This window comes from Pogoniulus pusillus, chromosome 30 (genome assembly GCF_015220805.1).
Source record: "Pogoniulus pusillus isolate bPogPus1 chromosome 30, bPogPus1.pri, whole genome shotgun sequence".
NCBI lineage: Eukaryota > Metazoa > Chordata > Aves > Piciformes > Lybiidae > Pogoniulus > Pogoniulus pusillus.
Genome location: NC_087293.1, coordinates 2,250,919 through 2,320,886, shown reverse-complemented (window position 1 = coordinate 2,320,886; position 69,968 = coordinate 2,250,919). Strand labels below are relative to the sequence as shown.

At 46.3% G+C, this 69,968-nt stretch overlaps 3 protein-coding genes across 8 annotated transcripts; 1 reads left to right on the top strand and 2 right to left on the bottom strand.

The window, feature by feature from the left end:
* Window positions 1-3,361: 3,361 nt before the first annotated feature.
* On the bottom strand, window positions 3,362-7,684 carry SDF2L1 (stromal cell derived factor 2 like 1). Its single transcript, XM_064168354.1, has 3 exons — window positions 7,448-7,684; window positions 6,448-6,644; window positions 3,362-4,497 (listed from the first exon to the last, which is right to left on the bottom strand). Exons 1-3 carry the CDS (start codon window positions 7,614-7,616, stop codon window positions 4,219-4,221), a joined length of 645 nt encoding a protein of 214 aa, XP_064024424.1. The 5' UTR covers window positions 7,617-7,684; the 3' UTR covers window positions 3,362-4,218.
* A 6,620-nt stretch (window positions 7,685-14,304) lies between these two features.
* On the top strand, window positions 14,305-30,269 carry YDJC (YdjC chitooligosaccharide deacetylase homolog). 4 transcript variants are annotated; one of them, XM_064168909.1, is made up of 6 exons: window positions 14,305-14,370; window positions 15,182-15,354; window positions 22,803-22,962; window positions 23,707-23,806; window positions 24,662-24,839; window positions 27,370-30,269. In XM_064168909.1, the coding sequence occupies exons 2-6, from the start codon at window positions 15,197-15,199 to the stop codon at window positions 27,698-27,700; spliced, it is 927 nt and encodes a 308-aa protein (XP_064024979.1). In that variant the 5' UTR covers window positions 14,305-14,370; window positions 15,182-15,196; the 3' UTR covers window positions 27,701-30,269. The 4 variants fall into 4 exon arrangements, with proteins under 4 accessions (XP_064024979.1, XP_064024977.1, XP_064024978.1 ...); XM_064168907.1 differs by lacking the exon at window positions 14,305-14,370 and adding an exon at window positions 14,479-14,562; XM_064168908.1 differs by lacking the exon at window positions 14,305-14,370 and adding an exon at window positions 14,873-14,958.
* Window positions 30,270-30,272: 3 nt separating this feature from the next.
* UBE2L3 (ubiquitin conjugating enzyme E2 L3) lies at window positions 30,273-49,738 on the bottom strand. Of its 3 annotated transcripts, none has more exons than XM_064168910.1 (4): window positions 49,649-49,738; window positions 41,227-41,322; window positions 38,025-38,211; window positions 30,273-33,083 (listed from the first exon to the last, which is right to left on the bottom strand). In XM_064168910.1, the coding sequence occupies exons 1-4, from the start codon at window positions 49,673-49,675 to the stop codon at window positions 32,929-32,931; spliced, it is 465 nt and encodes a 154-aa protein (XP_064024980.1). In that variant the 5' UTR covers window positions 49,676-49,738; the 3' UTR covers window positions 30,273-32,928. The 3 variants fall into 3 exon arrangements, with proteins under 3 accessions (XP_064024980.1, XP_064024981.1, XP_064024982.1); XM_064168911.1 differs by lacking the exon at window positions 49,649-49,738 and adding an exon at window positions 49,569-49,639; XM_064168912.1 differs by lacking the exon at window positions 49,649-49,738 and adding an exon at window positions 49,542-49,624.
* Window positions 49,739-69,968: the final 20,230 nt, after the last annotated feature.

The window sequence follows — 69,968 nt, the reverse complement described above, 5'->3', positions numbered from 1 at the left end:
GTAAGTGCTTTGAAAAAAAGACCCTGAAGCTTATTAGTGTTTCTGATCTGCAGACATAATAAATGCTGTATTGCAAGGTAAGGCTGAATTGCCATATGTTTCCAATGCAACTCCAGAGTGGGAAAGCTGAACATTTTATTGTCTCTTGAGGAATCAAGTAATTCCTGTGCTTCCAATCCCATGGGACATAATCAAGGAGATTATAGGAAGAAAGCTCTGAGTATTCCTGTTTAAGGGTAATTTTTATTTATTTTTTAAAAAACCCTTCCACCCACACAGGCTCCTGAAAGACAGATGATAGAACAGTCATGTTATGAAGCAATTCATTATCAAGGACATTTGAATGGTGGTCTGGAGTTGGATGACAAGGAGATGTTTTTGAAAAGAGAACTGCAAAATCCAAAGAGTGAGATGAGAGAACTCAAAACAAGGCAAGAGGGGCAGGAAACATAGAATCATAGAATCAACCAGGTTGGAAAAGATCCACAAGATCATCCACTCCAACCAATCCAATCTATCCATCCAGTACAACCTATCCAACCAAGATCATCCAGTCCAGCCCTATCCAATCAACTAGACCACAGCTCCAAGTGCCTCATCCAGTATTTTCTTGAACACCTCCAGGGACAGTGACTCCATTAACCCTGCATGCACAGATCTCTCACAGGCTCTTGGCCAGTTTCCCAGCTGCCAGCAGGAAACTTAACCAAAGAGCCAGTAACCATGTCAGCCAGGGTCAGACACCTAGCAAGATGTGGCTGCTGGAAGGAGGTAATTCTAAGGTTCAGTTTCTGTGTAGTCTAGGTGTGAAACATGGTGCATGAAGCATAGCAACAGTTAGTGTTTCAGTGCTGGAGAAGAGAGGTAGAAAAGAAAGCAGATTCAACAAAACCAACAGACTTAAAAATACTGCTGAGGAAACATCACTGCTAGAGTGATGCTATTTCAATTGTAACAGTTTTCTTTTTTTGCTTTGCCTTTTAAAATCTATATGCTAATTTCACTTACTAAGAACAAATACACACAATTAATATTACCAAACATAAACAAATGAAACAAAAACATTGTTTTATCTTTAGCCTCTACATTCAGAATGAAGAACGAGCAGTACATCCCTCCTAGCACTTTCAAAGAACTAAAACCAGTTCTCATTCATACCAAGAAGTCAACACATGTGGCAAGTGTTTATACACTAAGCTGTTAACACACAGCTTTAAAAAGCTTCAGGAAATAGAGTAAAAATGTTTGTGGACACACACACTTGCCTCCCAAATTAACGTGTCTAAGGACACTTTGTTATTTTACACTGAACTAGATGTGTAAGTGTAAAATGCAGTATTTGACGGACATTTTCAAAGCAGAGAGTTTAAAGTAGGCAGATTGTCCTTAGCAATTAATCTCAATGAGAACAATTATAAGAAACCATCTAATTCTTTTTCTCAAAGCCTTTGCAGTTTATTAAAGGAAGAGTAACAACATTGGAATATCTTCTCAAAGAGATCTTGTGGTAGTGAGCAAGAAATTGGAAAGCACCTGTCAGTTATTGAAAGACTCTTCTGTCAGCATCAGACATTAAAAAAAAATAGCTTTCACCTAACCTTAAAGCCTCCTGAGAATTTTGACCAGAGATATTATAAAATTTTAATCACATTAAAATGAAGAAGCAAAAGTGTTCCCAGCCTTTACATCTACATCTCTCAGTATTGCGTGTTTTAGTCTAGAGACCAAACATCTTTAGGCAGATGATAAAAGCCACAATAAAACCCAACAAAAAAAAATCCCATATAAACTAAGATTCTTCAAGCCTCTAGTCCTGAGCTGTGAAGGAAGGACTGAAAAGTACACTCATAAGAGGCAAAATAAACAAAGCTACCTGAATCAGATTCTGAAATCTCAGTACTTTGGGTCAAAGTATAAAAGACAATACTAAACAGATACTAATGTGAGACTTGTAAATCTAGAACTTCTGTATAAAAGAAAGCATGTTAGCACAAGGCCCTGTTTTCAACAACTATAAGCTTTTGCACTTCTTACATTAACTGATGACTTCTGTAGCCTGCATTCATTGATGTGTGTCTGTGTATGCTTGGTTCTTTAGGCACAAAAAGTACAAATGTTTTCAAAATTAGTATTAGCAAGTAAGCAAAAAGAGCTAAAGTCACTTCTTTCTCAGTCACACTAAACCAACTTGGCTCAAATCCAGAAGAAAAAGAGGAAGAAGGTCCAGCGAGATCCAACTTAAGTATAATAAATAAGACTGATAAATACCCTTGCTAGAGACACAAATATCCAGGGAGAGATAAAAACTGGGTAGGGATATGATCTGGCATACTGGCCAAGATAAGCCACCCAACTCTACCCCTTCTCAGCCAACTCAGGTTGCATGAACACTAATCCCATGCGGTTTAGGCACAATGCATTTAGTTCTTAGGGAAAAATATCTTATTGGCAAATTTATTTCTCCCTCCTGCCAAATGCTACCACTCTTTTTGTTTACTCATATACCAACTTCAAAAGCAAATGAAATGTCAGTCTGTTTAAGCCGAAGGTTTGGTTTGTTTTGAAGTAGTTATCCTTTATAGCTACAACCTCAATACCAATTAGTCAGGAATATCAGTGAACGTGAAATATTCATTGCATGGCAGTTGTCAGGGGTTGAGTTGAATATCTAATACTGTGCTGCTGCAATGTCAGCTTTAAAATAGAAGTGCTGGCTGGAGCAAAGTATTATGGGGCTTGAAGTTCAGATTGTAACATAAAATGCCTCCTGTTCCAGTTGCTGCTTTTGGTCTCCCATTTGTGTTGCTCTTTTCTGCTGGGGGTTCTTCTGCATGCTTGAGCAGGGTGAACCTTTTTATTGATGCCTTCTGCTGCTGCTTCTGCATTTTGCTGTGCTTTTTTTGCAGACTGGCTAAAGGAAATTGTGTGTTGGATTGGTTCCAGTAAAGCTCTTCATCTCAGCTCTTTATCTCAACTGAGTTGCTTTTTGTGTTACTTTTGTGTAGGGAGAGAGGGGGCCTTTGGGGAGTGGGCTGTGTTAACCCAAAATCAGTAAACTATTTACACATGGAAACAAGACCATCTGAATTTTCTGGCTACTCACACTTGTTTTATGAGGTTTACTGGAGAAAGTATATGGTACTTTGAATTTTAATCAGTACTTCCAGTAACACAGTGTAACACACCCACTCAGGTATTAGTCTTTTTCTCTTTTCACAGAGGGATACAGAAACTCCTAACTTTCTCATTGAAGACTCCTTACCAGCATTCTACAGCACACCATTCTGTCAAAAATCTAGGACCAAACTGTTGTCTGAGATACTTTTTTGTTCCAGATTCACACACACAAGAAAACCCCACATATGTATACATCCCACTATTTATTCATTTGGATTCTCCTACGAGTCTGTCAAGTGACAGTTAAGTACAACATAAGCCAAACTCAACTGTTCCTTTGCACCACATGGAATTTTATAAAAGTCTAATATTAATTAAACAAACAGTAGTTTTCTACACCAGAAAGTTCATAGAGCAGAGCAGTCTTAGCATCTGACAATGAGCAGTATCACCATTACCAGAAAACCTGAATTTCCTGGAGAAAGTCAACTAAACCTTGGTCTTCTTACACCAACATACACATATCTTCCAATCCAGTAAACAATGAAACTCACCAAAGACATAAGAAGCAATGTTCAGATGGACCATGTTTTTTTTCTGGAAGGCTAAAGAGCTGACTTTAAGTCATTCAAAAAGACACCATAATTGAAGAATTACTTTGTCCTTTTCTAGACATGCTCCATCTCCTCATTAACACCATTCTCTAAGAAGTAGAATTCCATTTCTGAATATTTAATTGTAATTGGAAAAAGATGACAAAATAGAAAGTTTTATTGTACTTTGGATACAGAAACATATTACTTCACTTTTCCCATTTCCTTTGAGTTTGAGTAAAAGTAACAAGCAAAACAAATGACAAGGAAAATCAACAGTTTTACCAATTAAGCTTGAAAACTCAGAAGGGATTTTGTCAAATAAATTTCAAAGGCTGAATCTGGAAGTTGCCATTCCCCCACAAGAGTGCAGCATTCCTAGAATGAACTAATGCCCTTCAGTAATACAGAAAGTCAGACACTTAGGCAAGGCAGGACTTGTAAGGGACCAAGGATTAGCATCTCTGAACATTGGAGTAAGCCAAAGCATTTTGGATCCTCTGTCAATTCAGAGCTCATCGTGTTTTGTAGGGTCCATACTTGGTTTGATGAAGACTCCCTCCATTGCTTTCCAATAGTTGTGATGATTAGCAGTAGGCATGCCATGAACTTCCCGCTGGCCTCTAATGGGGTGGCCATACTGCTCCCCTGTTATTGAAAGGAACACCTCTGTTCCTACATGCTTGAAGCGCACTGCATCCTCCCGCTCCCAGTAAGTCCCACTGCACTGCACAATCCATATATCAAGGTCATCTCCTTCGCCATCATCACCAAAGGCACTTACTTCCTGTTAAGAGACACAAACTTCCAAGTGAAAATGTAAGCAAACACCTCCACACACAAAAATATCAACCACAAAGCACAGTTTAAAGGCAAGAATAGAGAGGGAAGGACAACTGCAGTTGCACTGCTTTGTCAACAGTTACCACATCCAGAAGCAGACACTTTCTATCACTACAATCAGAACACAAAAGTGTCAACTCCAACATGCAATCTGAGCAAAAAGTGCCAGCAACACCCAACGTACATTACCAATGAAATGAAAGAAGACTTGAGCACAGATACCAGAACGACTCTTCTGACAAAAAACAACATTAATGCTGATGCAAATTTTCCCCACTCAAAAAAGGTTGTAGCTGTTGGCATTTCATTCTGTAGTACGACCATCTTCAGTTACCATCACAACAGTTTTTCACAGTGTGTGATTTTAGCACAACATCCTACCAATTTAGTTCATTAAGTAATTGTATTCCATTTTTATACTTAATCATGAGCTTACAACTGAGTCAACAACTATTCTGGTTTACACTCTTTCTTCAGATAGATAAATGGCAATTTAACAGCATTAATAAAAACCATTAAGGCAAATTAATTCCTGATAAAACAGAAGTCAAGTCAGATTTCATTAGGCACCAAAAAGAATTCCAAGCATTTCCAGAAATGAGACTCGCTAAGCTCCAACTGGCTAGGATGCCACAGAGCCTTTAATTCTTAAAATCTGGTAAGTGATGAAACACTTGAACTGCAGTAATTTGTACCCAGCACCCTAAAATCTTAACAGTCATGTTAATCCAGCCTAAAAAGCGTAAAGATTAATATACTGAGAATCCAACTTCTGTTAAAAGCATGAAACAAAAGTTTTGTGTTTATGACCACATTATATTTCAATAATGTCTTCAGGCACAGCCCCATCAGGCTCTGGGAAGCCACACAAACCTTCCTTTCTCCTTTTGCTGAGATACTGTGCACACAGATAGCAAAAACAAAGCACAACCACAGCTGCTCAACATTTTAAAATTAATGGCAATGTTATACGAATTGTCTAAACTGACAAATGAAAACTGGGGAGAGGTTTTACAGTCCATTTGTTCTGGAAATAATTCTTCTGAAATGCTATTTTTTCATTGCTTCTTTTGTTTTAATATCCAGATCACCTAGATACCTTCCAGAAACCTAGACTGTACTGTTTGAGCCACTTTGCTCATGATATAACTCTTTCACAAAGTGTAAGGTTTTCCAGCTTTGTATGCAATAACCTCTCTATGTGACCTGAGGGAAGACTAAAGTGATCACTAATGAGAAGCTTCCAACACCTTTTTGTTATTTTGTCAAATACTTCCAGTCTTGGAGAAGCATTTGTTCAAGGGCAAGACTGAGACCTAATTATAATTAGAAATTACACTCTGAGATATATATGAAATAATAAATACGATTGTGGGAGCAGAATAAATTTTCCTGTGGAAGGAGGACAGATAAGTAAGAACAGTGAACAGGGATAGCATGATAACTGTGACTAATAGACTGGATCACCAAGGAAATTGGCTGGAATGTCTAGCGTTGTTACACATGATTAATTGCTTTGCTCTAGAGCAATCCTCATAGTGTTGAGAGGTTCCCAGTCTCCTATACCTTGAAAGCATTAAACATGTCCTAACAATCTTCCCAGATGCAATGGTGCAAAATGAAAATAATAATGTTTAAACAAATCAAATCAGACTTATTTAAACTGCTGTGAGATAACAATACTGGTACATAATAAATTGTTCCTCTGTCAAAAACTCCAATACATTATTCAAGATGCAGAAAGGCAAATAGTTGAACTCTGGATATACATAACCATATTGTTTCCAGTAGCTGGCAACCAAGCCCCATTCTTCAGATCCATGGAGACACCAGAGGAACTACTGCCAATGGCACCCATTATTTATACAAAACCTTAAGATTTAAACCAACTCACTTGGTTATTGGAGAGAGGTGATGGGAAGTGATGAGTGTGTAAATTTTTTCCTGTGTTAACGTGGGTAAGTCGTACAGCCTGCCCACACTTCACTGGTGTCCCACGCTGACAGCTGCCGTCGTTCTTCCCGCGGATCCGCCAGTAACTGTTAGCATCATCTGAAGCTTCAACTCCTGTTACTGACTGTTGCCCACTTCCTGTTTGAATAAACAGTAGGAGACTTAATCCACTTCTCCAGTTCAAAAAGTCCTGAAAGAACTAAGTTGCTTTCACGCCTCCATGTTTAAGAGATGTTTAATTCTCACAGTCCATTTAGTGACTGCAGTGAGAATGTAGGTACCAAACAAGCTTTCAGACTGAAGAAGTTAAACACAGCAAGTGTTAGCAGATACATGCTGCCGAAGTTTGCATGATGGAAACTATTCACACCATCCTGCCCTTCTCAAAAACACTACTAAGCACCCTCCCTGCCAGAATAGGCACTGGGAAGATACTGCTGAGGCCCCAGATACAGAACAGAACTTAGATCATGGATGAGGGCAAAGTATCCCTGTCATATCCCCACCCGCCAACACCCATGGAGGGCAGTTGCAACAGCTTCCTCTACCCCAGGCCTCCAGCATCCTCCTCTCCCTGCCAAGCTGGCATGTCTCCAGCGCACCCCGTAACCCCATCCCTGGTCTGCTACTCTCTCTGCACCAGAGACTCCAACCTCAGCAACCTCAAACTTTCTGCTATCTCTGACTGTCTGTCTCTGTCAGCCACTTAATCCGCCAGTTTCCTACCTCACTCACCACTTCACCCCCCGACACTACCTACCCCTGTCCCAGCCACTTCCCTGTCCCATCCCCGCTCCTGCAGCCTGTTTCCCCGCCATTTCCTTGCCTCTCTCACCGCTTGTCCCCTCAGTGCTTCCCAGCTCCTGCCATTTTCCACGCTCCCCCTTCGCGTCATTTTTCAGCCTCCAGCCCCTCAGCGCGGCGCCCCCCGGCCTGCTCACCGGAGCCGTACTTGACCTCGTGCGAGTGCAGCCGCACGCTGTGGCGGGTGTTCAGCAGCTTGAGCACCGAGCCGCAGGTAACAGCGCCCGGCGCCGCGTCCCTGCCGTGACACAGCCCGCGCAGCAGCGCCAGGAAGAGGAGCGCGGCGAGGCGACAGCCGCCCCTCATCGCGCCGCGCCCCGGCCCGGCCCGCGCCGCTGCCCCTCACCTCCCTCAGCCAAGCGCGCTTCCGCACCCCTCCGCCGGCCCAGCCAATCAGTACCCGCATCAGTACTGCGACCGACCAATCCCCGCCCGCTTGCGCCCGGCCTCGCTTCCGGATTGGGCCACGGATGGGTGACCTCACCGCCGGGAGCCCTATGGCAGGAGGAGCTCATTGGGCCACGGGAGAAGAGTGACCAATCAGAGCAAGCGGCGTGGCGCCTCCCAAGGAAGGACGCGAAGGAGGACCGCGGCGTCGTTACCTCAGCGACGCGCAGCGCAGTCCCTGATCCGTTTCGACCCTCCCTAGCTACTAGGCCCGGGCCGGCGCCAGTCGGGACCCGCAGTGCCACCACCCTCGGGTCTCTTTGCACCTGAGCCCGGAATATTTTCACCCCCCTCTGCCGGGCGCCTCAGCAGGTGATGGGGCTAGAGCAGCCCCGAGGCAGAGCAGACAGCAAGCCTTGCGCTTCTCTCACGGGAAGTTGGCGTTTGCTAAGCACTGGTTTGTGTCAGAGAGCAAGGCCGGGGGTGTCAGAGCTGCTTTCTCGCCTAACACAGCCAGAGCCGTACAAAAAACAGTAGCTGCCTCACGCTGAGTGATTGTTAAGGGCCTTGGGAGAAACCATGCTGCCAGCAGGGATGGTCGGTTCTCCTCAGAGCCAGAGATGAACAGATGTGCTCACAGTGAGAGCACTGTCAGACATCAACCACCTCGAGGGTTACCGGCCCGGGTATGGGTAATGGTCTAAATACAGCCTTTGGCATTCAGCATTGGCGCAAACGAATCACTCGGCACTGTCCTGGTGCATTCAGGCCACTTCTAGCTCAGGGCTGGCAGGTGACACGTTTAAGGTCTGCACCACCTTGCAGTTCTGGCACTTCAAGTTCTGTAACTATGTACCCATTTTGGGGGGGGGGGGGGGGTTTAAAGAGAAATGGAACAACGTTGAAAAATAAATGAATTTCATGGTAGTGAACTGTCTTGCATGGTAATACCCCAATGGTGCAGCAATTTCTGGGTTACAGCAGAGCTGTTGATGACAGGGCATAAATACTATGTAAGGAACTAACAATAGTGGCCTTAGCATTAAGCTGTAATGATCACATATTTGCTTTTGGATGTGGAAGTTCACCTTTTGTAATTCAGCTTCTAATGAGCATATGAAGCTCTATTATATATGAAACAGCCACATGAATTAACATATATTCCCTGCAGAGTGAAGAACTGCATACCCCCTCCAAAAAGTCTCCTTTATCAATAGGAAGCAACCATCAAAAAAGGACGCAGGAACTCCTGCATAGCCCATTAGCTCTTGCCTCTGACATTGCTCCTTTGACCCATCGGTCACATCACAGTTTGGTGTGAGTCTTGTGTAACACTCCCAGGAATAAAAAGTAACTGAACAGAGCAAAAGCTTGTGACCTTCTTAGCAGCCTGGAAGCAGGTAGAAAGATACCTACAAGTCTTTGTAACAATGGTATTCTGTGTGTGCAACGACAGGGAACTGCTGCACTGCATTTTCTATTATGGGATGATTTAGAAAGCACTTAGAATCATAGAATCATAGAATCAGCCAGGTTGGAAGAGATCTCCAAGATCATCCAGTCCAACCTATCCCCTAGCCCTATCCAGTCAACTACACCATGGCACTAATTGCCTCATCCAGGCTTTTCTTGGACACCTCCAGGCACAGCGACTCCACCACCTCCCTGGGCAGCCCACTCCAATGCCAATCACTCTCTCTGGCAAGAACTTCCTCCTAACATCCAGCCTATACTTTCCCCAGCACAACTTGAGACTGTGTCCCCTTGTTCTATTGCCTGGGAGAAGAGGCCACCCCCCACCTGGCTACAATGTGCCTTCAGGTAGTTGTAGACAGCAATGAAGTCACCCCTGAGCCTCCTCTTCTCCAGGCTAAACAACCCCAGCTCCCTCAGCCTCTCCTCATAGGGTTTGTGTTCCAGGCCCCTCACCAGCTTTGTTGCCCTTCTTTGGACACGCTTCAGCACCTCAACATCTCTCTTGAACTGAGGGGCCCAGAACTGGACACAGTACTCGACTGGTGCTGGCTATTGGAAACATCATAAGATGCTCAGCTGACTCTGTCTCCTCTACCAGTCCTGGACCTGCAAGGCTTTTTCCTTTCCCAAGCGAATGGTTACTTTATGCTGGTTTTGGCCCATCTTATATAGCTATACCTGCAGCTAGGAAAAAGCTCTGGTTTACATGTCAGGACTGCATCAAAGCAAGCCAAAGTACTAAATTCAGTCACATTTGTGCACATGAACACACACTCTGTGCTTTTCTGAGGACTAGAAACTCGTGTCCCAATGCTGGAAATGATTGCTCATAGAAAAGCAGAAGATCATCTGTTGATAGTCAAATGCTGTATTTCTGTCATTCCAAGAAGCCTTGCTGTTCCAGCCAGGACAACAGCTTGCATTTGCTGCTGCTGTTATAAATGGGGCAAACCCAGATGTCTGTGGTTGCCATTTTAGCCGTGGAAAATCAATCATATGGAGCTTTAGCTGGCACCTGTCTGTCTTTCTGGGAGGTCGCTGGGTCTCAGTGCATTTAGTGCTATTTACATGGTGCTCCCTACAATGCTTTTCAGTCCTACTTTAGAAACATAATTGGGTTAGAACGGTTGCCAACAAAGAACCCCATCAATGCCAAACACCCGTGACAATTAACAGCCACCTCATTGCTACAAAGCCCACTATTGTTTCTGATAAGCTACAGGTAAAATCGCCTCAGAAATTATGCAACTGGTAAAGGAAACATCAGGGTTTTTTTTGGCAGGTATCTCATTATGATTCTCATTTACCCACATGAATGCTGTAAAAGGGGAAAATGCAACTGGAATGCCTTCTACCTTTGACCATCTCCGCAGTCCTCATGCACACTTCATTTTCCAGGATTTTGAACATGCCTAGCACCATTCCCACTCAGGTGCACCTGTAGGTATAACTAGGCCCTCCCTGGCAAGCAGGATTTAGTGGATTTGGCAGAGCCAAATGCTTTTAGCATACAAGAACGAGAAATTTGTGGCATAAAATCTATCATGACAAAATTAAAACAAAACAAAACCAACCTAACAAACAAAAACATCAGAGGGCCATGCTGGTGCAAAGCAACCTATTACAGAAAAGGACTTTCCATTTCTTTTATACCAGCTGTTGTTAAACATGCTTTAAGCTTTCTGACTGCTTTGCATGACAAAAACAGTGACTGACAACTAAGCCAGAAACTCCTGGGCTTGATCTGCACCCCAAAAAACACTGGTGCATCTCTAAGCATAAACAGCCTTGGGAACACTGCAAGAGCATTGCCTGGACTCTTTCTCAGACTGTCAGCCTTAGGCAAAACAGATAAGGCACAGTTCTGAAGATACTAATATCTGATAGAGAAATAAATCTGTATGAGGTGTTCCATTGCCTTTTCTCTGTATCTGATCCTTTATCTGACAGCAAAAAGGATGAACTATAGTGAAACCAAGGGAGTAATAGTACAGATGAAACCAAGTGAGTAACAGCAGATAATCAGGCCTGTCAGCAGTCTGAAAAATGGGAAGGTGGATCAAAATTCACTACTACCAGTGAGACACAGTTTCACCAAACACCACAGGCCTGCTATCTGGATCAGGGAGGATCTGAGTTTGGTACTTTATGCCATGATTTAATGCCAAGTGTCAAGTTAGTAACAAGGTCATGATGGCAGATCTTGCCTCTCGCCTTCCTAGCCCCACGCACCTTGTCTGATGTCCACATTACTTTGTGCTGGTATAAATGCAGGCGACCTCAGCAAAGCAGAAGGCAGGTGACAGGTATGGCTGATGCCTGCAGTGCAGGGCAGCCTTGGCACTCCTGACACGCCCTGCGGTCTGGGGAAGTCTTTCTGGTGCAAGATGCAAGACTCTGTTCTACGCAGCACATCTGAAATGGTAAAGGGACTAACCAGAGGATTTTTGGTGTGTTCATCCAGCATCACACAATCAGTTTTTAATCGGTATGAGGCAGTGCTCTCCGCCTTCAGCTCAGATAGCAGCGCTTGTGCCCAAGGGGTCAGCTGCCCTCCTCTGGGCAGCTACCCCATGGGGACTGGAGGACTTGGGTAACCACTCCCTCCGGCATGCCTCGCCATTGTGCACGCTCCTATTTCCCCTAAGTGCTCTTTCCAGTCGCCTTCCAAGCTGGATGTCGTACGCAAGGCCTCGAGCAGAAGTGCCCCTGCTCTGTCCCACAGCTGCGCATCTCGCCCTGGGCTGTGACCCAGCTCTCCTGACCAGACCCCTCAGCCGCTGCCAAGCACGCCCACGCCAGCAGAGATACCCGCAGGTATAGGGCTGCTCAGCAGCTCCGTGGGAGCACGCAAGGGCGCACCCTGCCCTTGCCCGAGCTTTCCCTCAGCGCCCTCGCCCCCCGAGCCAGCACACAGCCGCCCTGCCCCGCCACCAAATGGCGCCCCCGCGCCGGGCCGGCTCCTACCCAGCGAGCGCAGCGCCGCGGCCGCCGCGGGGCACGCCGGGAGCTGTAGTGCGGGGGCCCCGGGGCGGGCCGGGCCAGCAGCGGGGCACCGGCAGCGCCGGCAGCGCCGTGCCTTGCGGCGGGCCTCCTGGCTCCGCGCTCCCGCCCTGGGACGGGTGCCCTCAGAGCCCTGGCAAGCACCTCCTGCTCGGACCCCACACAGCACAGAGGTTTCCTGACAGCCGGAGGAAACCGGCACTGGTCTCTGCCGCGGCTGTCCGCGGCTGCGGACTTCGGCCGGTCCGGCACGGGCAGTGCAGCCCTCCGCGTGGTTGCGTTCCTGCGCTTCTGCGCAGCGCTCTCGCATGTCACCTACCGCAGCCTCTACACAAGCCCATTCCTTTTCTGTGTGCGTGCTGTGCAGTGCTCCCCATCTTCTGCCCTGCCCGACTGACCGCAACCTCAGAGCCGCCGCTTCGGCTGCAAAGAGGGCTGGAATTGGCCAGGGCATCCCGCTGCTACTGAGAGGAGAATGACGGGCACCGTTGTTTCCTCTGCAGAGGGATGAAAAGCCTTTAGTTTAAGCATTGCTACAAAAGCTACTGAAAATCGACAGTCTTGTAAATCTGGGGAAGAGAAGAAAATGTTATCCTTTCATTTTGAAAATTGATTTTACTTTGTCTCACTCTAAAAATCTTTCACAGTTCACGTTTTTGACAAAACTTCGTGCAAGGAAAAGACAAACCAAATCCTGCTGCACTACCATTGTAGTCCCGAATGAAGTAACTTGCTGCGGTCAAGGGAACAAGGAGAAGAAAATAAATGTTTAGTGTCAACAAACGGCTGGTTGGAAGCATTAATTATTAGGAAGTGCTTTTGTGAAATACAGGAAACCTCTAAATCTGCTACTGAATAACTCAAAAGTTCAGGGAAAGAAGTTCAAGCTCAAAAGCAGTGAAGCATGTGAGAATGGAAAGAGCTCCTGCTGGCTTCTGCAACTCAGATAAGGTAGGGCTTTTTTTTGTTTCAGTTAAGCTGGAAGATTCAGCCTGTGCTTAGTGTATGTCCTGGCTTATGCAGCTCCACTAGAAATGCTGGCCAATATTCTCATTCATGTCTTCATTGAAGAGAACAGCCAGAGGAAGCGTGCCTTGCCTTTCAGCTCCGAGCTGAATTTGTAAGAGCCTTTCCTCCAGAGTATGTGGGCTTGGCTGCAAGGGCTATTTTGGCAGCCAGCTGGGGTAGGCAGGCTGCAGAGGAAACGCTGTGCGGGGATCCAAGGGGGATGTGGCACAGTAACAACATTTGCTTGCTGGATAGCTTCTTCCTTCCAGTCACAGGAAGAAAAGATGGATAAACAAGAATGAATTAGAAAAGAACAGCCTCTAGGAACTGCTTTCAATATTTAAGAAGGATGATACCATTCATAGCATTAAACACATACTGATGTTAAGAAAACTGAGAAGCCAAGCCTTGCTTGAGATGCCTGTGTACTGTCTCTGACCTGTGCAGAAGCAAGCAGCATTAATAGTCCTAGAAAGAGGCAGAAAACCTCAGTTTGCTTTGGCAAAGGCAGTAGGCACTTGGTTTTGATTCATGGCACTACTACAGAGTGCTGCTAACTTCATTCTCTCATCAATGAGTGAAGCCTTGGGGCAATGTGGGTAGGCTGTGAGGTTCATCTCCCAGAGGGGAAGCAAGGAGCAGTTGTACAAATATCCAGCCTGAAATGCTGGAGGGTACTGAAAACACATCAAAAACTTTATTTCACCGATACATATAACTATTACATGATAGAGATGCTCATAGGAATTGCTAGAATGAAGTTTTAGTAAGTTCTTCAAGGCATTTTTTTCATAGCTTGTTTGGAATTTCATTTATATATATATATATATATATATATTTATGAGAAAGGAGTCACTAAAGGGGCAGAAGGTTGTGTCCAGCTCTCCCTATGATTCCCTGTAGTCAGTGTTCATTTACATGTCAAGAGTAATCTCTAGAAGGCGATAAACAGCTGATGCCCACTCTACATCCACTACATGTTTTCATGCTGCCCATTTCAGGGCCTGTAAGGAGAGCTCAGCCTGCATCGCAGCACCCCGGCAGCGCACACTCCACCGGCGCTGGGTCCTGCCGGCTGCCTGATTTCGGCCCGCCGGGGCGGGCGGTGCTATCAGCCGCGGCCGTCCCGGAGCTCGCAGCGCTGCTGAGACGCAGGCTTCTGCGGTGGAACCGCCGCTCGCCGCGGGTGAGCTCTCGGCTGGGGATGCTCGGCAGCACCGGGGAAGCGGGCGGGGATGCGCGGCGAGGCGGCTGCACAGCTCCGCCGCCTTGGCAAGCATCCCGCGCCGGGGCCGGGACAGCGGCGAGCAGCACCGCAGTGCCGGCAGTCGCCCGCACCTGGCTGGGGCCCAGGACACGGGAGCGGGCAGGAGCGAAGGTACGCACCGCCCCGGGGCGGGGGGGAGCCTGCTGGGGCCCCCATCGCAGCGGGAGGGCAGGGCCCGAGCCGAGCTGCGCTGCTGGAGGCCGCTCCTTCCCGGTTCATCCCGGGGACACGGCTCAGCCGCGCCATGGCGCGTACTCCTCTCCGTCCGCTCCCAGTGGCACCGGGGATCGGCGATAGCGAGGCGCCACGGCTGCTTCGAGTGCTTCACAGCCGGTGCCATTTCAGCGGGCATCGCGGGCAGGCTGTGCAGCGGGAGAAGGCATTTGAACCCCTGCCGCAGGCTCAATCGATTAGTTCGGCGAAATCCCTGCCCCTTTGTACTGCAGCACAAGGTGCGGCCGCCTTGGCGCCCGGAGGCTCTGCCGCTCTCGCTGCCCGAGCGGGCAGGTACGGCGTGAGCGGGGCGGCCGCACGCAAATCCGGCTGCTGAGCAAGCTGCGAGACGGCAGCGGGCTGGTGGAGCAGGAGGAGTTAGTCAGGGCTGAGTCACGGTTAGGCTCGCCCCCGTTGAGCCTGTCTTTTCCTGCATGCCTGTGATCTGCAGGCTGCTGACTCTTCCGATTCACTCCTTTAGTTTTGTTTTGTTTTGTTTTGTTTTGTTTTTTCCTAGGGATGACCTCTAAGAATGCTTCAGGTGAAGCTAATAGTAACCGGAGATGACTTTGGCTACTGTCCTCGGAGAAACCAAGGCATCGTGGACTGCTTCCTGGCTGGTGCGGTGTCTAACGTGTCCCTTCTAGTCAACGGAAGTGCTGCAGAAGACGCAGCCAAGCTGGCAAGGAGGTAAGCTACTTTCTTTAGCTCATTCGTGGGCAAGGAGGAAAGCTACTTTCTTTAGCTCATTCGTGGGCTATCCACGGAAAGCCGAGCCCATAAAATTTGTTGTTTTGTAGCCCTAGTATAAGCACTACTTCATAGCCCAGGCTGGTATAAGAAAACTGGATTCAGGTTACTAAGACACTTCCTAGTAAAACCAGTGATCTCCATAGCCATCTTGGCTCTTCCTCTAGTATTAGCCACTGCACTACACCTTTTTTTTCCCCTCGGGATAGAAAGTGACTTACACAAATTGACTAGTAGAGATCGGATTTGTTGGACTTTCACACACTTCTAAAAGATGCACCAGCATTAAAGTCTGCACTAAAATACCCACATCACGCTGCTACTGCTAAAACTTAGGAGCACAGAAGTACAAATCTTTTAAAGCTCTTTTGCTTTAATATGTTTCAGCCAGGCTGAGAACAGCCAGCCAGTTTCATTGCACAATCAGGAAATTACAGAGGGCTTTAACAGCCCACAGTGAGGGTTTGGTTCTTCCACCCCAGAAACCTTCTCAAAAGGCACCTAATATTTCTATTAATTTTAGGCTTAATAAATGAAAAGCTGCATAGATAAAGAGAGGGACAATACCTGTCACCTTTACTCCTTCAGGAGCTTTGCAGAGGTTGCTGGCGCGGTTGGGTCTGTTGGAAATCGAATGTTATGTGCTGCTCTCATGGACTAGCCCAGCAAATCCTTTAACAGGAAGTATTACTTGAATTTAGAAGGCAAAAACCAGCTAATGCTTCAGCTCCACTGTGAGCAGGCACTTGGAAGCAGGAGTATGTCCTGAAAGAGGGAGCAGCAGGGTTGAAAAGCAGAAAAGGAAAGGAGCTCTGCTGGTACTAGGAGAACAGAGACCTTGTGCTTCAAATACAGCTGCTGCAAGTTCTGTGTGAGTCCTGCTGTCCTTCTTTGCCTTGATCGTCTTGCCACAATTTTAGGGGCACTTGGAAATTGCTTGTAGGTTAGAGCAGGGTGTTACTGGAAAGCCAGAATGTGCTGGTGGTGCCAAACTGATCTCCTGTTAAAAAAGTTAGAGATTACCTACAAACACTGACCGAAGAACTGCCTCTGGGATGATAAGGGGAGAGACAGAAGGACACAAGACTGTTGAGGTGCCTGAAATCCTGTTAGTAAATTAAACAAATTAAATGTAAACTGTGGAGATAAAGCCAGCACTTCTCTCAGACACGGAGGCACCACAGGACCCTCAAAGCCAGGATGCTCTGACAGTGTTGTCAGCTATTTTAGCTGTGGTCTTTAGCAGGCTTTTAAATATAGAATCCACCTGGCCTCATTTCCATAGCCCCAAAGTAGGCCATGTAATCAAAGGTTTGAAAAGCTTCTTTGAATCCAGGTCATGACACTTGCACTGACAGCTGATATGAATGTGAAAAGCCAGGTTGGAGGGCAGGTGACAGCAGAATCTGCAACAATTTCATTCTTTTTGGGGGGTCATTTAGAATTGTAAATGTGAATTAAATGGATTTCAATCTGTTTCTGAGGATATAAAGCAGGGTGAATTTGACAACATCTGTCAGTACTGAAAATCAGCAGTCGAGGTTCTGCAATTCCTCTTTTGTCCAAGTCTCTGTAGCTGTATTCAGCCCTACCCTGGGGGAAGCATTTGCAAGATTGGGGAAGAGTTGTCTGTGTTCTAATGCGAGTCTCACTGCTCATCACTGCAGGTCTGAGCTCTGTCTCCTTACCTGGTTTTCAGTTAATTGAAGACAGGCAAAGCTACTTAGTACCAAGACAACTTTTCTTGCAGCATAGTCCTTAATTCCAGAGGAGCTGTGTCCTTTTCTGAAGGATGCTCATGCTGCCTTGCAGTATTAGGACTTGGTATCCTTCAGAAAAGAACACAGTTCCTCTGGAATTTCGTGCTTCCCTTCCTTTTTCATAGTAATTCTGTAAGCTTCTGGGTGTACCATCTGTTGCCCTGTGTTTTGATTAGAAGCCTTGGCAGAAATGTGATGGTAGTCAGCAGATCTTTGTACCAGCTCTAACACAAACTGACTGGAAAGCAGCAAACCCAAGCAGTAAATAATGCACCTTTCATACTATTTACGTGCTGGATTTGTGGCTTTTCTCATTCACTGTCACAGTTAGGCTCAAAAGAATGGACTCAGTCGAAGCAAAAGGGAAGTTTCGGCAGAGGTCTGATTCCTCACCAGATGACAAACCTGTTGGTAGCACTGCTAGAGCAGTGTGTAACCAGAACAGGTGCGAGAGCAGACTTCCACTGATGAGGTTCAACAGCTCAAAGCTTCTCTCTGTATGGGACATGGACTGAGTGTGGCTTCTTGGTTATCCTTACAATATAATCTCATTCTTATAGTTCTCAAGCCCCACCCTTGAAGTCAAGCAGTCTTCCTGGTGCTTGTTCCAGAGCCTTTTCCAGGGATTGGAAGGGTTATTTTGTTACCTGAAATGAATAGGACTCTTCATTTTTTTTCCCCTTAGAAAGGTGATGACAGCAGAAACAGAGACCTAAGATTTTTTGCTGCCATATTTCCACACCCACCTCCACCCCTTCTTTTATCAACCAGCTCAGCTCTGACTGTTAGGACTCTTTCAAGGTGATTATGCCCAAATACTTGATGAAAAGTGACATATTTTGGACCGCAACCTGTTAGGTTCTTTTTTGCACTTTGAATGCTGAACATTATCTACACCAAAGCTGAAGCCCCCACGACATCTGGGTACATTTAACAGAAGAATCCAACAAAACCACATTTAATTGCTGTCTATGTTTTCACTTCCTTTCCCATCAACACTAATTGCAAAATGTGTGTGTAAATTGTGACTGAATTCTGACCCTCACAGTCAACATCTGACTAATCTAGAAGTCTCTCGTGCTTTCTCCTCACCGTTTTATCTGACTGGTAATCACACAGCAAACGGCTCCACTGCTCAACTGTGTTTAGATTAGGGGTGGGGCCCAATCTGAGGCCTGAAACTAGAATCTCAGATCGTATTAACTCTACTGGCAACAGCACTTTTTGCTGATGTCTGGTCACAGATGTAGGAGCTTCCATCGACAGAAAGACAGAATTAAAGACACATCTTTAAGCTGCAGAGGCTTTGGAGTGTGTAAGTCCTTAGCAGTAATGGAGCAAGAGAAGATGCTATGTGATGAAAGACAGTCATGTCTTGCACTTTGCTGAAATTGCCTGAAGATGCCAACCTGAGGAAACTCAGATGTGTACTTTGCACAAAGCACAGCCTTGCTTTGCCTTCAGATACTTGGATGATTGCTGAAGCAGGATATCTAGATACAGATATTCACATGAGGCTCTTAATTGTGTCACACACGGGCTGAAACTTGATGAACCAGTCATTTCCTGGATCAGGACATGAATAGGATGTGGAAAGTAGGTGGTGAAGGGAAGGGGAGCCATGCTTCTGCCAGAGCATGCTGCCTTCAGCTGTTCAGTAATTCCCACAGCCACTGCAATGGCTTCCAGCCACACAGGGACTGCACAGAGCCCATGCTGTGGCCATGCAGGACCCAGGGCACTGCTACACATCCACCGAGCTCAGAAACGTGCAAAGTTGGGGGGGGGGGGGGGGGCACTTGAAGGAGTCACTCAGTACAGTACCAGTCTCCAGGGGTCCTTTACTGCCAAGGATATGAATGAACAGGGATTGCAGCTGCACAAAAGTCCATTGGCTCAGCAGAGGCATTTGTTCAGAGCTCTCAAGCTGCAAAGCAAGCAACTACTTGAAGCAGTTTAGCTGATTGTATTTCCTCTCTGCATTTGATAACTGTGTTGGGCTTGCTGACTCAGAAATCTTGCCAGCCTGAATTCCTTGGTCCCTTGTTGCCCTTTGTAGCATTTATTGTAAAGACATCTCCCCTCTCCCCTCCACAGGAGCTGCTGAGCAAACAACCACAGAGCCAAGCTGGCTTTAACAGCCAGCTTTCTCTTAGTGGAAACAGCTCACTAATGGATTAACCTTAGTGGCTGCAGAAGCTACTGGCCTGAATCTCCTTCCCAACCTACAGCCAGCACAGTCTAATGCACCTTATGCTACAGGAGCACACACTTGTAGACATTGTCCTCTGGTGTTATCAAGAGTGAAGTGAACTCTTGTGCTAAATTCTGCTTTGCATTCTCTAGGACAGAGAGACAGACGTGCAAACTTCTAGACATGGGCCTCTCCAAACAGACTGTGGAAGGGTCATTGCTGCTTAAAACAACCACCAAGATGAGTTACTTAGAGACACCCAGCAAATTCCTCAGCATCATCTTGTTTTGGCAACTGCAGTGAACCTGTTTTCGTTGCAGAAGTGAGACTGTTGATTAAAGCTCAATGCCAGTCCTTTGATTTTGAAGCAATTAGAAGTGAGACTCGACTGGCAATGACCAGCAGGGCTCACCCTGTCCCATCTATAGAGGACTTGGTCAGAAGAGTGGGGATGAGGCCAAACCCACAACAGCTGAGCTCTATTCCTAGCATGGCATTACATGCTGTTGTAAAGCTGCTTGAGCTGTTGGACTCTGCTTCAGTATTTCAGCCAGTAAAACTGCAGGTACTTTACAGGCTTTGAAAACATGTGGGCAGCTATAAAGTAGGTTTGTGAAGCAGAAACAATTATTTGCCCTCTGAAAAAGAGACTCCTCCATGATATTCCTGTAACTTGATTTTCCTCCCTGCCTTTTTTAACAAAGCAGCAGCATGCCTTGGAATTTGCTCTTTGGTTGTGGAAGCTACATTTCAGTGGTGAGGGACACTCAGGAGCAGCAGTTACTCCATTGTGGTTAAAAGAGCCACTATTGGTTCAGTCTGAAAGCTCAAGCCTCTGGTCAGGACAGAGCATGGCTGGAGCCCTGTGTCCCAAGGTATAGCCCAGCTATTCACTATAATGCTTTACGTTTTGCTCATGTTTTCATCTCATTGCATTTAGGGTTCATGAAGTGTCAGGACTATTAGGAATGAACACCAGGCACTAGGTGCTGTATAGGAGAATCAGCTGGCTCACTGCTTCCAGAGGAAACACATTTAGGTACAGGAAAACGGTAGCCAGCAGCAGAACCCTGCCGTGTTGTCCTCCTCATAGCCTTCTCGCTTGCCCAGCATGCCTGCTTCTGTGCATCTCCCACAGATGAGTACTGCTGGACAAGTTCCTCACATGCTGTGTTTTGAGTTTTGGTTTCAGTGCCCGTGCCCCAGAGCTGTTAAACACTAGCAGCTCCTCTGCAGATGCCTCTGTGTGGCCAGTCTGTCAAACCAGCCCGGACTAACTCTACAAGAAAACTATTAAGATGTTCAGCTGGTGTTAGCCAAAGCTCGGAAACAGGCTCTAATGTTACAGGCAGAGGCTCCCCTTACGGCGAGAACAGGGCCAGCTCTCTCTGCACTTCCACATTCTGCACATTCCCCAGCTCCGGGGCTGGTTCCAGCCCGGGCAGGAGCTGCTCTCACGTTACACAGCGCAGCGCTTGGCTCCTTGGTGTCCCACACCTGTCGGAGGGGTTTGCCTCGTCCTGCGAACAGCTTCCTTCACAGCATTTGAGGCACTGCACAATTGGAGGTAGTTCATTCGATGCTCCTGGGAGACAACGCTGAGGGGCTCAGCTGTTCATTTCTTGCCCTCCCACAACAGATGAGAAGGAGGGTGCTCAACAGAGAGTCTTCCATCTGCTGATTCATGGTAACACATGATTCCTTCTTCTTGCAGACAGCAGTGGCTGTGGTACAAACAATGCTGTCAGCTGATGCAGCCAGTTTCCCAGAGACATGACAAAGAATCTGGGGCAGACTTGTGAGAGAAAACCAAAGCAAAACCCACAAAATCAAGCCACAAGTTCTCCTCTGCCACTGGGCTCACACAAAGTACACAGCAGGTCGCAGGATGGAGGGGAAGCCCTCCTGCCTCTCCACCCCTTCTTCACTGTAGCTGCTTCCTCCCCTGCCACAAGCTGCCTGCTTAAGGCACCCCACTCCCAATGACAGCATCTTCCAGTTCTTGTATTAGCCAGGCCTTGGTGTGCACATCATGTGCTCAGACAGGATCAACATTTACCATCAGTTACACAACCACCAACTCAGAAAAGCCAGAGAGAAGCTTTCACTTCAGAAGCTGCTTTGCTCCATTCAGCAAACTCCCTCATCACATGGACTGGAAACACATGACAAGGGACTTCTTTGGTTCCACAGAGCTGTCCATACAACTTGATTAACAATATTTATGGCTCTGAGAAGGAGACTACACCATCTGCCTGGAGCACAAGAAGTGGAGGAGACAGGGAAAAAGACCTTTAGTTCTGCAAGGGTCAAAACCTTAGGACCTGAAGAGTTGAAGTGACTCTGACTTGGTCCGATCCATCCACAGTCACTCTGCCTCCAGTAACTTCACTAATCAGCTCAGGGCAGCAGGCAGAAGGGAAAGATCTGAGGTTAGCACACTAAATAGAGATTGCTTTTGGTTTCCACCTTGTGGTTCAAAGGTTGTAACAGGGACAGACCATGCTGAGTTTTAGCAGCTCCACGCGGAAGTTCCTGGAAGGGTTTAAAGCATCACAGACTTGATGCCTTGAAATAAATGGCACACCAGGACTGGGCAGCACAGGAGGAACACTGCAGCTGTCATTCACTTGCTGGGGCAGCCAGAGGCCAGATGTTGCCTTGGAAAAAGTTTCAAAGCATTTTTTTGGCCACTGTTTCTGAGGAAGTGCTATGAAACTTAGCACAAATCTGAGCACTCACAGGTCCTGCTTTTCCTGTAGGGGAATCCACAGTACAAACCAAGAAGGAAGCACCAGCACTCTGCAAAGCCCTGTGGCTGAGAGGAGCCCTGCACTGGCCCCATAGCTTGTTTATGTTTTAATGTTGCAGAGCACAGCTGGTTAATAAATGGTACCCTCTTGATTCCTTAGCAAGGCTCTACCCATAGCCTGCTCACCTCCTTGCAGCAATCCTTCATCTGTGCCAGAGAAATGCTGCTTTGTACAGCTTGACCTTGTCACCCAGTGAGTGGTCACCTGCACCAGCAGACAGAAACCTGGCCACTGGGCATTTTCAGCTGCAGCCTCCTGGTCCAGGAGAGACTAAACTCACAATATTTACACCTACAGCCTGCACTGTTGCCGTTAACAGCTGCCTTGGGCATTCCTCATATCTGCTTGGATTCTGGTTCAGGGCAGCTTTAGAAGTTGTCTCACGAATGTAGCATCTTTGCTAGGGCTGCCTGGCCCTTCACAGCCTCCACAGGGTTGTTACTTGGAGATATTCTGCTCTAGTTGGTGTCATTCTGGAAGAGCAGGGCTATGAAGATGTGCTCCAGTGAGTACACCACCACTTTTTAAGTCAATCTGGGTCTTTCACTGAAATCGCTCTCTTTGGCCATAGTAAGGGAGGTGGAGGTGCAAAGGTTAACAGATAATTCATTCCTGTTACAGACACAACATCCCAATAGGCCTGCATGCCAACCTCTCCGAGGGCTCTCCTGTATGCGAGGTGCTCAAGACAAACTCTTCTCTGCTCAACCAAGATGGATTCTTCCACGGGAAAATGGGATTCAGAACAGCTTTATCAAAGGGTCTCCTGAACATGTCAGAGGTAGGAGAAAGCCACACACCCCCATGCTGCCTGCTTTCCTGATACAGATCAGCCTGCACTTATCCCAGCACATAACAGCTGAAGGTCTTTCCCAGATCCCAGCTGCAGGCAAACATAGAGATGGATGTTGGCTGTGTTGCCCAGGCAGCTGGAACTGGCTGTCTGGGACCTGGGCCTAATTCTGCCAAAGGCTCTGCAGCCTTTGAGAACTCATTCCTCCCTGTTTTAGTGCCTGCACACACTGATGTCCTGTTAGGTACTTACCTGAGGGAGCAGAAGAGGCATTAGAGCAGATATTTAGAAAGAACCTAGAAATCAGGAAATTGAAGAAGCCAGAGGAGTGCTAAGCAGGCAGTAGGCTTTTCATCACCTTAGGAGAGGCTTTTGTCACTGGGGAAGTGGCTGGGTTTGCCCCATGAATGTTATCTTGTGATCAAATCTGACTCTAAGGTATGAGCACCCATTTCCCCATCCATTTCCAAAGGAAATGAGTATTCAGGTATCCTGTGGGATTTAGAAACTCCCAGTGTCAGCACCATCCACACAACCAGTGCCATAAAGAGAGCCACAGCTAGGGGAGGAGCTGGGGAAGCCAGCAGCATCTCATGTCCATGCATCATAGCAGCTTGTGCCCCCCAGGGTCAGGTCTCAAGTACTGGCCAGCAGAGTCTCCAGCAGCCCCTGTATACCCTCCTGATCTCAGCCTGCTAACAGGTCTTGCTGTGATCCTCCTCTGCTGCACAGGTGAAGCAGGAGCTAAAGGCGCAGGTGGAGCTGTTCCATGAGCTGACAGGTCACCTACCTCTGCACATGGACGGGCACCAGCACATCCACGTCCTCCCAGGTAAGGAGGGAGTTCTCTTTTTGCCAGCACTCAGCAGGTGAGAGTCAGCTCAGAAGGAACTCCCTTGCCACAGCTCCCTGTTCAGGTAATAAACCTCTGTTCCCACCTGGGAGACAGTTCTGGGCCCAAACCTACTGCTTGGTGGCCTGTGTCTTCCTGTAGCAACACACAGGGATGAATGGCACAAATGGTCCAGGTTACATCTTTGCTTCCAAGGAGAAATAATTCACATCAAAGGAGGCAGGCTGGCCAGTTTAAACTGTAATGCTTGAACTTGCAAGAGCTGGTAGCTCTTTCAGGTGCCACAAGAACCCCATCCTGTCAGTTGTGTTTCTGCACCAACCTCTGCCTGCAGGTTTCAGAGTGCTTCCCAGAGGTGAGCAAGTACCTTTTGTCCTTGATTTGAAAATTAGATCATTGTGGTACAGAGATGGAAAAGAGAGAGAGAAAACCCCACTGCAGCAGCTGGATGCCCTGGGACAACACTGCTCCTGGCAGTTTGCCCTTACAACAAATCTGGCTGTACAGGCACCCAGTCAAGAACTTGTTCCTGACAGTGCAGTCACCTCTGGTGCACTGTAGGACCACAGTGGCTAATTTAGAAGGGGGTACTGGACTAAATGCTCAGTGCTGAGGGAAAGGCAAGACACTTATAAGCAGCTGTTGAGGGAGTGATATTTCTAGTATAGAAGGAGACTCCCATTCGGATGGCAAAACCCACTTCAGCAGAAGATAAACTGAACTGTATTGTCTTACCCATGGAAAGAAAAGACATCTCTGTGCTAACAGCTTGCAGGGGACGTGCTGAGCTGGCTGTCCTGTTCCTGGTGATGGTGTCTTTGTTTTCACTTACAGAGGTCAGACACATATTTGCAGAGGTGCTGCGGGAGTATGGGATTAAGTACACACGGGTCCCAATAGAGCCAGGCCTTCATAACTGTGACTGGATTCCACCAGCCCTGATGGACTTTTATCTGGGAGTAGAGGAAGATTCCTTTAACACAGTGGATGTGTTTACACAGCATGGAATAAGGTAAGGCAGGCATCACACATCCTTTCTGTGTATCAGCTTTTAGGTGTTGGCAGTTCCTGATAGCCTCTTTTCAGACTGGAACACATCACCTTTCTCTTTCCACTCTGGGGCATACAAGAAGGTTCAGGAGCAGTGCTGGGGGCACTGAGACTTAGGGAGGAGTTTGGTTTGAACAGAGATGACTCACTTCTCACCTGAAGGGGATTGTTCTTCCCAGGGTGTACCTCTCAGCCTTTCCAGTGGAGCTGCATTAGCCTGGCTGCTGGGGCAGCAGGAGGCTGAAGTGCTGCAGAGCACTGGAAGTTTAAAAGTATGATCAGTGGGAAGCTTTCAAGAAAAAGAGCCAATGGCATCCTGGCCTGCATCAGGAACAGTGTGGCCAGTAGGACAAGGGAGGTTATTCTGCCCCTGTACTCAGCAGTGGTCAGGCCACACCTTGAGTGCTGTGTCCAGTTCTGGGCCCCTCAATTCAAGAAAGATGTTGAGGTGCTGGAAGGTGTCCAGAGAAGGGTGACGAAGATGGTGAGGGGCCTGGAGCACAAATCCTATGAGGAGAGGTTGAGGGAGCTGGGCCTGTTTAGCCTGGAGAAGAGGAGGCTCAGGGGTGATCTTATTGCTGTCTACAACTACTTGAAGGGGCATTGTAGCCAGGTGGGGGGTGGCCTCTTCTCCCAGGCAACCAGCAATAGAACAAGGGAACACAGTCTCAAGTTGTGCCAGGGTAGGTATAGGCTGGATATTAGGAAGAAGTTCTTCACAGAGAGAGTGATTGGCATTGGAATGGGCTGCCCAGGGAGGTGGTGGAGGCACCGTCCCTGGGGGTCTTCAAGAAAAGCCTGGATGAGGCACTTAGTGCCATGGTCTGGTTGATTGGATAGGGCTGGGTGCTAGGTTGGACTGGATGATCTTGGAGGTCTCTTCCAACCTGGTTGATTCTATGATTCTATGAAAACTTTCCATCTCCCTGCAACAGTGGAGAAAGGGCTTTAAGGAGCAGGGAAGAGACTAATTATAAACAAGTGTTTGCTGTTAAAGCTCAGAGGGCTTGCAGTGCTGCAGCAGGTGATAGCTGCTCTGAGCAAACAGGCTTGCTGGTGCCCTGCATGTCAGGGGCTGAACCCCAAAAACTCACTCTTCCCCAGGAGCAGACGTTTCTGGAAAGCTTAAATCAGGTAGCATTTTAGGGACTGAAGATACTTCCTCTGAGACCTTCGCAGTCACCTGGCCTTTGGGGCACTGCTTCTTGAGTCTGGGCTGTTGATTTGGTGTCAGTTACTCTGAGTGCTGGCAGCAGGCTGGCTGCTCGCCGTAGAGCAGCACATGAGCCGTGCTCGAAGGGCACAGCAGCGCCGGAGAGATGCTCGGGAGCGAGGAGCCCTCCTGTCGGGACAGCGTCACGACAAGGCCCGCGCAGGGGAGCTCAGTGGCAGCCCCGCACGCCAAGGGCCGCACCGAAGGGGTGGAGGCTGCGTCCCTGCGGGGAGCCGCCGCTCCCTGCCCCAGCCCTGCACGGCGCAGCGGGGAAGTGCCGAGCCGGCCCCGGGACCTCCGCGTTCACAGCCGCCCGGCTGCTGGCGCCGGGCGAGGGCGGGACCGGGACACCCGGGAGAACGGATGCGGCCAGCTGAGGTCACAGGGAACCCAGGTCGGCATCTGTGCCGAGGTACCACAGTGAGACCCCGGAGTTCCGTCTCTGGCACTGGAGACCCGCACGCCTGTGCTCACTGCACAGCAACAAGGCGTTAGCAAACGCAGTCAGTTTACAGCTAAAGACAAGTTAAACTTCCTTCTCCTAAGTCCTGCAAACTCTTCTCAAGAAGAGCTGAGTGTTCAGCTGGGCTCTTGCTTTCTTCCACACACTTCTCGTTCTGCCCTTGCGTTTGCTCACACAGAGCTCCTGGGCTTGGCCACACCGAGCCAGAAGAATGAGGTTTGTAGCCAGGACTGAACGAAGAAGTGAGTTGAAATAGCCTCTAGCTGGTGTCCTCTCAGCTGTGTGGTCTCAAGTAGTCTTGAGTAGTAACATTTTGTCCAGTGTCTCTTCTTTATTATGGCTCTTTGACACATTCAAACAGAATGCTTTGTGAGCAAGGTGGTTTCCATTTTATTTCAGTCTTTTTTCTGGTTTCCACATAGCTGAGGGTTAGTATCTGCAGATGGTTACTCTTTGGGTTGTAATTGGCCTAGTAAGTCATTAGGATAACATTTCTCAGTTTAGCTCTGCTCATTCCTTTTCTGTGCCTGTAGGCTCACAGATGCCAAACTCTGACAGTGCATGCGACAACAGCAGCAGCAGTAGTGCTGGGGCTTTGCTGGGACTTTGTTAGGCTGATGAACTGATGCTTTAATGAGCATCCTGGGTTTAGTAGGGAAGGAACTTTTACTGGCTTTTGTCTACAGTTGTAAGTTCTAAACCAATCCCTCTTCTATCTTGAGTTTTAGGTACATCTGTCTTACCAATCCACTGGCTGCAGCCCTTCTCTAACTCCCTGGTTAGCAGTAACATCGATGTTCCCTCCTCTGGCTGCAGGTGGACAGACATTTACATAGGTCTGAGCACCATGGGCAAGAACATGTCTGTGGGTAACATCTGCAGCGCCATCGACTCTGCCATCGTGGAGTTCACGTCCAAGGCGCCTGCGCCCGCACACCCGACGCCACAGGGCAGGATAGTGACGATTGAGCTGATGGTGCATCCAGGCTACCCGAGTGTCCCACCCGTCGGTGGCTGCGGGGAAGGGCCAGATGATTTCTCACAGTCCTGGGAGCGCCTCCACGAACTGCAGACGCTAATGCAGCCAGAGCTACAGAGCCATTACAAAAGCAGGAACATCCAGCTTTGTTCGTTCAAGGACCTTTAAGTGCCCACACACACAGTCATACTGTGACAGGCAGCTGCTAATGTCCCCAGACCCCAGGCCACTGTTAGCAGGGCAGAACCTCCTGGGACAGCTGACAGGAGCTGGGAACAGCATTAGGGTTTTCACAGAAGAGCAACACCCTGTGAGCAGCTACAGGCAGTACCCTGGAGCCCTGACTGGTGGTTTTGAGGCCACAGCATCTGCTCTGAAGGTGACAAAGCTCTTCAGCATCACCCACTCACCGTTCCAGCACACAGCCTGGGCTCAGCTCCTGCCACCACGATGGTGAGCAGCACAAGGATGACATGTGACTGTGAGACCACAGTGCACAGCCAGAGGGGTCTGAGCATTCCTCTTTTTGAGCTGACCTGCAAAAAGAGAAACGTGCTGCAGAGCAAGTGCTGCTTTGGAGCAACTGCTTGGTGTAGGTGCTGGCACAGTCAGCAGTTGGTTTTCTCAAGGCACTTGATCATGATTGCTCCCCCTCTGCTGGCACCTGCTCACTGACGGTGAGGGGAGCAGGGACACGTTACCTTCAGAGCATTTGTCCAGTCGGAGCAGTTGGATCATGGGTTTAGCACGGTGGTGCCTGCAGCCACGCTCCACGTGCAGCCTCGGCCAGCAGGAGCTACGGCTCTTCCCATTTACGTTGTCTCTTGGCATTGAGCCACCACAGGAAAGTAACATCAGTCACAGCCCCTTCCCAGAGGCTTTTCTTTCTGTTTTGTTTTTTCACTGGATGACTTTGCAAGAGCAGCAACTGTTGACCCATCTGCTGTTTCCATAACTGCTGCGTACCGGAGCTCACCAGCAACTGTTCCTGCGCTGCCGCTGCCTCCCGCGAACACAGTGTGGGAAGGCCTGCACCAGCTGGGAGTGAGTTTTCCTTTGGAGAAGGTCCTTGTGTCCATTTTAACTCCTGTCATCAAGGCATTCACATGCCAGCAAGTCCTAGGAATGCTGATCCCTCTAACTGCGTTGAAGAGGTAGCCCTGTCACTGAGCCCTAGCCCTGTCACTCAAGTATGACCTTCACAGGGGCAAAAAGATTGTATGCTTATTTTCTGCACAAAAGGGATCTATTTAACATACATTTTGGTTAGGCTTCTTTTTAATTCTAAAGAGCTCACTATGATTGCCATTCTTTGAAGTGAAAAATAAACAAACTCAGGCCTTTTTACACTGTAATGCTTCAAGAGGCTTTTGGTTTCAGATGCAGCTAGAGAGCAAAGGGAACCACTCACCTGCCTGCTCCTCCTGCGACTGTCTGTGGCACGCTGGAATGCCCACTCCTACTCTGCAAGTAGTGGGAACTGTCTGACTCTCCCTGTAGGCCATCTGAGGAAGCTTTTGTTCCATACAACTGAGAAAAACCAAGATGCTTTACAATATGTTTTCCCGGGGTCTTTCCTAACTCGCTGCCGCAGGATTACTTTGCTACCTGACAGGTTTGTTGTAAAGCCCAAGTACGGTGCTGTGCAAACGCTGCACCCCGCAGCCGACTCAGAGGAGTGGAGAGCAGCAGGCACCTCTCAGTGTCCCAGTTCCTGCAGCCCTGCCCAGCGGCGTTTGGCGGCTCGGTCCTGTTGCCTGGTACCAGGATGAGCCCCAGGCAGCAGAGCTGCTGAAGGCAGCTGCAGAGCACAACCAGAGCCGCCAGTGCCATCTAGTGACCCAGGACCCCCTCACCGTCGGGGAGAGGCCTGAGGGCAGCACCCCTAACTCAATACCCCTAATTCAGGTTTTTTTATGCAACTCCACTCGTTTTGATGGATATTTTTAAACCTTATTTTTAACATTTTAATTGCTCCATCTTCTAACCCATGACTTTACTCTGTTCATAACCCTCAGCACATCACTCACCTGGTGCCTGCTGGAAGCATTTTCTGCCAGCTGAACACCAGACCATGGTAATTTTGTAAGAGCAGGGAAGTTCTGTACTGCTAAAATACATATTGTGCCAGTTTTGTACTTTTAAGTGAACAGCATTAAACGCCAAATTTCCTTTTAAATGCAAGGGAGTTTTACATGGAGAAATGAATAAAGAACAACTCAAAGACTTCTAGATAGGGAACCTTTCAATTGCACAGATGAGCAAATTCCTCAGTGGTTCATAGACTGCATAAGGTTGGAAGGGACCCTCAAAGGTCATCTTGTCCAACACCCCCTGCAGCAAGCAGGAACACTTCCAACTATATCAGGTTGCCCAGGGCCACATCAAGTCTGAAATCCATCACAGTACTTAGACCAAAACATTTTAGGACTTGGCATTAGCACAAGAGTCTTATTTATCCTGGAAAAAAACATCAGAAATTGGGTTAGAATCTAAGAGTTTAACTGACACTGTCACCTAGAAAGGCTGGGGCAGATGAACTTTGGGGTCCCTTACAGCTTGGCATTCTGTGACTGTCTCTTTGGTCCAGCTGGAGAGTTTGGTTGTATGAAGACTTTAAAGACAAGACTGAGTTCAAATTAAACACATTCAGAGCACTGCCTACGACTAGCACCGTACCAGGACATGTAACTAGTCTAAACCCCAGACCTCTCTGAAAATAAAACCATGCCACAAAGCCTTTGAGAGCAAGTTTTATTAGGGTAGCAGAATGGAATTGCAGAAAGCCTGTACCAGTACTCCTGGGTGTAGTTTCAGCAGTACGTTGTCTTTATTTGGGATGTTCAGGACTCAGCATGGCTTAGTGAACCAGAGAGAACAAGAACATGATTTCCTGAGTTAACATCGGACTTCGGACTTTGATTTTTCTCTCCTCAGGCTTCAACCATACAGTCCAGTATTTCATTTCTGTCTTGTTTTCAGAGGGCTTAGGTTACACATCTTGTAGTTTAGGAATTGAGCTATGAAGCACACACCAAGAGAAGTGATAGCAACATCTGTCTTCTATGTGACCTCTGCAGATGAAATCGGAATAGCTGGCATAGCGCTGCTGCAGGCCTGGAGCTCCTCCAGTTACACAGCCCTTCCAGTCCCCTTCCCACGGCATCCAGGCCTCTCAGGGCAAAGACTGCGTTTCTGCCGTTCGGAGAGGCTTACAACCAGCAAGTGGACTACAGAGCAGGAATCAGGGCAGCAAACCAGTGCTGTGGTTTTGGTTTGAATAAGGAGAAAAGCTTTAGAGAGCAGCAAATCTCCATGCCCACAGACACGATCAGAGAGGTACAGTGACTCAGGTGGTGCAGAAGTTACACGCTTCAGCTTGACAGGTAATTTGGCATTATTTTATTATGAATCGGAGTGAGAGTGAATGAAACAAAATCAGTACCAACTTCCTGCACATGGAGACATCAAAAACGTGGAGATCTGGTCATAGACAGTGCTCCCACAAGCCTGAAAACACTTAGGAAATGCACGTTTCTGCAAATAAGGTGAACGTGGTATAACTTTATTTACCTGCCAAAGAATCTGTCTAAGAACACTTAAACATAAAATTTCTTAGCTCCCTAACTTATAAAAAAACTTTACTTTCAACAGAGGTGAGGTACTGGGCTGTCATTGTTCACACTAAGAAATGAAAGTCAGAAGAGAGGGATGACTGAGGAGACAGCAGCTATACAAGACATTAAAACCAAGAGACCTACTGCTTGACACACTAGTTCCGAAAGGTTGCAAAGGCAGAGGCTGTGCTAAAACTGAAGTCAGGAGTACAAAGAACCAGCTGGGCACGAGGGATTTTCTAACTCAGCTTTCTGCACGTCAATCTGCTGTGTGCTCCTGGATGCCTACAGATTTCTGGAGACAAAGCCGTTTGCTCGATAGCACACCCAGCCTGGCCAGGCAGAGAGGAGGCGGCAGTTTGACTGTGTGGCAGTTTGCCTGTGGAGCTATGACCACGCTGCAGACCGGGGAGGAAAGACAGGCAGGAGAAGAGCAGAGACACAGTAAAGGATGCTCAGTTCTGAACAGAAAGGGCTTCCTTCAGCATGCGTAGGGGTGCCCTGGAGCAGTGGGGAAATGGCTCTGCCTGATGCATTTAGTGACAGAATGGTACTTGAAGTTCTCATAAATCATCTAACCTGTGTGGTTTAGAGCAGGAGCAGCAGGGAAGTACGCTCTGATACAGGTTATTGCTTAATCCTCTCCTCATACCATCTGCAGTACAGGAACCAGGCTAGGAAGGGGCACAAATGCCACCCCAGAAACACAGATGATTCTTATGCATTCTGATGGAAAGGTGCTCTAGGATGACAAGCAGTGCTGCCAGATTCACTACTCAAATCCAAAATTAACATCTCACCCCTATTAAGTTTTAAACTCAAACTCCAATTGATCACTTTGGTACCTTGTGGTCCCCAAATTCTGACACTCTTCCCAGCGGGTGGCAATGTTGTCCTGTGCACATCTCCCTTAGCTACTCTGCATGAATATTAGGAAGAGAAGTGAAAGAAGGTTGCAATCACATTCCACTACTTGTTTGCTACAGAATTGTTTTTTTTTTTACCCCAAAGCTTTTCAAAAGCAGGACCTAAGCCATATTTGAATTCAATGACACAGACAAAAACTTGGGTTTCCCCGTTTAATAGACATTTTGGTGGTAACATCAGCCAGATTTACACGAGACCTGGAGATCCTTTCTGATTGTGGTGGTTTTGGTGGGGTGGGTTGGTTGTTTATTATGTTACAAACTGAAGTTAAGAGGAACTTGCAACAAGTTCCACAAAAGCACAGTGCAACATTGAGAAAAGGAAACAAAACCTGCCAAACACTCAACTTTTCTGCCAGAACTGGGACTTTTTTTTTTTCTTTTCTTTTTTCCTCTCTTTCCTAAAACATCAGTTTGGGGAGCAGGATAAAATTCAATGAAGAATTAAATGAACCCAAGAGAATGGGAACTGCAAGGAAAACAAAAAAAAGAAGAAGTGACAGCCACAACCTTTTCAATTTAAGGGCAGAATATAAGTCTAAGATATTTTTGATAAATTCTGACAAGAAAAAGAAAAAAAACCAGCATACTTTAAAGAATATTGAAGCAGTGATTTCTTTTTTTTTTTAAACAAAGAAAGCAGAACTAGAACATCTTAAATTTTAATCCTTTCTTTACAGGTTACCTAGCCCACTTTTGATTAAGAAAACTGTAGAAAGTTAGTAACAGCCACAAGTTAACACCAAAAGGTGGCACTTGTCAATTTTCCATAGAGTCCTGCTTTACTGGGGGTGTCTCAAATGCACTGCTCCGATCTTCTATCACACGGTGCTGACATCAACTGTGTCAGGATTTAGTCCACTGGTCGCTTCTCACCATATTTCTTTGTAAACTCCTCAGCGTTCTTACAGAATTTTTTACGGTCCTTAGAGTATTCTTCAGCTAGGTCAGCCCGAAGGGGATGCTCGGGCTGTGGATCATTCACCAGTGCTATGAGGGACTGGATTACTGTTAAGAGAAGTATAAACACTGTCAGAGACCAAGATGGTTAATTAAAACAAAAAAAAGAATTCAAAGTCAGAATGTAAGCAGGATTCCCCAGTGAGAAAAGTGCTTTAACTGCATGTAAGTATGTGCCCACAAATCCAGGGTCTTTTCCAAAGCATGGCACGAGCAAGCTACAACCCCACGCAGAGATACAGGCTGGGGTCAGAGTGGCTGAGAGCAGCCAGACAGAGAGGGATCTGGGGGTGCTGACTGATACCCGCCTGAACATAAGCCAGCAGTGTGCCCAGGTGGCCAAGAGAGCCAGTGGCATCCTGGCCTGCATCAGGAATGGTGTGGTCAGCAGGAGCAGGGAGGTCATTCTGCCCCTGTACTCTGCACTGCTTAGACCACACCTTGAGTCCTGTGTTCAGTTCTGGGCCCCCCAGTTTAGAAGGGACATTGAGATGCTTGAGCGTGTCCAGAGAAGGGCGACGAGGCTGGGGAGAGGCCTTGAGCACAGCCCTACGAGGAGAGGCTGAGGGAGCTGGGATTGGTTAGCCTGGAGAAGAGGAGGCTCAGGGGTGACCTTATTGCTGCCTACAACTACCTGAGGGGAGGTTGTGGCCAGGAGGAGGTTGCTCTCTTCTCTCAGGTGGCCAGCACCAGAACGAGAGGACACAGCCTCAGGCTGTGCCAGGGGAAATTTAGGCTGGAGGTGAGGAGAAAGTTCTTCCCTGAGAGAGTCATTGGACACTGGAATGGGCTGCCCGGGGAGGTGGTGGAGTTGCCGTCCCTGGGGCTGTTCAAGGCAAGGTTGGATGTGGCACTTGGTGCCATGGTCTAGCCTTGAGCTCTGTGGTAAAGGGTTGGACTTGATGAGCTGTGAGGTCTCTTCCAACCCTGACGATACTGTGACACTGTGATACAACAATATGCCAGGGACTGGGGATGAACACCAGAAAATTGTATCTGTGAACAAAATCGACTCCAGCAGAGACAAAGATGGACTACAAATTATTTCTGATGTACCTGGCATCCTACCTGAATCCCTCTCCTATGACTAAGAAAGAGACCAAGCTTCACACCCAAGGATTGGGTAAAGATGGAATTTCCATCACTGAGCATTTTTTCCTAACGCCTGTTACCACGCTGCAGTTGTAACCAGGGCTGCTTTTGGAAAGCCTTTTCCCAGCTCTATTTCCCCTCTGTAAGCAGCAGACAATTCTTCCCTTTATGTCAAATACCTCCACCAGCAGAGGCAGGGTATTGTTCTCCTGCATGCTGGGTGAACAAACAGGCGAGGACTGCAAGATGCCTCTCACCTCACTCTTCACAGCCATGTCCATCCAGGCTGCCCTGCCACATTCAAAGGAAATGTCGTTCTTAAAATAACCGAACTGTACTTGACATCAGCATGGGGAAGCTCTCGCAGTACAATGACATTTACTGCAGTGTTTTCCTCAGACATTCTCCCAACCACTTAAATCCAGACCAGCCACAACAAAGAGGAGTTCTCCTATCCACCCACTGAAAGGTGTCTGTGTACCTGGGCTACACAGAGTGGATAAAAAGAACAAGCATTTCACTGTACAGCTACATTAACAATGTATTGAACTTCTGTTTGAGTAAATCTGGCCTACCCTGAGGAAAACTGAGCAAGTTTTTAAAGCAAGTGTAACAAAACTCTGCTAACTTCATGCACAGCACACTGGAGCCAGCTGCTTCCTTCTGCACTCACCTACAACACACTGAACACCTGCACCACCCAGAGCAGGGAGCTCCACAACCCAGCTACACACCGTGTGAACACTCAGTCTGTCTTTTGTTCTGAGGCTGCTGCTGAGAACTGGATTCATAGAATCAAGCAGGTTGGAAGAGACCTCCAAGATCATCCAGTCCAACCTAGCACCCAGCCCTAGCCAGTCAACTAGACCATGGCACTGAGTGCCTCATCCAGTCTTTTCTTGAACACCTCCAGGGATGGTGACTCCACCACCTCCCTGGGCAGCCCATTCCAATGCCAATCACTCTCTCTGTGAAGAACTTCCTCACAACATCCAGCCTGTACTTCCCCTGGCACAACTTGAGACTGTGTCCCCTTGTTCTATTGCTGGGTGCCTGGCAGAAGAGGCCACCCCCCACCTGGCTACAATGTCCCTTCAGGTAGTTGTAGACAGCAATGAGGTCACCCCTGAGCCTCCTCTTCTCCAGGCTGCACACCCCCAGCTCCCTCAGTCTCTCCTCATAGGGTTTGTGTTCCAAGCCCCTCACCAGCTTTGTTGCCCTTCTCTCAACACCTTCCAGCACCTCAACACCTCTCTTGAATGGAGGAGCCCAGAACTGGACACAGCACTCAAGGTGTGGCCTGACCAGTGCTGAGTACAGGGGAAGAATAACCTCCCTTGTCCTTCTGGCCACACTGTTCCTGATGCAGGCCAGGATGCCATTGGCTCTCTTGGGCACCTGAGCACACTGCTGGCTCATCTTCAGCTACTATCTATCAGTACCCCCAGGTCCCTTTCCTCCTGGCTGCTTTCCAGCCACTCTGTTCCCAGCCTGTAGTGCCGCTTGGGGTTGTTGTGGCCAAAGTGCAGAACCCTGCACTTGGCCTTGTTAAATGTGTCCTTCGATCTGCAGTACAAGTTCTTACCATGCTTATCACTCCAGCAGATGCTAGAGTACCTGAATGGCTTCTTTCAGACCATCCATCTTTTCACAGTCTTACTCTTTCCCACCTTTACCCAACAGGAAAGGGAAATATGCCTCAAAACAAACTCTCACAATTGAGAGAAATATGCTTGTTGCTACACTGCTAAGTAGAAACATTTCTTATACCACAAATCAGAGTTTAAAAGCAAACAACCCACCTAAGGAAGGCAGACCTGCCATCTATTTAGTGCACAGGAATTCACCAGTCCCAGCCTTACAGTGACTGATGTCATATTAGTGACTGCTTCTGAAATTAGTCTGAATACTACACATGACAATCCCCTTTCACTCAGTACAAGAGAGGAAGTGTTCCTGTGTTAAGGTTAGTTAGTGCACAAGTCAGAAAAGATGAGGATTTTCCCAACAGGAGTTCCTTCAATACCCAAAGCACTTGAAAACTACGCTGTCAACAGCAGTCTGTTTTCATGTCAAGCATAAATTAGTAAGCACAGCAGCAAGATGCATGTTTAGTACATGAAAGGCAAGGTAATGATTAATGATAAACTTAATCTCTCCACTTCCTTGACAGCTGACTGATCAAACCCTTCACTGTGATGCTGCACTAATAATGCTGAATTACTTCTTGAGAAAGGCTCAAGAAGCAAACAGGCTGAAGTTTATTTTTCAGCGCAGAAGAAAAAGGAATAGACACTTCAGCAGGGCTGCAGTGATGCCGTTGAAGGTTCAAATGCTGATGTAGTAACAACAGATGTTGACACTAAAATGACTTCTTGAAGAATGGGCTAAAAAGACAAAAGATCACAACAGAGCAGAATCCCTGAGATGTGCAATATTTTGGTGAGCCATGGTTTGTTCCAAATTCTGGTTTTAGTGTAGTTTTCATTGACTCAGATTAAAAGGGAATTGCCACTTCTCAGGGAGACACCACTTCCTGCACACAAATGATGAGGAGCTGAGGGACATGGTCTAACAGCTGTGTACAGGGAGATGCCAGGTTATGGTCACACTCCACGATCTAAAGGTCTTTTCCAACCAGGCTATCATTCTGTTGCCTCAATAGTTCCAACTAAAGCCTGCTTGCATTTCAAGCTAGCTAGACACAGGCTCTTCCTAATTTAGAAGGCTCAGAAGGTTAAGAAAACTGCCAAGGTGTTAATAGAAGTCATCTCTGCATTGTTTCCATTTAATCTCTCCCAAGGATCTTTGTCCTGTAAAATCTGGCATGAATCAACAACAAATCTGAAGATCTTCACTGACTATTTGAGTTTAGCAGGTTCCTTTTGCTGCCACTTCTGCTTCCTCAACACTCAACTGCCTGATCTTCTCCAAAGCAACTACAGGCATTTTCCTGTTTTGTCTTTGGGCTAAGATGAAGCAAACTTAAGTCCTTTATGATGACACAGAAGTACAAAAGAAGCAAACCTGTAGTGTAGCACTGTTTACTATTAGGAACACAGCTGAAATGAAAACAAGCTGAAGAGGAATCTGGCAGGAAATACTCTCCTACACAGCAAGAGACTTCAGTGTCACTGAAGCTCTAGCATTGGACTAAACTGCAACTCCTTTGAATTAGTATTAAAAAATAGGCAGTTTCTCAAGGATGCCTGCTCTTTATGTACAGTAATGAATGCTTTGTCTCAAACTAATCATTATCTGCCAGAAAACAGGAAGTTCTCACCTCAGCAACAACAGGGAAACCTACTGAGCTCACACTCAGTCTGCCACACTCCCCAGGGGAACCTTTTTCCTTAAAATATTTAAATCTTATCCAAAGACCCCCTTTGCAGTAAGCCTCACAGCAGTCATCTTTTAAGAACCATGAGTTAATTTGTATTATGATTTCAGGTTCTGTTTGACTCCCCAGGTATTTCAAAGCCTATGTTCAAATCACCAAACCACACAGCAGAGATTACAAAACATAGAAAGCACTGTGGTTTTAGAACCTCTCTTTCAAACATCTAGGGATGGACTGAACACCTCTGTTTAAAAAGAACCAGAAAACCACTGCATGCAAACCACCACTACCATTTTTAAGCATGATGAGGACACTGCCTTAATAAACTGTTCAGTCATGAAGAATTTGTGGTTTCCTGGAGATGGAAGTGCCACATGTCAGTGTCACCTTACACTCCAACAACAAAATGAGATTCCAAGAGAGTTGCACACCCCTGACTCACGACACAAACCTCACCACAAGGAATGCACCAGAAGAGCAGTGCCCAGCTGACAGGCTTTGAGTTTAAACCCAGAGAGTTTCTCCATACCCAGTTCCTTCTCCATGTGCAGTCCTACCTTGGTCAGTTTTGGTTGCTGGCTTCCAGTTTTCAGCACTAATTACTGGCAGACAAACCTGCCCCTTTTCATCGATGTTAGGGTGATAGATCTTTGTTTTAAAAGTAATCTTAGGAGGTTTGAATGGGTATTCTGCCGGGAAGTTGATTTCGATTCTGAAGGCTCCTTTATCATACGGAGGATTGTCCTGCAACAAGAAGGCAAATGTCAAGACTCTGGCATGTTCTAATGGATACAATTCAGAAAAAGTATGCTCCAGTCTTTGATCTACCAAATGACCTCTTTTAAAGGGACTTTGTTCCAACACATATTGCCACGTCTATGTGCTGGGAAACATCAAACCCTGCTTAGTAAGAGAGAGGAGCTACAAGCTCTGCTTTTGTACTCACCCTGAAAAAAAGTCAATTACCATTGTTCTGAAGCTGGCTGACAGCTCTGCTGGTAAGAAAGCAGCCAGACCCATTTACTCCAAACTCAAGCTCCTACCTAATAAACAGTTTAATTCCCAACTTTGTATTTCAAAAAACCATCACAAACGCTGAGAGACACAAACAGGGCACCCAAGGAAAATTGGTTTCTCCCAACCTTTATGTGGCACAAAGAGCAAAGCAATTTGATTTGTCAGATTTCCCTCTATGTTCTGAGAACATTTCTGTGCTGACTACACCAAAATCTGCTGAGCATTCATTGGTACTAAAGATAGATATTCACTGTCTGCTGATCGGAACATTCTCAATTTGTATGCAGTTTTAGCACCCACTCTTATCAGATCATTTTGGAAGGAGCATGATGAGAGAACTGTGAAGTAGAGCAAAGTGGTTCTTGATGCTGAAGCAGAAAACAATGCCTAGAATGTCACTTAGAAAACTTGTGAGACTATTGATACTGCTTCAGACAGTAACCAGAGAAAACAGGCAGAGGAAAAATAAATCAAGTGCTGCATTTCAGGCCTACAGAAATGAAGCATGAAGCCCTTCCAAACACTACTGCATCAAGAATCAGAGGACAGGAGTTCCCATTTGACATGAAGTGTAATCACACACCAGTTCTAGTGTCTCCAGCAGCAGGAGGACAGAGAGCTGTTGCAGTAAGTCCAGGAGGCCACAGAGATGATCCAAGGGCTGCGGTACCTCTGTCATGAGGACAGGCTGAGGGAGCTGGCATTGTTTAGCCTAGAGAGGAGAAGTCTCCAGGGGGACCTTACATCTCTCTTATGATACCTGAAAGGATCCTACAGGAAGGCTGCAGAAGGACTTTTCATGAGGGTGTCTAGAAACAGGACAAGGGGGAATGGTCTGACTATGAGGGAGAGCAGGGTCAGACTGGATCCTAGGGAGAAGTTCTTCAGTGTGAGCATGATGGGACTATGCGTGGCAGGGAGGATGGAGTAGTCTATCTCTGAGGTCCCTTCCAATCTAAGCCATTCTACGACTGTGTGATTCATTAGCAACCAGACCATCCACTGCAATCAAATCCGCTCCAGAAGGTTTACCAACATGTGGGGGTGGGGAGCATCCTATTAAAACACTATTCAAGAGAAAACATGGAATTTCTGTTCCAGCCATATGGTTGAGTGTTTCTAAGAAATACTGCACAATTACAGCAGTGAAGAGGTAACCAGAGTCACTTTACAATCCTTGTATCCAAGCAATCCAACAACTTCTGGTGATGGTGAAAACTTCAGCAGTTAGTGCCCTCTCCCACCATGGTTCACTTATTCTTGCCTCAAGATGGCACTATGATTTGTGAGCATGTTCAGTGAACTAATATCTGGCTTAAAAATGTCCATTTTCTGCTTGAGCCCCAGTCAGAACAATCCCTCTCTCTAGTATCAGGGAGTTTATTAACATATATTTTTTCTTAGCTCTGTCAAATTTTAGTGTCAGGTCCTGCTTGCTTGATTTGCAAGAGCAGCCTCAGCCACTCAAAGGAACTGCTTGCAGGAATGCAAGTAAACAGAAATCTAAGAGGATTCTGCAGTACTGAAAGAGCAAGGGGCCCAGCCATTCTCTCTCAATTCAGGAACAGCTTCCACCTAACAAAGCAGAGGCTCTGCTAAAGAGGGTTTCAAGTGTTGCAATAAAACCCACAGATTTACAGTAGTAAGGGACCTTTTGGGTAGCACCTAAAGAAATACAGAACTGATGACCTAGTGGCACAGCCTCTCTCACTGCAGACTTAGAAGTAGCTCATGTAATGAAGAGAGCATGGGCCATGTTAATGGAAAATAAAGGAGGTGAAAATCCAAGTGACTTTCATCCAAGGAGTTCAGCATACCAGATTGCCTGCTTTCTCCTTAGTAACAAGTCTCTATTTGACTAATATAGTGGTTACCTGCTGCTAGTAAGCACTCTCTTAAATTAGAGTTCTGCTTTGAAAAAATAAAAAGGAAGAGTTGGAGGTTTTTCTGCACTAATGAATATCTGAAGAGACATTCTTTTAAAGAGATCACTTCTGAAAATCCAGACCTTTTCCTTGCATCAAACTGTTTCGTACACCTAATTTTGTCCTAGAAACAAATCTACTCAATTTAAACCCAAACCAAAACAATTTCACTATTAAGAGTACCTATTTTTTTTCCTATGATGATATAGATTCTGCACTTTAAGTTTGTAGTTACTACACTAAGCCTAATTTGCCTTCCCCTTCCAACACCTCTCCCAAGTAACCCAATGCCACTGCTGCATCCACAGCGCTTGCTGGCTGGAATTTTACATCAGACCAAGCCTACAGTTTTGAACCATCCATGCAGGAATTGAACAGAGAAGCCTGCAACTCCTTGCAACCACAGCTGGATTTTTCTTTAGTTAGAAGAAACACCTACTGACATTAGCAGCCTTTTGTAGAAGAAACCACAGAAGACACTCAACTAAAATGTGACGGGAAGGTTACTGTGTTTGCCTAAGATTCCATGAGATGCCTGAAGAGAAGCAAGAATTAAATCCAGGAGCACACCTCACCACCCTGAGAATGTTTCCAGGATATCTATATAAACTCATCCTGTAGTTATAAACAATGAATTGCTTCTGCACAAAGCCCCAGTTCTGGAAACCAGGTTTTCCAATAATAAAAGAGATTTTTGTCAGGGTGCAGAAATTATCTCCTGGTCACCAGCAGTGCTACTAAACCCTGGATTTATGAGATACAAATGATCCTCATTTTATTTTGAAGCTCATTAGAATAAGGAACAATCTATACTCACAGGAACAATAAGCCCTTGCCAGGTCAATAAATTAGCTTCATCAACCTGGATATTACGGAAGTTTTTCATTCCACATTTGCGGATTTCTTCAAGCTCCTGAAAAGCAAGCAAAGGGCTAAGTTAATAACAGTATTAAAGATGCTCATATTTACTTTTCAGAACACTTAGAGGTCAGTGTGGGTTTCTTTAATGTTAAGCAGCTTGAGGTTTTAGTGGTGGCAACCCACATAAATGAGAAACAGAATCTGGTACCTCTGAGAAATAAAATTCCCTGATAAAAAAATAACTTTTTTGTTATGGTCTCATAAAAATACAGAAATTCCTTGTAGTAACATCACTACAGACAGAAGTATTTAAAAGGTGCATTTAAACATTCTTTTCTACCTTCAGTGCAAGTTGGTACCTTTGGTAGCATCCTATTCATAGCTATGAAGTACGGGAATAAAGTAGGGCTTGCCTGAAGGAAGCCAGAGTTGTGGGAAAATGATTTCCTAACAGTGAACACCACAGATAAAGACAGTGAACAGGCCAATTACTTCAACTGAACAGTAACAAATTCCTGCAAGCTCTGCTTAAATTGACACAAGCCCAGAGAAGCATCTAAGCCAAACTAGCCCTGTTGAGACCACGAAGTCAGGAGACACAGCTTTATCTCTGCTTTTGTACCTCGATGTTAACAGTCTGCACTGAGATACCTCTTCGTAGCTGTATCACTCTGCACCAGTTAATCACCAGTCAAACCATACGTGATAAGTTACAGATCTAGGTGCCACCAAGACAAACATTTAAACATTGTGATATTTAAAATCATATATAATCCCCAGTGCTGCAACTATTTCCTGAACTATTTCATAAGACCTGAGAGGAAACAACTCAAGGTTTCACTGTTTTATTTCCCCATCGCCCCCCACCCCTAAGAATTTTAGCCCTTTGGCACTGAATTCAGCTGTTTTATTATCTTGAAAGAGAATTTAACTGAATTCGAATTCAAAAGTCACCCACAGTGAGCTATAAAGCTTGCCCAGTGCTTTCAAAGCTGAAGCACATGCCTGCATGTCCACATAGGTTAGGAAAAATGTTGCTTATACAGCAACCCTGGTGCCCTCTGCCAGCACACAGCTCTTCCCTGGCTGCTGGCATATTTGCAAAGCTGGGCTGTATACGATGATGATAAAAACACCAGCTACAAGCAAAGGCACCACATGCTGAAAAACTAAATCCAGCAGTTTTGCCCAATACAAGGGAAGCTCTGTGCTCATCTTAGATCAAACCCTTTTGCATCTGACCAGCAGAGATTTAATACTTGCAGTAATCTCTTGCATAAACTTATCATGATGATAAAATGCAAACCCAAAGGGAAAAGGAGATTTCCAGATGCACATGAAACAAATCACATGACAGCCACACATCAGAAGATGAACATTTACATTCCCACCCACTGCACCTACGAAAGCAAGGGCACATTGGGAACACAGCAGTTTAACCTTGATGTCTTGGATATTGAACTGATGCCCAGCACAATCCTCACGACTCTAAAATGGACTATTTAGTCTAGACCTGAGGATTAATCCCCAAATTCCACTGCTGCTAGATTTATGCAACATCACAGACAGTTGGGTGCTTTTTTTAAAGAAGGCTAAGAGGATTATCCTATTTCCTTAAAGCAGGAAAACATAAAACCTACCAAAAAATAATCCCATGAAGCACATTTGTAAGGATACAGAGCAAACCAAACTATTCAAAAGCAAATAACCTTTATTATCACAGCTATAAGAGATCCTTTATGATCCCTAAACCTGCAAATCCACACAGCGCCTTGCAGCTGGCTTTGGGCGCTCAGTGCACAAAGCAGCAGCCCAGGAGAGCCTGACCCACTCCAGACCAACAGTCCCCTGACAGGGGCAGGACAGCAACTCCCCTAGACATCATGAGCTGTGAAGTCCTGGCAAGCCACTACCCCAAGGCCTGTAAAAGGGATAAATCCCATGCCACACTAGATGTAACACATCAAACACTGGAAGCAAAATAAGCTAATTAATCAGTAGGTATTTAAGCATGAATAAACATGCACCACAAGTGCCTTCACTCTAAAACAAGGAAAGGAAAATGGGTTTTAACAATTTTCTAGTTACTGCTATTAAATGCACTGTACATACAACAGAGATTTCCCCTATACTGTCCCAGGGGGAGTGTAGTTTCCACACATCTTTTCTCACAGGTTCAGATGATAGCATTACACTTCTGGCCCAGAGAACAATTGCCCAAACAGAGAAAACAGGGAGGACTGTGACTCTATAATGTAGGTATGTTACTAAGCTAATAAAACAAATTAGGAAAGCATAGCTTCACATCACTGGGAAATTAAACACCTACAGTTTGTAATTAGATTCAGGTTAAAAAATCTGACGCTGAATTAAGGAATGCAAGAATCCAGCACAGAGATGATCACAAAATGGCAAATCTTTGTATGAAAGCAAACAAAAGTTTAAATCAAATACACCAAATGCTCCTCATTTTCCCCTCAATTCCACCACATGACAGAAGACACTAAAGCAGTAGCTGAAAATGACTGGGGACATCTTTCTCTTCCAAGTGGCAGGTGAAGTCTTTGCAGGAATTCACTCGCCAAATCAAACCAGTGTTGAATTACTGCAGGGTATCAGGACTACATCCCATGTTTCCCTTCTGCTGCCCTAGGACCTGTGCTAGTAATCGACAAGCAAAAAAAGGGGACAGATAGGAACAAGCCAGACAATTCTCCTCACACACAGGCAGGCTTACGAATTTCAAAGCCCATCAAGCCTACCTTAACAGACAACTTGCTCAAACTATACCTTTTTTTTTTTTAATACTGGAAGTGTTTAAGATTTCATAGGCCACCCCAAATGCATAACTTTGCTCATTTATAATCAGGAGGAGGTTTTCAGGTTGTTGGTTTGGGTTTTTTCCTACTCCTATCCTCACAAATGCAAGGTAATGCTCACAAGTTAAGCTTTTAGGGGTTTGTGCCTAGTGCATCAGGAGTGGTAAGAGATTTGGCATTCACAATTTCAGGGTGTGAGAAGGGATTGTTTTGTTTTCTCTCCAGTACTTGCCACAACCCTTCATAAAGATCTAACTGCCTCAGAGCGATAGAGGCAGACACAAGTACAGTATAAATGTACTGTTAAAAAAAGTGAATGAGCTACTGCATACTTTCAAACAGCACAGATTAAAAGTTAATACTGCCTCTAACATCAGCTTGAGCAACTCCAAAGGGACAAAAATTACATTATGAGGTAAGAGGATACAGTCCAGAAATTCATTTCAAAATAATACTTCAGAGTCTAGGCAGACAGTAAATAGATTAATTCCTTTTCTTGTCCTCCACCCCTTAATTTTGTCAAGTAACATAATTAAAGGAGCACAGGAGGAGTGTAACTAAAGGTTAGAAGACTGCAGTAAGAATTTCAATCAGTTTTCCTTTCCCACTCTGTTATCAACCTTGCACATAACCTTGCTGCATTCATTTCCCCATCAGTAAAATAACAATGTCATATTTCACAGGGCTCTCTTGAGATGTGATGTTTGCAGTCTGGATATGTTCAGAGGAAGCGTTAGACAAGGCACATGAAATGGAGAAAACTGTTTTAGAGGTGGTGTCTGATCTTCAGCTATAGTAGGTTGTCATGCAAGTACCTACTACCTCTCATACATCTCAATAAGGATGTAAAATGTTTGTTTTCAACGTTGTGTAATCGTTTCTGCTGTTCAAAGCAAAAACTACATGCTTGAAATTAAAATAAGTGGCATCAGCTTAAAATGTAGTTAAGTCTTTTTAAACCCCTGCACCTCCAATTGTTTTGCCCACGCAGCTTTCAAGTGTTGGGACTCCTCTAAAAAAAAAAAACCAAACAAGCCAGATGGGAAAATGGGAGTGATGAGTTGCAAGAGTGCAACCCAGGAACACACAAATAACCATAAGAGCTCATGCTGACTTCAGTAAGGTCTGCATCAAGTCCAGAACATGATTAAATGCATAAAGGAAAACAAGTCTACTGCAATAACTCTAAGCCAGGAACCTGCTGTTTATATTTACCTTGTTTATAAATACCTTTCCTAAATGAAGTGTCAAAGCAGCTCCAAGACACTGATAAGGAACCACTTTTACTTCCAAAATCCCACACAGTGAAGTGTCAAACACCTTAAAATAAAAATTCACACACACACAAATAAATTGTAAAACCAACTCAGAAACCCCTAACAGCTTCTAGCTTTCATAACAACTGCTACTGAGTTTCCTCTGCAACATTACAACTCTGCATCCTCACATGTCTTTTACTTACTGAGTAATTCTAGGTTTTGGCAAAGTGTTTTCATGTCATTAAAAATCCTTTTGTCAATTCTCAGTTTCAAAAGGGAAAAAGAATCAGTATTCTTACTTCTTCATGACAATCACACAGTGCTCAAAGCCACATTTCCTTCCAGTGCTGGGATCAGTTCAGAACTGTTCTTCAAACATGAAATCCCTCTATCTGAAGGGCTGTGGAGCTGACAAGATCACAGCGGGCTGGAGATCGCAGGTCATCCACCGCAGGTATCTGGGTGTGGCCTGCTCTTTGTGTTCTATCATGGACTTCAGCAACTGCATAAATGTTTGACTGTGCAATTATGGGAGCAGACTAAACCCAGTAAAATGAAAATAACTCTCCACATATCTCACTTGATCTGTGAAATAGTTTCCTCTTTAAAGCTGTTCTCGATTTTTAACACTAAAGATACCTTCTGATGTGGAGAAACCAGGAAACAAAAGTGCAGCTCTTACAGACACCTTCACTCAAACCTATGGCAGCTCTGCACATAGGCCAGCACAGCCTTCTCAAAGACTACTACCTAAAAACACCTACTGAAGGCACACCTCAGCAGCACGTGGCACTATGCAGTCTGCACTATGAGTATCCAGCACCAAAATAGCCTTCCCTGCACAGCTACCTGCCAGCTCTCCACACAGCGGGTGGCTATGGATCTCGCCCAGAGAACGGCTTGGTTTACATCGGTGGGTGGCAACCGTGAGAAGCATTTCACTGATATCTCTGGCATGTCTCCTGGAGATCTGGGTCCATCCTCATACATGTTTGGAGACAATTTGCTTTTTGCAAGAGAGGGTCATGAAGCAAAGCATCTTTAAAATTCAAAAAGAAGCCTCTGATCCTAAATATATTTACTCCCTATTTGCCTGGGTTTACTCTGGTAGATTGTCCATAACAACACATCCTTGACAAAGACTGCTTTATTCCCACCTCTCACATTACATGAGGAGTTAAGATCTAACAACTGTGGCTCTTTGAGGAGGTGTAATGGTGTCTCATAGATCAAAACTCCACCTCACATGTCACTGGAATATGATTCATGTTAATCTCACATTTTTACTAACCTAGGTGTGCTCTTGGGAAGGGCAAATCTCCACATATGTTTCTCTAACGCAGTAGAGAAATCTTCAGTTAGACCACACAGTGGTAGAAACAGGCCATGAATAAGGTCTTCTGCCTAGGAGATGTCCTTGCCTGCAGACTCTGAGGTACCAAGGCAACTGTTCTGGTTATAACCTGACTTTGCGTTTTAAAACGAACGGTCCAAGTACAATGGCAAACATGTAGCAAGTCTGTCACAAAGAGGTTTGCAGTACAAGTGACTTCCACAATCTGACAAGGACACCCATTTCCACCTGGAAGCTGGAAATTACATTCCTACTCCCAGTTTCCTACAGGCAGTCTGTTATTATGAACTTACTACATCCAGTCACTTGAGCCACTGTGATGAATAACTATGATGTATGTGAGAGCAGAGAAAATGCACTACTTAAAAATACTGGCAAGACCTGAAGGAAATGGGAATTGCTTTATTTTATGTGGCCTATAAAAGGTTCAAAGTTTATTTTCACTTGATATTTAGCTCAAAGACAGTTAATGCTTAGCCTAAATTATTTTAAATGTAATTGAGTGACACTCTGAAAAACTCCATTTCCTTCAGTTATTATCACTCATCATCTTACAACCCTGAGAAAGACACCCCCCAGGCTCTTCTACACTGCAAAACCTCAACAGTGAAAGACTTTAAAAAGTGAATTATGAATCTACAACTTAGTTATATCAAGTTGGTCCTTTAAGTTTGGACCTTCAAAACATTACACTGCAGCAATCCAGATGACATCATCTGGACGAGAGAGCTCTACTTTGTTTGTACTGAGATGAATGGCAAAGCTAAAAGCCATCGCAGCTGACTCGACTTCCCAGAAGACAGGAAGGTGGCTGCTTATTTGCAAGTCTCATGATAAAACATCTCACAGCTCTGGAACCAGCACAGAAACCACGCACGACATGCACAACCCACAAACATCAGACAACAGAAATGAAAGTAAAAATGTAAGAGAGGAGTTATCAATGTCTCCTCCTTCCCTACACCACTTCCTCCGAGAAGCAATTGCCACACCACCCTTCTAGAAAAGGAGGTCACATCATCAAAAACTATTTGGATGGCATTTTAGGGAAAGATGAAAGTCCTAACGCTACAGAAATACAGGGGAATTGGGGAGGGGGCTGAAAAGAGAGAGGCACTGCAGATAAGATGATAACATTTTCTTGCCTCTCGGATTTTTCTGTTCTATTTTAAATTTAAAAAGAAGAAATAATTGGCAATGCTTTTTCCCCCTACCAGAGGAGCAGCGATCTGCTTTCGCACCAGTAGCGCATTTTTTGTGGAACAGGCAGGAAATCTGCCCTATGAAAACAGAAATTTGAAGGGTTGTTTACTATCTGAAACCAAGAGGACTCATTTGAGTATAAAGCAACAGACATATGAGGGTATTAAATCTGTGATAAAACACAACAGCTATCAAAGTGGGAAAAAAAAACCCAAAGAATGCCAGCTCATCAGGATCCTTAAGGGCAACTGAAGGCTTATGCTACTGATTTGATGTCTGTGAATGACTGTACAGCACATATCTACTATTTCATTTGTGACCACTCCACGGCACATTTGAACCACCCCCCGCCCTACGAAAGCAGTGCTGAGCTACTGGTTTCCTAGAAAATAGCCAGGTTGTAACGGTTAATTATGCATCTGCACCATCAAGGAAACGCAGCTTCAAAACATGCCCCACACGTCCTAGTGAAATCCCAGCCCTACGAGGGGTCTCCGCCCTTGAAGCCAGGATACTGAAAGAAGTTTAAACAGAATCATTCATACACCTGTCAAAGCCTAGTGCGTGGCTGCGCTGCACCCCACAGGGCCGGGTTTTCAATAAGGCTAAACCATCACCCAACAGGTATCTAAGGCTTTCCCTCTACGCTGCACAGGACTGGCCTGTGAAGTGCACTGATTTACGTTACAGGCACTCTGCATGCAAACACCGTAGGGTATTGCCGTGGCCTTTCACAGATGACTAAACTTCACGCCGCTGTGGATGCATGTCCTGGGCAAACCCACTGCATACAGTCTGTGACGTTAACTGGCGATGATACACAAGACACAAACTTGTGCGTTTTGGGGGTTGCGGTCCTCCTTTTCCTAAGTACTACTGTACTCCTCAAGCAAAACGATGGGAAACGCATCCCAATCGGCGTTTTGCAATTAGCGATGCCTGCTCCTCCAGCGGAGGCCGCGGTTACGAGGCTCGCTCGCACTTTAGCACAAATAAAGCAAAGACAAAAACGTTACCACGTCTGCAGCGAATGAGGAAACTTCTGAACCCAAGTCCATATTTCAGTGTGATAAACCTCTTACTCATACAAGGAAGAAGTTAGTCTCCAAAACAACGAAAACGAAATAATTTCATCCCGGGCGCTGGGGGAATGTTCCTCACCAAAGGACGCGCGGGGAAAGCGGAGAGCCCCCACCCGCGGGAAGGGGCAGACGGAGCCTCCCCGCCGAGCCCTCCCCGCGGGCCGCACCGGGGACCGCGCCGCAACTGCGGCAGCGCCTGCGGCGGCAAGACCACTGCCGCCGCCCCAGGGATTGCCCCGGCCCCGAGCAGAGGCTGAGGCGTCCCGGCAGCGGCGTTTCCTTCCCCCCCGGCCCTTCCTCTTTGCTTAGTCACCGCAGGAGCCCCCCGAGGGAGGGGGACGGGGCGGCCCGCGGCGGCCCGCGGCGCTCGCCGAGCGCCCCACCCAGCCCCGAGCGGCGGCAGGGGGGCCGCGGGGCGCCGCCGGAGCCCGGCGAGACGACGGGGGAGACAGGGAGGCCCCTCACGGCCGCGGCCTAGGTGCCGGCTGCTCTCGTTCTGGTCGCTCCAGCCCAGGGTGCCACCGAAGGGAGGGGAGGAAGCCGCCCCACCATACCGCGGCTGGGGAGGTGACCCCCCACACCTTGAGGGGCGCCGAGGCGGAGGGGAGGTGCCCGGTGCCGCCCGCCCGCCGGCCCTTCCCGGCGCGGCGCTGGCTGTTACCTTCATCAGCCTCCTGCTGGCCGCCATCTTGGCTCTGCTGCTGCCGCCCCACAATGCATGGCGGCGGCGGGCCGGGCGCTAAGGCGCTGCGCTTCCTGGGGCGGGGGCAGGGGCGGCGCCGGGCGAGGGCGGGCTGGGACCTGCGGGCTGGGGAGCGCCGGCTGGGGAGCGCCCCAGCGCTGCGGGAGGCTCCGGGGCTCCGCCGCCCCTCTGCGCCCCCTCTGCGCCCCAGCCGTGCGGCGGCGGCGGCGGCGGCACCGGCGGCACGGGGCAGTGTCTCTCGCAGCAGCTGGGGCTGGAGGGCAGGAAAGGCTCCGCGCCGGCGTAGAGCCCGCCAGGCACAGACCTCCTGCGGCCCGGGGAGCCCCTGGGCGCCGAGGGCTCCTGCAGCATCCTCTCTCTGGAGCCCTGTTGCCAGCGTTTCTCCAGTATTCGGTGATGCCTTCTGCCCCGGTGTATTTTCCTCCTCAGTCAATGCTTTAAAATACTGGTGTGGATTATTTTATTCACCGTGCATCAGCCCAGATTTGGCTTTGGCTTCCTTGTAGGGAAAGAACAACCTGTAGCTGTAGGTTTCATCGTGTAAGGTTACACTACATTTAGTCACCTTTACAACCTTTATTTCGTGGTTTCTGAAAATACTCCAAAAAGCAAAGAGAGGGAGCTTCCAGAAGAGGTACCCGACCAGAGAAGCCACCCCAGGGCTGCTGGGCTCTGGTGAATCTCACCTCGAGTTGAACATGAGCCAGCAGTGTGCCCAGGTGGCCAAGAGAGCCAGTGGCATCCTGGCCTGCATCAGGAATGGTGTGGCCAGCAGGAGCAGGGAGGTCATTCTGCCCCTGTACTCTGCACTGCTTAGACCACACCTTGAGTGCTGTGTTCAGTTCTGGGCCCCCCAGTTTAGGAGGGACATTGAGATGCTTGAGCGTGTCCAGAGAAAGGCAACGAGGCTGGGGAGAGGCCTTGAGCACAGCCCTACGAGGAGAGGCTGAAGGAGCTGGGATTGGTTAGCCTGGAGAAGAGGAGGCTCAGGGCAGACCTTATTGCTGTCTACAACTACCTGAGGGGAGGTTGTGGCCAGGAGGAGGTTGCTCTCTTCTCTCAGGTGGCCAGCACCAGAACGAGAGGACACAGCCTCAGGCTGTGCCAGGGGAGATTTAGGCTGGAGGTGAGGAGAAACTTCTTCCCTGAGAGAGTCATTGGGCACTGGAATGGGCTGCCCGGGGAGGTGGTGGAGTCGCCGTCCCTGGAGCTGTTCAAGGCAGGACTGGACGTGGCACTTGGTGCCATGGTCTGGCCTTGAGCTCTGTGGTAAAGGGTTGGACCTGATGATCTGTGAGGTCTCTTCCAACCTTGGTGATACTGTGATACTGTGAGTTCCATCGCTGGCTTTACCCAGCCCAGTTCAAGCCAGCCTTGCTCCTGAGCTTCCAGCCTGCTGTGGCTGGTCACAGTCTCCTAGAGAAAAGAAAGCTGTGGAAGAGGAGATAATGTCACTGTCTGTTTTAATCAAGACTGTAAGTTGTCATGTACGTTTTACTCTAATTGTAGCTCCTTTCCAGCCCTGATCCTCTCCAGCCGGCCACTAGCAACCACTGTAGGAGCAGTTCAGATGTCTAAGTGCAGGCATCCAATGTCACATGCAGTGTGGTAAGGTCTCCAAGACACAGAGCTAGCAGATGTGGCATGGGATGTAAGTTACTATACTATGTAAAATGCCATCAGACATCTGTGTCCAGGCATCTGACTCCTCAAAACATTCCCAGCTGAGTCAGTGTGCTCAAGATTTACTGCAAGACCTGCACTGCTGATGTTTTGCCTTATTTCCCCTTCCCTCCTCCCTCATGTTGGTTTATGTCCTCACTTGCTCTGTGGAACATGTCACCTGAAAAAGTTCTAAGCTCTAAAATAAGCTTTACAGGCTCAGGCAACCTGCAAAAGATAATGCTGTGGGTATTACAGAAGGCTTTCAACAGCTTGTAACAGTGCAACAACAGTTGTCAATTCTGAAGCACAGGAGTTCAGTATCTTGTCTTAAAGTTATTCCCTGAAGGGTAGTCAATATTTTGCATTAATGTAGTGCCTATTGCTCCAAAATCTGATCAACATTTGTTAATCAAGTAAGCTGCACAGCACCTACAAGAACCAACTTAATATCCACCTACTTCATAGGGGAATTATGAAATAGTTAGCAGCTAAGATGTTAAGCACATTTGAACACTGGGATAGCTTTATTCTATCAGAGACTTAAAGTTGATTCATTTTACTCAAGGAAAACGGAGTCAGAGGAAACTGAAAATGAAAGAGGCAGCCCATCCTGCTGAAGCAGCAGAGACTCAAAGCAAGGGTGTGTGCCAGCTGGCTGGAGGAGTTACACATATGCCAGGCAGGTACACTGAGATGATTTCAAGTGCTGATATCTGACCAAAGGGCGAGTTCAGATTCCATGCTTCTGAAATGTAGAAATACCTAAATCTGATACTATGGAAACTTGGAAGAGCAGTTCTTATAACTTGTTTTCCAAATGGCTACAAATACAGAACCATAGAACTGTTGAGGTTGGAAGAGACCCTTGAGATCATCAAGTCCAACCGCTTGCCTAGAGCTCACAATCTCACCACCACTGATAAGCCACTACCACTGAACCATGACCCTCATCCACCTGTCTTTTAAATACCTCAGGGGATGGTGACCCCACCACATAGAATCAATCAGGTTGGAAGACACCTCCAAGATCATCCAGTCCAACCTAGCACCCAGCCCTATCCAGTCAACTAGACCATGGCACTAAATGCCTCATCTCCTCTTTTCTTGAACACCTCCAGGGATGGTGACTCCACCACCTCCCTGGGCAGCCCATTCCAATGCCAATCACTCTGCCAGCAACTTCCTCCTAACATCCAGCCTATACTTCCCCCAGCACAACTTGAGACTGTGTCCCCTTGTTCTGTTGCTGGTTGTCTGGGGGAGGAGCCCAACCCCCACCTGGCTGCAGCTTCCCTTCAGGCAGTTGTAGACAGCAACCTCCCTGGGCATCCTGTTCCAACGCCTGAAAATCCTTCTGTGAAGAATTTTTTCCTAATATCCATCTCGAACCTCCTCTGACACAATTTCAGGCTATTTCCTCTGCTCTTGTCACTTGTTGCAAGTATCCCACAGGTAAATCTAGACCTGCACAGCTCTGACACCTTTGCCAGCACCAACTCATTTCCATGGCATGGCTGCTGCTGGAGCAGAATGGCCTGGCATACAAAAGAGAACTTCCAAATATCACAACAACACTCTGGGCTATCACTTTTCCATCCCTGTTTGGTGCCCAGTGCAGTGCCCACGCACAGCTTTGCCTTTTGTGGCATGACTGGTGCTGAGACACACAGAATCATAGAATCATAGAATCAACCAGGTTGGAAGAGACCTCCAAGATGATCCAGTCCAACCTAGCACCCAGCCCTATCCAATCAACTAGACCATGGCACTAAGTGCCTCATTCAGTCTTTTCTTGAAGACCCCCAGGGACGGTGCCTCCACCACCTCCCTGGGCAGCCCATTCCAATGCCAATCACTCTCTCTGTGAAGAACTTCTTCCTAATATCCAGCCTATACCTACCCTGGCACAACCTGAGACTGTGTCCCCTTGTTCTGTTGCTGGTTGCCTGGGAGAAGAGGCCACCCTCCACCTGGCTACAATGCCCCTTCAGGTAGTTGTAGACAGTACCCTGCATGGGCACAAAGTGGGTGTGACCACTGCTGCAAAGCCAGCAAACCAGTAGGGATGGAAAAAGAAAGAGGCCTGTAGGATTAATGCTCAACTCTGGTCTTTGCTTTTGTGTGGTGCTGGGCACCTGCAAGCCTGGAGAGCCTCCAGGAGGCATGGGCAGCTTTCCTGGAGTTATTCCCGCTCCCTTTGTGGCCATAAAAACCAGTTTGCTTCAGACACTGTCTTGATTTCTTTATTTGCCAAAACTCTATTCTTATCTTTATTTGACTGCAGAATCTCCCAAGACCACCACTTGTCTCCAAGTATTGTCTGAATGTTTTATCCACAAGAGACACAGATGCTTCACGCAAGAGACACTACTAAAGCACCACAAGGAATTCTGCATTTCCTGTCTGTATTTTTAATCCCTGATTTTTGAGCTTGTAATAGAGAGTCAGAAGTGTCTGGGATAGTTAGAAGATAATGCACATTTCCTCTGGCAAGACAAGAACCACCACCCACACTATTGCTAACAATAGCCCAGCCAGTTCTGAGGAAACTGTTGACCATAGCTGTCCTCACAAACTGCAGAAATCCTTTATTGCAGCAGAGGGGTTGAGAAATCTCCACTGCACCAGACACATCTCATGTTCCTCCTGCCAATATCCTGGATCCTGCCAGTATCTATCTTCAGACTGGATGTGGGGCAGATCCCACAGTGCTAAAGCTGAGCTTGTTTACAAACAAGGGCTGAGCAGTTGTGCTCCTGGTGTTGGATCACTCTTGGATGTTGGTTGCTGGCAGCCATGATGCTGCCATGCAGTCTGGAAGAAATTTCCTTTCACACATCAGCTGCACCAGGAGAGCTTCAGGATGGATGGTAGGAAATAGTTCTTCACTGAAAGGCCTCTCAAACATTGGAATGGTCTGCCCAGGGCAGTGATGAAGTCATCATCCCTGGAGGTGTTTAAGCAGCCTGTGGACCTGGTGCTGAGGGACATGGTTTAGCGTTCACCTTTCAGTGCTGGGTTGAGGGTTCACTGGATGGTCTTTGAGGTCTCTTCTAACCAGATGTATTCTGTGACCTCCTGTTAGCAACAAGAGCCAGGCCATTAATTAGACTGAGTTTTGCAGATGCTTCTGCACTGTTTCCACCCCAGGTTTCCAGGTTGTAGCCACTCTTTTACTTGACCATTAAGAGTATCCAGAATCACAGAATGTTAGGGGTTGGAAATCATCCAGCCCAACCCCCTTGCCAGAGCAGGATCATCTAGGGCAGGTGACACAAGAACACATCCAGGCAGGTTTTGAGAAGCAGACTCCACAGCCTCTCTGGGCAGTGTGTTGCAGTGTTCCATCACCCTCACATCCAGATTTTAGTGCTCCTCCTGCAATAGCTCTGACAGACTGGACACCATATTTATGCCTACCCACTCCCAAAAATACATTTCTATCACATTTTTGCTGTTTCAAGGAAGTGTTCAAGTTCAAAAGAGAAATTGTGTAAGCAGACTTTCTGAACAAACTTTGAGCCACAACAGCCCAGCCCTTGAAAATATCAGAAAAAATCAGTTTGCTTTAGTGTTACAAGGTGGCCATCTGAAAGAAAACAACATGACTCAGGGAAACTGAAGGGGAGGAAGAAAGAACAAGCAAAATGTTGTTGCTGTATGAAACCTTGATACCCCTACATATTGCTTACAAGAGGTCTATACACCTCAGGAATCATAGAATATTAGAATGGCTCAGGTTGGAAGTGGCCTCAGAGATCATCTGTCTGTGTGCAGTTCTGGAGCCCCCAACACAAGAAGGACATGGAACTGTTAGAGTGAGTCCAGAGGATGCCATGAAGATGCTCAGAGGGCTGCAGCAGCTCTGCTGTGAGGACAGGCTGAGAGAGTTGGGGCTCTGCAGCCTGGAGAAGGCTTCAAGGAGACCTTATAGTGGCCTTCCAGTATCACAGTATCACAGTATCACAGTATCATCAGGGTTGGAAGAGACCTCACAGATCATCAAGTCCAACCCTTTACCACAGAGCTCAAGGCTAGACCATGGCACCAAGTGCCACGTCCAACCTTGCCTTGAAGTGCCCCAGGGACGGCGACTCCACCACCTCCCCAGTATCTGAAGGGGACTTAGAGAAAGGCTGAGGAGGAACTATTGACAAGGTCTTGCAATGACAGGACAAAGGCTAATGGGTTTAAATTGGCAGAGGGGAGATTTAAACTAGATGTTAGGAAAAAATTCTTTACAAGTGAGGGTGGTGAAACACTGGAACAGGTTGCCCAGAGAGGCTGTGGATGCTCCCTCCCTGGAGGTGTTCAAGGACAGGTTGGATGAGGCCTTGGGCAGCCTGTTCTAGTGGAAGGTGTCCCTGCCTATGGCAGGGGGTTGGAACCAGATGATCCTTGAGGTCCCTTCCAACCTAAACCATTCTATGATTCTGCTCCAAACTCCCTGCCACAGGCAGGGACACCTCTCAACTAGTCTTGGCTGCTCAAGGCCTCATCCAGCCTGGCCTTGAGCACTCCCAAGGGAGGGGGCATCAAGAACCTCCCTGAGCAACCTATTCCAGAGTTTCACCACCCTCATACTGAAGAACTTTTTCCTAAGCTCCAGTCTGACTCTGCTCTCCGTCAGCTTTAAACCATTCCCCTTTGTGATGTCTCTAGACAGCCTTATGGAAAGTCTCTTTGCAGCCTTCCTTTGGGATCTCTTCAGGTAGCAGGCAGCTAAAACATCCCCAGAGTCTTCTCCTCTCCAGGCTGAACAACCTCAGCTCCCTCAGCTTATCCTAACAGCAGAGGTGCTCCAGCCCTTGGATCATCTGTGTCCCTCCTCTGGACTTACTGCAACAGCTGTGTCCTTCTTATGCTGCAGACACAGAATGCAACAGAACTAGAGAGAGTGAAGAGAAGGGCAGAAGCAATGACCAAGAAAGGGGAAAAAGTGCTAAAAGGGTGGAATAGAAACTAAAATGGCTGAGGCCCTTCCACCTGCAGAGGAGAAGGTTGAAAAGAGATAGGATCAATGCTTATGAAATCATAAAGGCAGTGGCTAAGGTGAATATGGGGTTGTTAGTGATGGGATCTGACAGTCCTAGAGTGAGGGTGCACTGGGGAGTACTAACAATAGGGCAGTACTAGCAGCCAGGAGACAGGGCTTTTTCTCACAGCAGGTCATTAACGTCTGCAGCTCCCTACCACAGGCTGCAGTAAAAGCTATAGTCAGCAGGTTCTGCAAGAAACTGGTCAGACTGGGCAACAGGACTATAAACAGATTGGAAAAAAGAGCACAGGCATGGAATCAGCAGCTAACATCTCTAATTGATGCCCAGTTGTGCCTGGGAGGATGAGGTGAACTGGCCCTGGGCTTGCATGCTGGTCTCTGCATAGAGCAACCTCTGCTGCCAGGGACAGAGAGAAAGCAATAGGCTAGCTGGACCTTTCTTCACTCAGATGCCTTGGATATGCTGCCTTGCAGAATATAGACAGAATTCAGCTTTCAAACAGATTCTAATTAATTCAAACCACATTAAAGGAATCTACCTGCAAACCACGAGGGCAAAGTTCATCTCCAGGAAAAAAAGCAGAAGTAATTAATGTCTTAAACCCTGATGTGCCTCTCCAGTGGCACTGTTACAGCTAAAATGGATCTTTTTTAACTGAAGATATGCCACACATATATATATTTGGTGGATAATTCTCCAGCCTATAATTGCCAACAGATTAAAGTTTTTATATAGGTTTTCTTGTTGCTTTAGTTTCTTGGCTCTCTGATGACAAGCATTTAAAAGCAACTAATTAGGTATGATGACTGTTATTTGACATTTGTTCTGTCTGTTGAGTATCCACAACAGAATGAGAAATGATTTTCCTTCCCCCTGCATTTTGCATGCACTCTGTTAGAGTGATTCTGTCCCCTTTCCTCTTAAATGCAATATATCTTAACTGCTGATGAAAAACTGAATACACTAAGACCCCTTTTGCCTAAAAAAAAAAAGGAGAGGAAAAAACAGGGTAGGGGAGGAATTCTGTTCATTTCTTTTGTACTAGTAGTGCAGACTCCAGCTCAGGTTAGCTCTGCACAAGCCCTAGTAGACTTCTAAGCTCTTTTAGTACTATGGATATAGCAGCTTGTGACTGATTTCTTTCCTTCTTAGCTTTGAGAATTTCTTCCCCTTCCGTCTGTTTGAAGAAAAACAATCTCTCATAGCTGCTGGAGTGAGTGCAGAGGAGGGCAACAAAGCTGGTGAAGGGTCTAGAGAATAAATCTTCTGAGGAGTGACTAAAGGAGCTGGGGGGTGGCTAGTTTGAAAAAGAGAAGGCTGAGAGGAGACCTCCTCACTGCTTCCAGCTACCTGAAAGGATGTTTGTGCTGGTCTCTTCTCACAGGTAAATAGTAACAGAACAAGAGGGAATGGCCTCAAGCTGTGACTGGGTAGGTTTAGACTGGATATCAGGGTTTTTTTTTTCCCTCAGCAAGAGTGGTCAGGCATTAGAATGTGCTGCCCAGAAACGTGGTGGAGTTACAAACCCTGGCTGTGTTTAAAAGTTGTTTGGATGTGGTGCTTGGGAATATGATTTAGGGTGAACCTTGTAGAGTAGGGATATTGGTTGGACTTGGTGATCCCGAGGTGCTTTTCCAACCTGAATGTTTCTGTGATTCTGTGATAACTGCACTAACATGATTTGGGTAGGGAAAAAAAACCCAAACATGTACAAATAACTTTAATAAGATAATTGCCAAATTACATTGTGCTTCAACAGCAACTGCTTAAGTGTGGTGCTGCAAACCGATGTGCAGCTGGTGAGGCAAATGTACCAGGTATTAAAGCAACTACAGTGTGAACTTTACCCTGGGAGTTTTCTATTCCTGCTGCATTTATGTCTACCAGTTCTAGTATGGTGGGAGCCTAACCCTGCTAGAGACTCTGAATATCACATTGGAAAAGAGAAGCTCACTTCAAAAACCTGAGAATCCTGTGGTGCACCCCTCCTAGAATAACTCAGGAGACAGGACAGCTGGGATTGGTTAGCCTGGAGAAGAGGAGGCTCAGGGGTGACCTTATTGCTGTCTACAACTACCTGAGGGGTGGTTGTGGCCAGGAGGAGGTTGCTCTCTTCTCTCAGGTGGCCAGCGCCAGAACGAGAGGACACAGCCTCAGGCTGTGCCAGGGGAAATTTAGGCTGGAGGTGAGGAGAAAGTTCTTCCCTGAGAGAGTCATTGGACACTGGAATGGGCTGCCCGGGGAGGTGGTGGAGTCGCCGTCCCTGGAGCTGTTCAAGGCAGGACTGGACGTGGCACTTGGTGCCATGGTCTGGCCTTGAGCTGTGTGGTAAAGGGTTGGACTTGATGATCTGTGAGGTCTCTTCCAACCTTGGTGATACTGTGATACTGTGAAATGTTCCCCACACTGGAACTTACTTCCACTTGAGCAAGCAGTTGGGTTACATCATGGGAAAGTAAAGAGTGACCCAGGAAAACTCCTTGAGGAAATAACTGAAGCTGATGTTTGCATTATTTCAAAGTTTTTGAGAGGTGATACTGTGATACTGTGAAAAGCAAGTGCCATGTTCCAGAAGACCATATAATGAGACCTCTCAGAGTGCTGAGGCCAGGCAGGCTCCAATGCCTGAGGAGCTATGAGCTGCTCAGGAAAGTGGTGGAGTCACCCACCCTGGGTGTGTTTAAGGGTCATTTGGATGTGGTGCTTAGGGATATGGTGTAAGGTGAATATTGTAGAGTAGGATTATAGGTTGGTATTGATGATCCTTAGGGGCTTTGCCAACCTGGTGTCACGGAGAGGTGTTCTGCCACCTACGCCGATGGTGGCAGAGGGGAGAAATGAATTGGTGTGAGATAACAGTCTATAAAAATATATATTTATTAACTTCAATATTCTGAACTCTCACCACCCCCAACCACTATAATTTAATGTTTAAAGGATTCTACATGGTTATGGAAGACATTCTAGGATTAATATCAACAGTAACTTGTTAATAACTAGCAAACACTTCAAACTATAAACAGAGAGAGGAGTTTTTCCCCGTGGCAAATACCACTTGGGGTCAATTTGCTATTTGCCCAGCAGGTGGGCTGAGAGGTCTTTATGCTCTATGGCAGGAGGCAATAGAAATTACAGAGGCATTAAAGCATTTAGAGTGATTTCTGATTGGAATGGGCTGCCCAGGGAGGTGGTGGAGGCACCATCCCTGGGGGTCTTCAAGAAAAGACTGGATGGGGCACTTAGTGCCATGGTCTAGTTGATTGGATAGGGCTGGGTGATAGGTTGGACTGGATGATCTTGGAGGTCTCTTCCAACCTGGTTGATTCTATGATTCTATGAATAATTATCAATCACCCTCCGGGGCTACGTCACAGCCTACTACTAGTGTCCAAACTTCGGGGGAGTCTTTGCCTGTGCACTTTGAGGCTGGAATCCTCCAGTTTCAGGGGAAAGGAGAATCTCTGACCTTGTTCTCCTATCGAAGGATGCAATCTCTGCCTTTGTCTCCTGGCTTCTTCTGGATGCTCTGTCCAGGGATTCTGAGGCAGGACCTTCAGGTGCAGAGGGAGTGTGTGCCGTGCAGTCTGAGCATGGTCTCACGCTGGCTAGCAGGCCAATCACATGCAGACAAGCGGAGTCTGCTCCTGGTTAACTGCGTGGCAGTGGCGCTTACCAGGCAGTGATAAGGCAGCGGGCACACAATAGGGTGCATGGCTGCATGGGAGTCTGAGCTCCATAGGTAAAGGCAGGCAATACAGAATCTGGTCCTGATAATTCACCACAGTGGCATACAAGTGAGCACAGCTGGCTGGGAGACTGTAGGAGATTCTATCTCCATAATAACAGCAAAAGCAATAGACATACAGGCATAAGCAAGAAGCTGGTGAGTCTAAAGCCTAATAATGAGCCTGATTGTGAGTGTGAGCAACGCAGGGAGTCTGAGCACGTTGTTTACCTGTGTACCTCCATTTATTGAATGTGGGCTGAGATTGATGGCCCCTTGGCCACCAGAATGACCAATCAGGCTGGCAGTCAGCCAAACAATACCACAATAGGCAAAAGCCACAGGCCTGGACTTCCCAAATATGGGAATCACATGGGCCCAGCACTTAGGCAGGCAGAAGCTGGGCGTGTGGGGGCTTACACAACATGTTTACAAACAGGGGTCCTGGGCAGACCAGGCTTTATGGCACCAGGCCTATTGTGCCTCTTTTATCCATTTAATGTGTTTACCTCTGGTGCAGGCAGCAAAACATGTCTAGGCAGGGCAAGGCATAAACAAGCCTATTTTCAGACCTACAGGCCCTCCACGACACCTGGATGTCTCTGTGATTGTGTGAAGGGTTGTTCTACTGTGCTGAAATAGAGGTGGGAGTCCTGCGCTGATGTAAAGGTTTTAGGTATCTCTGCTGAGTTAAGATTCAGGGTACAGTAACAAACACCAGAGCAACATCTTTACAGATAAATTGCTTATCTCTAAGTAACAGCAGAGTCACAAGCACTAATCAGCAGTATGGTTATCTGGATTAAACAACAGCAAGTCCAATAGGTCACCGTACTGGGCTAAATTTAGCATCTGGGTGTGGCAAGACTCCCACACCCAGGCACTAGCCAGACTTGTTAATGACCCATCACATCTCACCTCTGCTCACCCTCTGTGCCAGTTCTCTCCCTGTGAGCACAGGGCTTGCAGACACCGTTGCCGAGGGCTGGCCCTGGCAAGCAGCTAAACACTGCACAGCTGCTCCCTCCCCAGAGGGACTGGGAAGAGAATGGGGAGAGCAAAGGCGAGAAAGTTGTTGGGTCAAGACAGGTTAAAAACCAAAGCAGAAAGCGTGTGTGTGTGTGTGTGTGTGTGTGTGTGTAAATTAGTCCTACCTGTCCAACTGCCCAAAGACCTATCAGGAACTTAGACCATGCTTTGTTAGCCCTCGGTCTGCCAGCCATAGCAAGCTTTGCAGGGAGGTAGAGCGCAGAAAAGTGCAGCTTACTACTGGCAGAGGACTGCTTCTCTTACTGCTCCATGTCTTTGAAGCTGTCTCTCACCCCTGCCTGCGGTGACAGACTCAGCATCGCTTGCTGACACTCAGGCCTTTGCTAGACTCCTTTAATAAAAGGACAAGAAGGAAGCAAAAGGAACCCTGCCGTTAGAGCACGGCTGCCCAGGTAGGAGGCAGAGCAGCAGCGGGTGGGCGCAGCGGTGCGGGGCACACCGTGAGGTGGCAGCAGAGCCCGCAGAACGCGCGGCTGCCGCTCGTACCCGCGGGCGGCTGCGCTCGCAGCTCGGCGGCTGCCGCTCGTACCCGCGGGCGGCTGCGCTCGCAGCTCGGCGGCTGCCGCTCGTACCCGCGGGCGGCTGCGCTCGCAGCTCGGCGGCTGCCGCTCGTACCCGCGGGCTGCCCGCGCCTGGCGCAGCCCCCTGAGAAGCGCTCTTGCAGTCCGAGCGGGGCTGGTACCTGCGTTACAGGGCTTGGGTTTCTCACAACAGCGATGATCAGAACGGTAACCGATCTCTGTTTCACCAGAAGTGATTTTCCTTCCCTTTTGCCTGGTCGAAGCACATTTTTCTATGTGCCTCCAGCTGGGAAAAGCCTGTGCAAAAGCAAGGCTGAGCTCTGAGCCAAAGTTAACTTGCAAGTGTTCATTCTTCAAACGAGTCTACGTAGGAACACTTCATTCCAGAAGTGTTTCTGTGATTAAAAAGTTGTGGGGTTTGGTTTTTGCTTCCTCTCGCTGTTTTGGTTTTCTAAAGTACTTTCAGTGTTACAAAGAAATATCTAAAGTTGAGCTTAATGGAAGGGATCAGACGACAACACTCCAGGCACTTAAAAGCAACAGTGAAACTCTTTGTTACAGCAAATAAACTCTAGAAAGATTGTTTCCAAGCCTTAACATTCGTTGATACTGCCAGCCCACTGCTGTAAAGTATGTTTCGTTACAACAGAAGTTGAAATCTTACTGCATTAATCGCTGAACAAGTTGTAGAGACCTCATCTTTTATCACCATGAGCTTTACTAGAGATAACTGAGCTCAAGCGACAGAGAAAGGGCTTGGAGAACTCTAATTCTAAAGGCTGATTGGGAGCCAACAGTGCCAGGAATCATCTGGTGCTCTAGAGCTAGCAAAGGTTGCAGAGGTAGGGCTTGGTAAAGTCGGAGGTGAGGAAAAGGAGGGGCAGTAGCAGAGAGAGCTTGGGGGTGGCTTCTGTGTCATTTGTAAGGAAGCCATTGGGGTGGCAGGAGCTGAGGTGTTTAGCAGCACCTGCTGGGAAGGAGGGAGGGCATCCTACAGCTGCTGAAAGCCTGGCTCAGCCATAACCTCGTGGGTCAGCAGGCACGAAGCAGGTTAGATACCAGCTTGCAGCAACTGGTAGGAAAGTGATCTGGGCTCTGTTCTATTGATTATCAGCTATGAACTGGGCTGCCTGCCACTGAGGAGGCCATATCCTGGCTCAGTGGAGATCCCCAGAGCAGCACTGAGCCAGACTGAAGCAGAAAGTAATGCAGTGACAGCTGTAACACTGGAGTTTTCTGTGGCATCATAAATACCACCCAGTACAGTTGTCTTGGATATCACCATCCACAACGTGACCTGAAAATTCCCTGGAAGATTAGGCAGATGAAGGACAGAGATGATATAATTTGGGGATGGGCTTCAAGGGTGTTGAAAGGGAAGCTGGCAAGGTCTTGCACCCCAGGAGGTGTTGGCTTTTAATTAAAATAACTGAAATTTCCTCAAGATAGACAAAGCAAGGCTAGGCAAAAGGACTCAAAATGCAGATTCACAGTGAGAAGGCATTAGATGACTGATTGTTAGTGTCTCATTTCTATGATTAAGTAGCCCCACTCCCCCCAGTCCCAGTTTATATTAGAGGTGTATGTCATTCACTTGGTTTTAACTTGAAGAACTGTTGAGGGGTAATAGAATGAAGCAGAATGTTGACCCTAAATTTCAATCAATGGGATCTGAAGAAAGGCATCATCTCTCAGGAACAAAACTAGAGAAAATGTCCCAAAGTCCTGAGCTGAGGCTTTGCCCATACCTGTGCCCTGAAAACTAGATCCCCTTACTGCACAGGCTGTAAGCTTCTGAGCTCATGCTTGGGCACAGATGAATTTTGTCTCTCTGAGCATGCAGGTGTGTAAAATGACTGGGGGGATGAGTGGCTCTGCCAGACAGACACAGAGCAGTCCACAGAGTGGTCTGCAAGGTTACCCCATGAAATGGAGCCAAAGCACTTGTGCTTGCTGCATGACAAGAAACAATCTTTTAGAGCTGAGCTGGTAGAGGCTGGAGATGCACCTATAGGTGCCCTGCCCAAGCAAGGTTTGCAACATTTCTTTATTCTTAGTGCAGTTATCTCTGTGCCAAATTGATGGAACAGACCCTGTGGAATATCATCACATTAAACCAAGTCTATTTTCATCAGATTCCAGTATTTCAACCCCCCCCTGATATTGTTCTAACCAATGAAAAGCAGAAGTGCCTTCCACTTGAAGGGGTTATATTTTGCTATGACTTTCACCCCAGCCTTTCCTGCACATCACTTTTCACTCCTGTGATGCAAGCACAACTGGTGCATACTGTTCAAGCTGTCATCACCAAGCAGGAGGAGGAAGCAGGACTAGCATCAATATCTTGCTGCTCATTCACATAGAATCAGGCCTGTGGCAAGAAGGCAGATGCCAAAAGTAGGATTCAGCCTTTGAGGCTGGCACATTTAGAGCTTAGGCTAACAAGATTCATCTGCCTTAGCTATGCACCTTCTTCATGGTGTTCTGCAGATACACCATCACCCTTTATTGCCTGTAGGTAGACCTGTGATGAACATGGTTTGACAAGAACGATTTTAACTGGATCTTTTTACAACACATCACTAAAGCAAATAGTTCCTTATGTTGCTTATGGTCCCCACACCATATGACCAAAGCATGACCCCAGCCAAAATGCTGGCATCCTCCATTACGTAAGGGGGTCACACCTGGTTACATGCTGGGGGCAAATGCTTTTAACCCATGTCTCCACGAGTGTCTGTCCAGCCACTCACCAGTCCACCTAGTCACGTATTAGGAAGAGATTAACAGATATGGCACTGAACCACAAGAGGCCTTTTGTCCACTGGCTGGGCAAAGCAAGTGGTAGAGCTGCCCAGAGGAACTGTTCTGCCACCTTTTGTCTGGCTCCCAGTTCATGGCTCTTCATATCTGCTTTACTGAAAGGACCTGCCCTAAATCAGGTGGAATAACAGTGTTCCTTACTTGGTTGTTGACTGTCCCTGCTGCATCCCCCAACTCAGCTACCCTTTGGAAAAGCAGAGAAGGAGCAGGAGCATTGGCAGTGCAAGAGATGACTGATAACTTCTGCAGTCAGCTCTTCTCATAAGTCACAAAAAAGACATTGCTAAAAATTTAGGAATACTCTGTATTTTAGGTCACCTTCATTTCTGGTGCTTTGTCACTCTATGTTGGCATCATTTTCCTTCAGATCATGCTAGCAACTTACTTCAGAAAGCTCCAGCACAACAGGGTTTATAACTGAGCTGTGAAACATGGAGACCAAAAGCTTGTCCTAGTCTTTTTACTACTGCTCTTCATCCCAAAACAAAATCCCATGAAGAAAGTTCTTAATGCTTTGAATAATCAAGCCATAAGGTAGGAAAATCATCTGAGATTCAAAACAAACTCATCACACATTACCAGTGATCTCTGAAAGGGCTCCCAGGTGACAAACATGGTAAAGACAAAGATGTTTTCATTCTGTACTGCAAAATAAGCCTGCAAATTGTAACAGACATCACCATCACTTACCTTACCCTAGTAAAGAAAGACAAAGAGCCCAAGGAGAGCAGAGCTTCCGTGGCTCATGGCTATTAGAAATTACCTGCCAAGTGTGTAATTTTAAAGTGATTGTCTTCCATTAGGGCTACAATAAACAGCATGGTGGAAAATTCAATCTGATTAGCTTTTCTAATGAGCTGCAGAAGGTTGTGGAGGCCAGAGCAGAAGAATCTTAAACATTTCATCACTGATTACAAACCTGCCTCTGAATTAATCAGATAATTAAGTGCATGGATTTAATGAACCTAATGCTGATCAACAAATTATCAGTGATCCTTGTAGATTTTTGGCAGGCTAAACAGCTTTTCCCCTAAGCTTTCTTAAAGCAGGGAGGCTACACAAAGTATGTACAAAATGTATGTAGGCTTTTGTGCAATCATCAGTAGCTGCAAACTTGATTATTTACACAATAATTTGATTTACTCACAATGTGTTCAAGTTCCTGTTGGGTCTCCAGGAGGGCTGTTATTATCACAAATGCAATTTGAGACAGAGGCAATTAAAAAGATGAGCTAAATCCTGAGAACTTTTAACTACAGTCTCACTGGAGCAAATGGAGGTCTTGTTCTGGAAAGGAGAGCAGAACAGGCTGTAGGTATTGCCAGTGTACTCAAACCCAAATTATCCCTTTTGGTAGAACCACTCAGCACTGCTAGCACTCAAACTATGTCCACACTGACCTCCTGCTATCCACTCTGCATTCTCTCTCCTCCAGCCAGTTCTTTTCCCTCCGTGGTTCATTCACTTTGCTAGAGTTTAGTGCTGCCCAGGGAGGCTGTGGAGTCTTCCTCTCTGGAGATATTCAAAACCCACCTGTACACGTTCCTGTGGGATCTGGTACAGGTGATCCTGCTCTGGCAGGGTGGTCAGACTGGATGAGCTTTTGAGGTCCCTTCCAGCCCCTGACACTCTGTGATTCTGTGACATGCTTCCATCTTGCAGCAGAATACCCAGCTGCCATACCCTGAAGCACTGGGATCTTGTTGGGCAAGAGAACAAAACAAAGAAATGCCATTGGGACTCAGCACCCTGGTTGAGTCTCACCAACCCCATTTGCTCCTTGAGGGCAACATCTCAGCTCCAGCTGATCAGCCTGACACCTCTACCTTGTGAGACAGACCCTGAAGGCACAGGGAGTAATGGTTTCACTACCTGTTTCTTCTGAGTTTTGGAGTGCTCTGCTCTTGGGATTTCTTTGCATTCCTCTGCTTTCTCACCAACTCAATACTCACTGAAAGATCAAAGCCATTACTGCTACAAACTAATACACTGCTCTTGGCTACTGCCAGAACCAGGGTGTGGGCTAGAGAGACCTTTGCTCTGATCCAGCATGGCAGGTCTTATGTTCTTATTATAACTTAAAATTTACGTTCCCCAAAGGGATGTGCTTGTAGAAGTCCATCTGTGAAGTGATTCATGAGAAGTGGACATGAAAGAGACCCGAATATGGCTAACTGAATGCAGGAAAACAATTAAACAAGGACTCCTGGCAAATGAACACTTGAAAGATCTCAAACAAAACCACCAAGAACTTGAGTTTGTCACCTCCCTGATGTCTGCTTTGCATTTTAAATGGCTGCACCTTTGATGAAACATTTTTTTACCATTATGCATTGCCCTTTTCTTGTAAAAACATATGTGGGGTTTCCTCTCTATCTCAGTTGTTTTGGATTAAAGAAGAAGAGGCACTTAGAGCAATATCAAAGAAAGAGACAGAAGCAATCGCATGGATCAAATTATTATCTCATTGAAAGCCAGAGGCTTGTTACTTGCAGGCCAGAGCAGGATTAATCCTCAGTGCCTGGAACAGTGGCAAATTGGTTTTAATCCTTGTGCATTACTCATCTGTGCCCAATATGATTTACCCCTGCAGTGTTAGGTTCTTGGAATTTGTCTGCGTGGCTGTTAATAAATACAGCTCTGAAAACCCAGGACACTCTGAATGAAAGCAGCAAACTTCTTTCCTAATGTAAAATTTGGCCAGAAATTTGGTTTAAAATTTTCTAATGTAAAAATTGGTCAGAATTTGAGTTTAAATTTTTCGAATGTAAAATTTGGTCAGAATTTGAGTTTAAAATTTTCTAATGTAAAATTTGGTCAGAATTTGAGTTCAAATTTTTCTAATGTAAAAATTGGTCAGAATTTGAGTTTAAATTTTTCTAATGTAAAATTTGGTCAGAATTTGAGTTCAAATTTTTCAAATGTAAAATTTGGTCAGAATTTGAGTTTAAATTTTTCTAATGTAAAAAATTGGTCAGAATTTGGGTTTAAAATTTTCTAATGTAAAATTTGGTCAGAATTTGAGTTCAAATTTTTCTAATGTAAAATTTGGTCAGAATTTGAGTTCAAATTTTTCGAATGTAAAAATTGGTCAGAATTTGAGTTCAAATTTTTCTAACGTAAAATTTGGTCAGAATTTGAGTTCAAATTTTTCTAATGTAAAATTTGGTCAGAATTTGAGTTTAAAATTTTCGAATGTAAAAATTGGTCAGAATTTGAGTTTAAATTTTTCTAATGTAAAAAATTGGTCAGAATTTGAGTTTAAAATTTTCTAATGTAAAAAATTGGTCAGAATTTGAGTTCAAATTTTTCTAATGTAAAAAATTGGTCAGAATTTGAGTTTAAAATTTTCTAATGTAAAAATTGGTCAGAATTTGAGTTTAAAATTTTTGAATGTAAAATTTGGTCAGAATTTGAGTTCAAATTTTTCTAATGTAAAAATTGGTCAGAATTTGAGTTTAAATTTTTCTAATGTAAAAATTGGTCAGAATTTGAGTTTAAAATTTTCTAATGTAAAAATTGGTCAGAATTTGAGTTTAAATTTTTCTAATGTAAAATTTGGTCAGAATTTGAGTTTAAATTTTTCTAATGTAAAATTTGGTCAGAATTTTAGTTCAAATTTTTCTAATGTAAAAATTGGTCAGAATTTGAGTTAAAATTTTTCTAATGTAAAAATTGGTCAGAATTTGAGTTCAAATTTTTCTAATATAAAAATTGGTCAGAATTTGAGTTTAAAATTTTCTAATGTAAAAATTGGTCAGAATTTGAGTTAAATTTTTTCTAATGTAAAATTTGGTCAGAATTTGAGTTTAAAATTTTCTAATGTAAAAATTGGTCAGAATTTGAGTTTAAAATTTTCGAATGTAAAAATTGGTCAGAATTTGAGTTTAAAATTTTCTAATGTAAAAAATTGGTCAGAATTTGAGTTTAAAATTTTCTAATGTAAAATTTGGTCAGAATTTGAGTTCAATTTTTTCTAATGTAAAATTTGGTCAGAATTTGAGTTTAAATTTTTCTAATGTAAAATTTGATCAGAATTTGAGTTTAAATTTTTCTAATGTAAAATTTGGTCAGAATTTGAGTTCAATTTTTTCTAATGTAAAATTTGGTCAGAATTTGAGTTTAAATTTTTCTAATGTAAAATTTGATCAGAATTTGAGTTTAAATTTTTCTAATGTAAAATTTGGTCAGAATTTGAGTTTAAAATTTTCTAATGTAAAATTGGGTCAGAAATTTAGTTTAAAATTTTCTAATGTAATATTGGGTGAGAAATTCAGTTTAGAAATTTCATTCCCAACTTCAAATCCCCAGTATCTGAAGGGGGCTTACAGCAAGGCTGGGGAGGGACTATTGACAAGGTCTTGTAATGACAGGGGGAGGGGTAATGAGTTTAGACTGGAAGAGGGGAGATTAAGACTAAATATTGGGAAGAAGTTCTTTACAGTGAGGGTGGTGAGACCCTGGCACAGGTTGCCCAGGGAGGGTGTGGAGCAGAGAAGCACAGAATGTGATCAAAGATCACATTCTGTGCTTCTCTGCTCCACACCCTCCCTGGAGGTGTTCAAGACCAGGTTGGATGAGGCCCTGAGTGACCTGTTCTAGTAGGAAGTGTTCCTGCTATGGCAGAGGGGTTGGAACTGGATCATCTTTGAGATCCCTTCCAACCTCAACCATTCTGTTCGGAGTCAGAGTGGAAGTACTTTTTGTGCTCACTTTGATGGCAATAACCACATTATTCCCAAGATCAGTGTAGGTGCTTTCACAGTATCACAGTATCACCATGTGTTGTAAATATGACATCTCCACGAGTCTGAAATCCCCAAGAATGGATCAGCCTAACCAAGAGATGAGTGACTGTACCTAGGGGTGCAATGACATAACTCTGACACTCATATGAAATAATCAAATGCTCTCATTTTTTGTTGCCCACTACAGACAAAGGTTCTGCCCACACAGGTTCTGAGGGTGAAATGGGTCTCTGGAATGTCTTTTTATAGGCACAGTTTCAAACATCAGCTGTTGTATTGCTTTGGAGTTTTCCTGACATGCTCAGTTTATAATGTTAAGAACCAAGATGCTGGAGCATCAGCAAGCTATTAAACCCCACTAAAAGAGTAGCAATTCCATTGGATGCCATCTTAAGTGAAATGGAAAGATGGCAACATCCAAATAGAAATAATGAAAACTGTGAAGTGAATCACAGAATCCTAGAATCAAGCAGGTTGGAAGAGACCTTCAAGCTCAGCCAGCCCAACCTAGCACCCAGCTATGTCCAATCAACCAGACCATGGCACTAAGTGTCCCATCCAGGCTTGGCTTCAACACCTCCAGGGATGGCGACTCCACCACCTCCCTGGGCAGCCCATTCCAATGCCAATCACTCTCTCTGACAACAACTTCCTCCTAACATCCAGCCTAGACCTGCCCTGGCACAGCTTGAGACTGTGTCCCCTTGTTCTGTTGCTACTTGCCTGGCAGCAGAGCCCAACCCCACC

What these genes read in the sequence shown, in the direction of transcription:
- SDF2L1 (XM_064168354.1), bottom strand. Translation starts at nt 7,616, where the DNA reads ATGAGGGGCGGCTGTCGCCTCGCCGCGCTCCTCTTCCTGGCGCTGCTG. An exon ending in CGAGGTCAAGTACGGCTCCG is followed by an intron (nt 6,645 to 7,447) that starts GTGAGCAGGCCG and finishes TTATTCAAACAG; the next exon opens with GAAGTGGGCAACAGTCAGTA. An exon ending in CACCTCTCTCCAATAACCAA is followed by an intron (nt 4,498 to 6,447) that starts GTGAGTTGGTTT and finishes GTCTCTTAACAG; the next exon opens with GAAGTAAGTGCCTTTGGTGA.
- YDJC (XM_064168909.1), top strand. Translation starts at nt 15,197, where the DNA reads ATGCTTCAGGTGAAGCTAATAGTAACCGGAGATGACTTTGGCTACTGT. An exon ending in GCACATCCACGTCCTCCCAG is followed by an intron (nt 23,807 to 24,661) that starts GTAAGGAGGGAG and finishes TTTCACTTACAG; the next exon opens with AGGTCAGACACATATTTGCA. An exon ending in TTTACACAGCATGGAATAAG is followed by an intron (nt 24,840 to 27,369) that starts GTAAGGCAGGCA and finishes CTCTGGCTGCAG; the next exon opens with GTGGACAGACATTTACATAG.
- UBE2L3 (XM_064168910.1), bottom strand. Translation starts at nt 49,675, where the DNA reads ATGGCGGCCAGCAGGAGGCTGATGAAG. An exon ending in GGCAAGGGCTTATTGTTCCT is followed by an intron (nt 38,212 to 41,226) that starts GTGAGTATAGAT and finishes TTCTTGTTGCAG; the next exon opens with GACAATCCTCCGTATGATAA. An exon ending in AGCAACCAAAACTGACCAAG is followed by an intron (nt 33,084 to 38,024) that starts GTAGGACTGCAC and finishes TTCTCTTAACAG; the next exon opens with TAATCCAGTCCCTCATAGCA.